Source organism: Bufo gargarizans, chromosome 1 (assembly GCF_014858855.1).
Source record: "Bufo gargarizans isolate SCDJY-AF-19 chromosome 1, ASM1485885v1, whole genome shotgun sequence".
Lineage (NCBI taxonomy): Eukaryota > Metazoa > Chordata > Amphibia > Anura > Bufonidae > Bufo > Bufo gargarizans.
In genome coordinates, this window is record NC_058080.1 from 226,464,203 (window position 1) to 226,536,291 (window position 72,089).

Below are 72,089 nucleotides of genomic sequence, written 5' to 3' on the forward strand. Positions count from 1 at the left end.
GCATCATATACAAGCCTGGGGAAACGGTATATGCTAACTGTAAAGATTCCTCTTTATGTGTATAGTGCTTGTGTGAACCATCTATTGAACTGCTGCAGTAAAGTACAGTGAATTTGTTGCACTAAAACCTGCTTCATCTTTGTACCACACCGTTGTCTGCATCACCATAACTCTGCATTCCACAGCCCTTCCGCAGGACCTTTGCCTTGCACTCCTAAAACCAAGGTTACCTCTACTACCACCACGCAGAGGGCTCCAGAACAAGAGTGTGCCCTGTGGGAGGAAGAATGGGTGCTCCTCTCCCATCACTGCATGGCCAAGGGTGTGCTACTGTGAGTAATTACTGCCAACATCTGTGCCACCATCATTACTCTTATCCTCTCCACTCTCCCGGGCATGCTGCACGAGATCTTAGGCTTCCTACCTGCCTAGCATCAACGGTTGCTGCTTGTTATATAGAGAATATGAAGATATTGGAGATATTTGTGCACCTCTCAGCTGGAGATTGAATGCAAGAGGAATTGCTATTTTAGGACTTGCATCTAGAAAGAATATTGAGAGATTGGGAACCTTGCTCCAACCTTGCCAGAACATTGTTAGAACCTTCTTTTGCGAGGATTGTGTACCTCCATTGGGTGTTTCTACTCAGTAAAGACTGTACGTTATTTTTTTTACCTTTACGCAGTCTCCTGTAATTCCCACATTAACAACAGGGACACCCACCCTTTAACCAGCCAGGAGACTCTGCACAGGTTGTGCCCCGGGAGAACTACTACTCCCATCATTCAAGTGTGATTCCCCTCTTCACTGCACCAGCTCTAGGAGTAAGGGAGAATTGGTGGAGAAGAACATGGCCACCATCTGCATCCTGACCACAACTACTACTTCCATCCTCTCCACTCTCCCCACCTTCCCTTTAGGTTACTGTAATTGCATTTTTTATGCAGCACATAAAATCTATGATCATGAACAGAACATCGCCCTGTGTATATAGAGATGTGCTGCCGACATACAAGGAAACTGTATGGGGATGGGGAGGAATGAGCATACTAACAATCATTCAACCCCATATAGATATGATGATTGCTGCCTGTACGGTAAATGTAGCTAACGAGCGGGGCAAGGATTAGTACTTATATTATTACTTTCAACTCTAGATAATATAATATAATCTAATTATTAAAATAAGAAAGTTTACTAGAGGTTACAATAAGTGAGCAAATTTATGTCAATGGTCATCTTCATTAAGAACTCTGGACAGCCTTCTAGAGGAGATCTTCCTTGTGGAGCTCTACAGTTTGGATGGCAGCCCAGAATTCTGCTGGAATTAGTTTAATTAAATATACTTTCCGATGTCTGCAACTGGGGATTAAATACACAAGAGCTGGTAATTGTATGTACTATGTACATGCTTATGTTTAAACAGGTGTGAACAGACTCATATATATTTTTAAGGTGTCTGGCCCCAGACGTTCTGGTTCAGACTGAAATGCCACAGTTGAGAGTTTCCTTGCCATTTGTTAGTTCATCTTTTATGGCGCTCTCTGTGGTTTGCTGCTTGGCGCCCATCCAGTATGAGAGAAAATGTCAAATTCACTACCTGAAGTTTGCAGACAGAATGGTAAGACTCCACACTTTGATGCTATTCTGGTCTGTGGCTTGAGAATCTGATCACACATATAGTGGCGTATATCTTTGTAAACTGTCTCACATCTCAGTTCATTATCCCAACAGCACCTGCCTGCAGTCCATTACTCATTTTTTTGTACAAAGATTTTATAGAACAGGTGCAAATTAAACACATTCATATAACCCTAACAGTTTAATCATGCGACTGCTTTATTTAGAATGGTATTATATCAGCTATTATCATCATTTGTGGCAATTCATATTTAAGCGTTGCTTTGCCTGCTATTGTCAGATCTAATTTTAAAGCTGTTATTTAACTACATTTAATCTTACAATTAAAGATTCTCTTTTATTCAGGTATAATGAATATAATGTTCTATATGAATTACTTTTGTTGGATGTCGGAGACATCTGAATATACAGCAGGACAACTATGGAAATTTCAAAAGCCCCCTACAATACTAGCAGATTTTAGATAGTCTGCATCCAGTATTCTAGTGGCTGCAAGATACATTATTTCCAAAGTAATGTGCAGGTTACAAGAAGGAATATATACATTAGGGCGCATTAAGACGTCTGTAGTGTTTTGCAGTCTGCCAATTGCGAATCCGCAAAACACGGACACCGGCCCGTGTGCATTCCGCATTTTGCGGACCACACATGGCCAGCACTATGATAGAAAATGCCTATTCTTGTCCACAATTGCGGACAAGAATAGGACGTGCTCTATCTTATTTGCGGGGCTGCGCAACGGAGCAACGGATGCGGACAGCACACGGTGTGCTGACAGCATCTTTTTCGGCCCCATTGAAATTAAAGGGTTTGCACACGTTCTGCAAAATTGAGGAACGGATGCGGATTCATTCATATGGTTGTCTGAATGAGCCCTTAGGCTGAGTAGGAAATTGATCAGGGCCAGGTGAAAGATGGAATACTAGAGTTCAGGAGATAGACCCTAGCCAAAACTATATGTACTGGCAGAATAAAAAGACACAAAACTTAAAGGGGTTGTCCGATTTATGTAAAACATAAAAATTAAACATAAGCTAAACAAGTTCTAGGCAAAAAAAATTATATTTACTCATTTCTTCAGTTCTCTTCTGGCCCTTTGTTGACATGCAGTTGCAGAGCTATCGGTGGGGGGGAGGTTAACAACAATCTCTGAATATTTGTGGGTATCAACAAAGACTGCCTTTCCCCACCCCCTGCTTTGCAAAGGGAGTGAGTAAAATTGCTGCCCTGTCTGTAGGCTGACTGCTGGGATACTCATGTTGTATGTGTCCCAGCTGTACAGTACAATGACATTGTTGATATACATATGATCTTCCCCCTGCCTGTTTTTGTGCAATGCTCTGCAGACACTTCATTTACAGCCAGCAGAAGAGTACAGAGGAGAGAACTTCTCCAGTCTATGTAGGGGTGAGGAGGACGGGAGGATCCTGTACACAGCATTTATTTCCTCAGTGCCTGGGGAATAAGAAATCCTGCAGCTGCTCAGTACCTGACACAGAGCCTCCGACCCTGAGTTTGTGCTGCTGATTATAGAAGGGGTTAAACTTTCCTGAAGAATACAGTGGTAGCGGAGACACAGGGTAGACAGCTCAGCCAGGAGATAGGGCTATGCTGTGGACATGGCTTGTTGCTCCAACCAGCACAGCATTAACATTGACGTTCCGTGCACGGGGCCGACCTGCTCCTATTGCTCCCTTAGGCTTGTGCATGGAATGTCATCAGAGCAGAGAAAGAAGCTGACATCACAGGTCATGTGACGCTCAGCTAACTAGGAGAACAGGACCACTGCAGTTGATGTAAGTGAAATGAAAACCCCTTACAATTGCTTAGTTAGAAACATACAAGGAACAAAAAAATCACTTGGACAACCCCTTTAAAATGACTTACGTCCCCCAAACTCAAGAGGATTTCTGACCCCCACCTGAGTTACACAATCAGCTATAATGACAAGACATAACACACCAGACAAGAACACATGACAACAGGTGATGCTCTCGGAACGACAGAAATCTTGCTGCATTCTCCTTAAACCATCTTACCCTCAATTTTTGGGTGGTTGTGCCCCATTGTACACTATAGTGTATAACAAATGTAAGTTCAGATATTGGCCTGGCAGCACATCACATAAATTTAGGCATTTGGAATCTCAACATCTGAGCCACGCACAGGGCCGTTTGAAGGAATTTGGGGGCCCCAAGCAAAATAGACATGGAGGCCCCCCCCCCTCCACACCTTACGCACGCAAAGCCTACAGGAATCACAGTATAGCCATACAGTTTAAGTTCACCCACACTTTATATAAATAAAAAAGGAGGTTTACAGTGCAAATACTGCTGTTGCATTTAATGTGCATGAAATTTGAACAGTGCCATCCACAGATCCCCCCCTAAAAAGTGCCATCCACAGATCTCCCCTCCTCTAAACAGTGCCATCCACAGATCCCCCCTCCCCTAAACAGTGCCATCCAAAGATCTCCCCCTAAACAGTGCCATCCACAGATCCCCCCTAAACAGTGCCTTCCACAGATTCCCCCCTCCCCTAAACAGTGCCATCCACAGATCCCTCCTCCCATAAACAGTGCCATCCACAGATCCCTCCTCCCCTAAACAGTGCCATCCACAGATCCCCCCTCCCCTAAACAGTGCCATCCACAGATCCCCCCTCCCCTAAACAGTGCCATCCACAGATCTCCCCCCTAAACAGTGCCATCCACAGATCCCCCCTAAACAATGCCACCCACAGATTCCCCCCCAAACAGTGCCTTCCACAGTTCCCCCCTCCCCTAAACAGTGCCAGCCACAGATCTCCCCCCTAAACAGTGCCATCCACAGATCCCTCCCCCCCTAAACAGTGCCTTCCACAGATCCCCCCCTCCCCTAAACAGTGCCATGATGGGGGGGATCTGTGGATGGCACTGTTTAGGGGAGGGGGGATCGGTGGATGGCACTGTTTAGGGGGGATCTGTGGGTGGCACTGTTTAGGGGGGATCTGTGGATGGCACTGTTTAGGGGGGATCTGTGGATGGCACTGTTTAGGGGAGGGGGGATCTGTGGATGGCACTGTTTAGGGGGGATCTGTGGATGGCACTGTTTAGGGGGGATCTGTGGATGGCACTGTTTAGGGGGGATCTGTGGATGGCACTGTTTAGGGGGGATCTGTGGATGGCACTGTTTAGGGGAGGGGGATCTGTGGATGGCACTGTAGGGGGATCTGTGGATGGCACTGTAGGGGGATCTGTGGATGGCACTGTAGGGGGATCTGTGGATGGCACTGTAGGGGGATCTGTGAATGGCACTGTAGGGGGATCTGTGGATGGCACTGTAGGGGGATTTGTGGATGGCACTGTAGGGGGATCTGTGGATGGCACTGTAGGGGGATCTGTGGATGGCACTGTAGGGGGATCTGTGGATGGCACTGTTTAGGGGAGGGGGGATCTGTGGATGGCACTGTAGGGGGACAGTGCCATCCACAGATCCCCCTCCCCGATGCTCACAGCAGTATATTTATAAACTAATCATTAACTACTTTAACTTTAATCATTGCTCATTGCTGAGCTCTTTACTTGGATTATTTGGATATCTTACTTTGTCTTAGCTCCGGTAACACAGCAGGCAGTGCAGGCGGCGCTCACTCACTGACGTCACGCGCCTGCGCCGCCTAGTGGGAGGAGCAGGCGCGTGACGTCGGTCAGTGAGTGAGCGTCGCCCCCTGCACTGCCTGCTATTACCAGAGCTAAGACAAAGTAAGATATCCAAATAATCCAAGTAAAGAGCTCAGCAATGAGCAATGATTAAAGTTAAAGTAGTTACTGATTAGTTTATAAATATACTGCTGTGAGCGGCGTGGCCCTGTATATTCTAACCCCCAGGCAAGCGTCCACGTCACCATGGGAACGCCCGTGGGTTAGAATATACCATCGGATTTGAGCTTTTACGATCTCACTGAGCTTGTAAAACTCAGATCCGATGGTATATTCTAACCCGCAGGCAAGCGTCCCCGTCACCATGGGAGCGCCTGGGGGTTAGAATATACCATTCGATCTTCTGAGTTACTCAGCTCTGCTTGGCCCCGGGCCAGCTCGGGGCCCCAACCAGCTCGGGGCCCCAAGCAATTGCTTGTTTTGCCTGTTGGGTAGCGACGGGCCTGGCCACGCATGATAACTTGTCGACAATGGATGATTGACTACATTTCGGTGGGTTATTTGAGGATGCTTAGTGGTTCCTGACATGGGATCGCCCTTATTGTGTCGGCCATTACATTTTTAGGGCTTTATAGAATAAGGAAAGGACAAGGACAGTATATTTTCCTTCAGCAAATAGACTTATTCCTGCAAGCCTGTTGAGCAACCACAATTTCTGTATGTGTGATCTCCACTATTTCATTGTGAGCTGAGCTTAGGGAAAGACGTTACAAGCGCTTATGTGCCAGAGAGCTCGTAATAGAAGAATATTGGATATGGAGAGTGTAGGGACAGTGTAGGGAGATAGTAGGGAGTGTTTTTAGACCCTGTAGGGAGAGCATATATAGACTGCAGGGACAGTTCAGTTTAAGTGCAATTGCCATGTTCATCCTGTTGAACTGCTGCCACCAGGGCCGTCTTTAACGCAGGGAAAAATGGGCAGCTTTCCTAGGTCCAGTTGCTCTTGGGGGGCCCTAGATAGCTACCTCTTGAACCCCGCTGGAGAGTGGCGTAGCGTGGGGGGGGCGTTGCCCCAGGCACAAAATTCCAGGGGGCGCTAGCAGGGCCACACCGCTAATAAGGCAAAGTGAGGCAATGGCCCCAGGCTGCACGGCCCTGGTGACAAGTGGGGGGGAGCAGCAGGGCACAGGGAGATGAGCGCTCATCTCCATAGTCATTTGTATCGCTGTCCTCAGGACAGCGATACAGATAGATGTGCTGCGGCGGGGCAGGGGAGGGAGAGGCGTCTCCCTTTCCCGTACCTCTGATAGGCTGAAGGCACTAGGCACATCGCGCCACCTGAGCCGTAGAGCATGAGACACAGGCAAGAAGAGGCCTGCATCGCATCACTGCCAGCCTGATGGAGGTAACTATAAGTGTTTATTTTTTATATGGTACTACTTACTGGCACATGATTGAGGGAATCTTAGGGGGCATTTGTTACTGGCACATGATTGGGGGGCATCTATGGGGGCACTTGTTACTGGCACATGATTGGGAGCATCTATAGGGGGAACTTGTTACTGACACATGATTGGGGGGCATCTATGGGGGCCCTTGTTACTGGTACATGATTGGCGGGAATCTATGGGGTACTTGTTACTAGCATATGATTGGGGGGCATCTATGGGGGTACTTGTTACTGGCACATGATTGGGGGGCATCTATGGGGGTACTTGTTACTGGCACCTGATTGGGGGCATCTATGGGGGCACTTGTTACTGGAACATGGTTGGAGGAATCTATGGGGTACTTGTTACTGACACATTATTGGGGAGCATCTATGGGGTACTTATTACTGGCACATGATTGGGAGCATCTATGGGAGCACTTGTTACTGGCACATTATTGGGGAGCATCTATGGGGGCACATCTTACTGGCACATTATTGGGGGCACTGTGGGGGCATTTAGGGGGCACTTCTTACTGGCACATTATTGGTGGCACTTTTTACTGGCACATTATTGGGTGGCACTATGGGGTCATCTGAGGCCACAAAGAAGGGGTATTTTATATGGGGGAAGGGGGGAAAGGAACACTATGGGGGCTTCTACTGAGGACACAAAGAAGGGGTATTTTATATTGGTGGCTCTGTATAGGGGCATTTTATACAGGGGCACATTATGGTGGGTACTATGGAGAAGGGGAGAGAGGAATACTAGGGCTCATCTATAGGGGGCACTAAGAAGGGGTATTTTACACTTGCAAATTATGGGGGACACTGGGGGCATCTACTGGGGCACTATATACTCCTATTGGTGGGACTTTTGGGAGCACTATTACTGCGGGGCACCTTGGCACAGTATCAAATTACCACAATTATTTTTGGGGGATGTTATGTTTACACTATTAGTGTCAGGGGCACTATTTTCTGGGCGCAGTTATTTTAGGGCACTGTGTGCCAATAATTATTGAAAGGCACTATCTGCATGGTACTACTATTATCAGGGTTTTTTTTCTGTTTCTGCAGTATAGTACTGGGGACCACAGCGGCACAGTATTGGGGGTGGTAGGATGATTTGTCCAGAAGATGAGAGGATGATGGAAAAGTAGTAAACTAAGATTTTGTTTGTCAAACTGCAGAGACGAGAAATGGCAGGAAAATGGTGGTCTGGTCTGAAGGTCTGAAGGGAGAAGATGAGGAAAGAGAACATCTACATCAAAGAGACATCACTGGATGTAATAGGTATGTGGCGCTGTATTACCCTGTATGTAGGGGTGGAAGAAGGGGTTAGTAGTACAGTACTATCTGCACATTGTAAAAAAAAAAAGTAATCTGCAAAATACTATATATTTGTGTCAGAAGTTGTGCTTTTTTAATTTTTAGAATAATGATGCAGTCAATTTATTTGATACTTTTGTGCTGATTCTTTTTTCCCCTCTATATTAAGGGACACTATAGTCACCAGAACCACAACAGCTAAACGTAGTAGTTCTGGTGTCTATAACATATCTCTGCAAGCTTTTTAATGTAAACACTGCCTTTTCAGAAAAAAAGGCAGTATTTACATTACTGCCAAGGAACACCTCTAGTGGCCACTCATCATTATTAAAGTTTACTACTCTACGAGGTGTGTGGATTTTTTGTGTATGTGTTGTGGTGGAGGGCGTGATTGCATGGTAGGGTGTGGGAAGGCGGGATCCAGGGGGCCCAAGTAAATTCTGTCGGGTAGATTCACTGAGGAAGAAATTGCATGCATACATTTTTTATCCAACACTGTATCTGACGAACCAGTGGCTGCAGGGGGCCATTTGAATAAGTACACAGGGGGCGTCGGGTCCACCTTCCTTCCTCCCATGCCGGCCGGCTCTCCTATAGATCTCTTCCACAAACGAGTATTAAGAGAAATTCGTGCGCTGGTGTATCCGGCAGCACCCTCTAATCTTTCGATAGAGGAGTCTCGAGCTCTTTTGAGTAAACAGACCAGTATGGTCATTAAGCCGGCCGACAAGGGAGGGAATGTGGTCCTGATGCCCAGGGAGTACTATCAGGAGGAGGCGTATAGGCAATTGAGTGATTGCTTGGTTTATTCCAAACTCAAGGGAAACCCCATACCCGATATATCATCAAAACTATACGCTCTCATCAACCGTTATATTTTTAATGGATTTCTTCCCAAAAATATGATAGACCGTTTGATACCAGCCTTCCCTAAAACTCCCACGTGGTATTTTTTACCAAAAGTTCATAAATCACTGACCCGACCCCCTGGCCGCCCCATCATTGCGGGGAACGGTTCAGTGATGGAACCCCTTTCCAGTTACGTTGACTGGCTCTTAAGGCCCCTGTTAAGTAGCACTCCTACTTACTTGAAAGACACAGGTGACTTTCTCCGTGCGCTCAGTCACCTTGAGTGGCAGGAAGATTTTCACCTTGTCTCTCTCGATGTCGAGAGTTTATATACTCGTATTCTACATGATCTGGGCCTTCAAGCGATCAATACGGTCCTGCACAAAACCGATAAGAGTGTTATGTTCATAGATTTCGTTGATGAGGCTTTGGACTTAGTCCTTAGCAACAACGTTTTCCAATTCGATGGTCTCTGGTACCGCCAGGTACTAGGTACTGCAATGGGCACTCCTGTTTCGTGCACATTTGCAAACCTGTACCTGGCGGTATTTGAGGAGACATACATCTTTTCGACGGACAACCCCTATTTACGCCATATCTACCTTTTCCTAAGGTATGTGGATGATATTTTTCTGGTCTGGCGGGGGAGTGAGGGGTTGTGCTGGGCTTTTGTAGAGTATTTAAATACACATAACCAGATGAACATGAGGTTCACCGTCAAATTTGGCGGTGAATCCTTGGACTTTCTGGATGTACAGGTTACAGTCAGGGATGGCACTATACACACTAGTGGCCATCGTAAACCCACTGCTACCAACTCCCTCCTCCACCAGACCAGTTTTCATCCACCCTCGGTCAAGCGTGCTGTTCCCTACGGACAATTTATCCGGCTACGTAGGATCAATGATACAGATGAAGGTTTTTTCAGGCAGGCAAGGGAGCTCCGTAAAAGACTCCTGGATAGGGGTTACCCGTCGAATGGTGTCTCAGCGGCCATGCGTAAGGCGGCTAAGTTGGACCGTGTCTCCCTACTTAGGGAGAGAACAACTAGCTCCGCACCATCACGTTTTGCATTTTCCTTCCAATACAGTGCTGCGGCGGACATGGTCAAGCAAGTGATCAACCAGAATTGGGACCTATTAAAAGGGGATTCTTCCCTTAGTAGTGTGACAGACGAGAAACCTCTGATTGCATTTAAGAGATGCCCTACACTCAAGGATAAACTCGTCAGTAGTGTGTTTTCCACACCTAAGGACGAGACTTGGCTAGGTAAGCCCAAGGGCAACTTTAAATGCGGTCACTGCTCGTTCTGCGCACTCAATACATGTAGCAAGCATTTATTTTTTGGAGGTATTACACATACAGTGCGAGAGTTCATTATTTGCCGTACGCCCTACGTTGTCTACGTGGTTTTTTGCCCGTGTGGACGTTTCTACGTAGGCAAGACCATACGTCCCCTTTTTGAACGTATACGCGAGCATGTTGGCTCCATCAGATCAGGGAGAGGCAGTCCTCGCCTCATTGATCACATTCGTGTCGCCCATGATGCTCATCCGCGTTGCCTCTCCTTTGCGGGGGTGGAACATGTCCGTCCTATCCCCCGGGGAGGGGACCGACATCGCCTACTCCTGCAGAGGGAGGCGAGGTGGATAATCCAGACAGGTGCAATGGGTGCAGCAGGCATGAATGACAGAAATGACATGTCTGTCTTTCTGTAAGCAACAACTTGCTCCATGAATTGACATCTGTATTTATAGATCTTTGTCCCTCCATGCTCGGCTATGTGTCATATTCTTTATATTTATATTTATTTTTTATTAACTCCCTTTATGCACCCTTTTGCTGTAGCCCTTTTTCTTTGTGCTTTTTACGTAATATTCGATCCCTCTGTCCACATAATGTATGGATATATATGTGTCCTTGATTACATCATTGTTGTGCGCTCTGACCCCTTAAGTATGGGGATCTAACATACATTGTCTTAGTATGTGTCTCCTTGACTCATCCGGGTCTCTGCACACATCTCCCACGGTGTGGGGGCATAAGCAGGTGAATGTATCCAATTCTATATTTGCGTTGCTAGTTTGATTGTACTTACAATGTCACTGCTGTACGCTTGTTTTTATATGTCATTTTTCTCAGGGGCGAACAGCTGTGGATGACGGCGTCGGCCGTGCCCTGTCCGTCTCTATATAAAACGCACTTGCGTCATGACGTATTGAGCGGCCTGAGGAAGCACGATCCCACGCGCGAAACGGCCGTCGCCGCCTGCAACAGTGTATCCGCCCCTGGACCCACATGTATCTTCTTCCAAGGAAGCCACAATAAAAGCTACTGATTTTTATCCTGGTGAGTGCCGCAACGCTACTATTTTCTTCTCTCTCAAAGACCAAGTAAATTCTTGCCTAGGGTTTAATCAATATTAAAGAAGGCCCTGGCTGCCACAATCCCAGTTATTCTGTTAGTTTATAAACAGAAGTACTGTGCCTCAGTATTAAAGGGTGGTCAAATATATTGCTGCGTTTATCTTGTTGAACTGCTGCCAAAATCCCTGTTAATCTGTTAGTTTCTACATAGAATTACTGTGCCTCAGTATTAAAAGGCGATCTAATATATATTAAAAAGAGACTGGGCACACCTCCAGATATTGGGCCACTGTTTTTAATGGTTAAAATTAGTTACAAGTAATTAGACAGACAGTAGTATAAAAGTAGCAATATTCAGACTGACACTGGTATATTCGGACAAATAGTAATAAAAATGTTTCACTTTAAATATCCAATAGATAGTGAGCACTGTTAAATAAAATCCTATATAATTGGATATTGCTAAAATGCTTGACTAATAAAATACTTAAATCACATAAAAAACTTAAATCACATAAAAAACCAAATCGTTAGTAGTGGTTTAGAGATGGAGCTCGACAGCAGTCATATGAGTAGCGCAAATAGTCATATGAATAGCATAATTGTGGAGAATAGCTAGCAATGGTAATGGGAAAGTTCCTTAGGGGTTGCCGTAAGAGGTAGTTAACTCCGTGTCTCACAGGCAGCTTTGTACTGCCTGTATAGCGCATGCAGTGATTTGAGTCAATGCAAGGAGAAGTTGAACGAACAGCGGCGTCCCGCTGTATGTGTGCTTCAACAGTATTATCTTGTTATATTGTGGGTATAACGACCTCTAGGTCGGAATAGTCTTACCCTCTTGGTGCGGCTCCAGCCGTCCTACGAAGATCGAGTATGCTTGCGTTAGCTTTCCTCCAGAATTTCTTACCCTAGCGTAGACTTGTACACGTGGGTCCGCCGGTTTGGCTTCGGATCCAATTAGGTGTGATTTTCTATGTGGGTTTTCAATGGACACTGAATAGCAGTCTTTGTCCTTGTGGGTAGTGCACTACTCCTTTGGTTGATGGGGGGTCCGACCAGACGCGTTTCGGGGCTGAGATATCCCCTTCTTCAGTGGTAATCAGACCTCCCCCCGAAGTGTCTCTTTTATATGGTGAAAAAGGCTTGAAATCTAGGACCGGCTCAGGTCATCACCCGGAACTACTCCCAGTTTTTTATTTAACCCTTGCGTATGTTTTTATAGCTTGAGCGCAATGATTCCATTCTTTAATACATCCTCCAATTTTTCCTCTCTGTTCATACGTATAGCACACTTATCTATAGTTTCATATATATTATAGATGACTGCAATGTATATATACACATATCTATGTATTTTGCCCTCCTAATTATCCATTCTATTTTAAAACAAAGTTCGTATAGTGGCACTCTATAACAATGGTATGATTACATCTGAATAAACAGTGATAATAATAATAAAATATGTAAAATATATCATAAAATATATCATAAAATATAATATGCAATACACGGAGAAAAAGGCACATGATATACCCGAAGTTACAGTTAATATTGTGGACACGTCCATTTATAATTATATAATAAGTGCATGAAGGATGGAACACGGATATTTCCAATTGGTTATATATGGTAGGATATATAGTTTTTTATAATTTTTTATAGTTTTTTATAGAAACTATCCTCCAAAAACGTAGTTATTTGTTAATAAATCGTTTATAATGGTTTATAATAATTTGTAATAATTTAGTTTTATAATGAGGGGTCCTCCATCCGGAACACGTTAGTGCCTTGAGGGCTCACTGCCGAGGGGGAAATCCGCCCAACTACTCAAAACGTTAAGCGGAGATCACCCCCGGCAGGAAGCCCCCACTGAGTTCACAAGAAGCCAAACAACTCGTATTCCGCATTGAGGCCTCCCGGAATCATAGTTTCCATTTCGAAAATTCTCTGTGTTTCCATCCTAGACATCCTACTGATGTGATTCCCTCCTCTCCAACTTCTAGGAACTTTGTCTATAGCCGCAAACTTTAGGCCAGTTGGATCACTGTTGTGGGCAATCTTAAAGTGTTTGGATTGCCCCCCGGTCAAATCCCTCTGGATGAGATCATTCAGTATCTTTACAAGAATCTGTCATCTCCCAATTGTACCCTCACCACAATTGGCACTTCTCTTTATTGGCATTGAGACAATTCCTTTTGACTCCAGAACCATTTTTGGCCATATATGTATTGCAACACGGTACCTTATTGCCACCCACTGGAAATCTAACCAGATTCCCAATAACCCTGACGTTGTTAAACTGGTCGAAGACAATTGCTGGTATGAAGGTGTAGCTGCTTCTGCTTTCTTTAAAAAAGGAAAATTTTACAGTCAATGGGGTGTATGGTTGAAAAGTAGTCTCCACACTAATTCCTCCACAGCAGATTCACTAGCTATTTAATTAGACGGTAGCTGGTTCAAATACTGTAACACTATCCATTTATTTTCTGTTCTTTATGTCCATAATGAGATATATTGTATACCTATGAACATCCTTATTAATGTACCACTTTATGTTACTTTACGTTATCTTTCGTTATTTTACGTTAATGTACCTTACCTAAGCTTGTCCTTATGTTACCACAAATTACTGATTGTCTATGAGAAAACGTACCTTTTACAATAGGCATCTTCAGTAAATCTGGTTAGTTTATTATGTATCATTTTATTATCCTATGCCCCTCCCTCTCCCACCCCCTCTCTTTCCAACCAGTATTCTTACCTCATTCATTCTTCCCTACCCGTCCCTTTCCCTTCCTCTTCATCCCACCCCTCCTCCACCCCTCTCCCCCATACTCCCACATGACTCCAATTGTAATCATCGCTTGATTTGTACCAATGTCATTATTACTTAATTACTTGATAAAATTCAATAAAAACTTCATGTTTCAAAAAAAAGTGTTTGGATAACGAGTGAGTTTCCACACCTTTTTTGATGTTTCCTACATGTTCCGCGATTCGTTTTTTCAGGGTTCTTTTGGTCCGACCTATATATTGTAGTTTACACGGACACTCAATGATGTAAATCACATTCTCTGAGTGACAGGTCAGAAACTCCTTTATATTGTGTTTGTACCCATTAGTTGTTGAAATCACCTCCTTAGTATATTTACCAAAGGAGGTGATTTTGCAGTTGCAGCATTGTCCACATCTGGTAAAACCAATCAGATTTATCCATTTCTGTAAAGTTGGTTTTTCTAGTCTGTCTTCCCTAACTGTTGGTGCTATTTTATTGCCCAAGTTTGGTGCCTTTGTAAAAATTATTATAGGTTTGGGAGGGATGATTGTCCCCACCACCTTATCCTTTTTAATTGTGTCCCAATGTTTATATATAATATTTTTAACTTTTTTATGTTCGCTACTATACGGTAAAATTATTTTTAACTGATTTTCCTTTTTAGTTTGGTCTTTAGTCACTTTTTTTTTCTCTCTAAAAAATTCTCCCCTTTCCATGTTTCTCACCTTAGTCAATGCTGATTCTAAAATTTCTTCTGGATACTCCTTGTTTAAAAATTGTTGTTTCATTTTAACTGCTTCAAGTTCAAACTGCTCCACTGTTGTGCAGTTACGTTTTAGTCTGCGGAATTGACCCTGGGGAATGTTTAAAAGCCAACTTGGTAGATGACAGCTATTAAATAAAATGTAGCTATTACGTGATGTTGGCTTTGTATATGTGCAGGTCCTTATTATCCCGTTTTCAACGTAAATTTTCAAATCTAAAAATTCTAGGCTTTCTCTACTATTTATGCCCGAGAATTTAAGGTTAAAAATATTGTCATTGATGGAATTTAAAAATGTCTCAAGTTTTTCGGGTCCTGATCGCCAAATAAAAACCACATCATCAATGTATCTCTGCCAGAGCACCAGGTCCGTCCCCAGTTTGGGGGCCACTATTTGGTCCTCCCACTCGGCCATAAACAGATTGGCATAACTGGGGGCGAACCTGGTGCCCATGGCAGTACCTCGGGTCTGTAGGTAAAAAGAGCCGTTAAAATAAAAATAATTATGCATTAAAATGAATTCAATTCCTTCAGTTAAAAATTCTATTTGTTCCAATGTCAGTCTTTTTTCTTGTATCAGTTGTTTTTTAACGGCTTCCTTTCCCTGTCCATGATCTATAATTGTGTACAGGGATTGGACTAATGTGCCCATTATCCAATGGTCCTCAAATTGAATGTTTTCTATTTTTCTTATAATTTGTGTTGTGTCCTTTATATAAGAGGGTATTTTTTTAACTTTTACTTGGAGCAAGGAATCGATATATTGGGAAAGATTCGCAGTTAATGAGTCTATGCCAGAAACTATGGGACGACCTGGTGGATTATTTTTATCTTTGTGTATTTTGGGGATACAATAAAAAACTGGTATCCTTGGGTATTTATTCAGGATAAAATCATACTCTTCATTATTTAAAATCCCAATGTCTCTCCCCTTTATACAGAATTTTTCTAGGTCTCCATAAAATTGATCAGTTGGGTCTTTACTTAGTTTTTGGTATGTATTACTGTCTGATAGCTGGCGTAAACATTCTATATTATATTTTTCCACATCCTGAATCACAATAGACCCTCCTTTATCCGCCGGGCGGATAACAATATTCTTTTCTTTTTGTAATGTTTTAAGTGCCGTGATTTCTCTATTTGATAAATTATTACGTTTATATTTAGTATCTGTCTTAATTTTTCTAATGTCTTTCATCACATATTCCCTAAAGCTTGTCATTTCCTGACTTAACTCATTCCGTGGATACTTCTTGGACTTATTTTTAAGGGTCGTGTGTATAAAATCATCTTTATGATTAGTAAAATTGACAACTGGATTTAATGGATTTTTAAAAAAATATTTTTTCAGACATAATTTCCGTATGAATTTTTCAACTCCAATAAAAGCCTCGAATTTGTTCAGAGGTTTTGTAGGGGCAAACTTCAATCCTTTATTTAGTAATTGCTTTTGGGTGTCTAGTAGTATTACTGAAATCAAATTTATAATGGCGTCATTATCAACTGTGGGTGCTATTATCTGTGATAGTTGTGTCTTTTTTCTAAGACCTCTTCTTGTCTTCCTCTCTCTGACTCGTGGTGTCTTGTCCTGTGTTGATAATTGTGATTGTGATTGGGGTAATCGTTCTGAGGGTTGTGATTGTGTCTGTGATAGTCGTCTTGTTGATTGTGTGTTCTTTTTGTTACAGGTGTTCTGTACCCCTGTTGTGTATTTTGTATTTTGTTTCTCAAATTGTATTGGTGATCTATGTGAATACTTTTCTGTGCATTTTGAGTCCTCATTATTGGTGATTTTTGTCTTGTTCGTGTTCGGTGATGAGGTGGGGTCCCATCTAAAAAATGGTCCCTTTCTTCTAAGATTTCAAACCTATCTTGAGTAGGTATACTGAATGCGCCACTTTTCACTGGATCCCTAATATTGGATTGGCCTTCCTTTCCATTAGATGTGGATGTTTCCCCCCCTAATATATATTCTACTTCAACTTCCCTATTGACGACCGCTCTCTCGTGTAGGCTTCTTTTCCTATAATTTAGTTTTTTCACCTTTTTGGGATCACCACGTGCATCTTGTTGAACTGCTGTCAAATTATTAGTCAAACCATTATATAAAGTTACTGAACACTATTGCCTGGACCTGAAAAAGGAACGGACAGTGGCAAAAATGTTGCTGTAGCCGGCACAAGTAGCAGCAGAAGAAGGGGTGGTGTTAGCAGCAGCCGCAGCAACAGGCAAGAGCTGCCAATGTCATCCAGTGGTCGTGCTGACTCGCTCTTCAACGTAATCTCAAGTGACAACAGATACACATAGGCAGGAATCAGTGGGTTCCTGTGACACCACACTTAGTTGGCATGACCCAGGAACCGCCTCTGTGCCCTCACCTGTCCTGAAGCTGCCTCTTGCTTTTGCTTCTCCTTCTGCAAGCCAAGTAAAGAATGCATCTGGCTCTGCTCCACTTTTCAGCGAGAATGAGCTTATTGAGGACAATCAGAAGTTACAGGCCAGCACAGACTTGGAGGAGAGGTCCACTGCAGATTCCTCTAGGCGTGCAACTACCGATGATGACAGTTAGGTGGGAGCAAATGTTTAGAAGGGTCAGGGTTGTGTGCAAGAGACAGGCGAGGGAGACACAAGTGACCATGATGTAGCCAATAGCACGTTAAAGCCAGGTGACGAGGGGGCATTGTCATCATCAAGGGGTAAGGGTGGCAGCGTGCCCATGAGCCAGCAGGTTGGAAATGTGCCCGTGATACAGCAGGGTGGAAGCAGTGGGAGATCTGCAGCCAAACGCTGGAGGGGTACACTGTCTGCTACTTGAGAGACTACCTGTAACATAGTAACATAGTAAATAAGGCCGAAAAATACATTTGTCCATCCAGTTTGACCTGTCATCCTGCAAGTTGATCCAGAGAAAGGCAAAAAAACAAACAAAAAAAAAAACCTGTGAGGTAGAAGCCAATTTTCCTCACTTTAGGGGAATGAAAAATTCCTTCCCGACTCCAATCAGGTAATCAGAATAACTGCCTGGATCAACGAACCCTCTCTAGTATCTATAGCCTGTAATATTATTACGCTCCAGAAATACATCCAGGCCCCTCTTGAATTCCTTTATTGTACTCACCATCACCACTTCCTCAGGCAGAGAGTTCCATAGTCTCACTGCTCTCACCGTAAAGAATCCTCTTCTATGTTTGTGTATAAACTTTCTTTCCTCCAGACGCAGAGGATGTCCCCTCGTCACAGTTAGAGTCCTGGGGATAAATAGATGATGGGATAGATCTCTGTACTGACCCCTGATATATTTATACATATTAATTAGATCTCCCCTCAGTCGTCTTTTTTCTAAAGTGAATAACCCTAATTTTGATAATCTTTCAAGGTACTGTAGTTGCCCCATTCCAGTAATTACTTTAGTTGCCCTCCTCTGGACCCTCTCCAGCTCTGCTATGTCTGCCTTGTTCACAGGAGCCCAGAACTGTACACAGTACTCCATGTGTGGTCTGACTAATGATTTGTAAAGTGGTAGGACTATGTTCTCATCACGGGCATCTATGCCCCTTTTGATGCAACCCATTATCTTGTTGGCCTTGGCAGCAGCTGCCTAACACTGGTTTTTGCAGCTTAGTTTGCTGTTTATTAAAATTCCTAGATCCTTTTCCATGTCAGTGTTACCAAGTGTTTTACCATTTACCATGTATGGTTGACTTGCATTATTCCTTCCCATGTGCATAACTTTACATTTGTCAGTGTTAAACCTCATCTGCCATTTATCTGCCCAAGCCTTCAGTCTATCCAGATCCCTCTGTAGTAGTATATTGTCCTCTTCAGTGTTAATTACTTTACACAGTTTAGTGTCATCTGCGAAAATTGATACTTTACTATGCAAGCCTTCTACAAGATCATTAATAAATATATTGAAGAGAATAGGGCCCAATACTGACCCCTGAGGTACTCCACTAGTGACAGTGACCCAATCTGAGTGTGTACCGTTAATAACCACCCTCTGTTTTCTATCATTGAGACAGTTACTTACCCACATACAGATGTTTTCTCCCAGTCCGAGCATTCTTATTTTATATACTAACCTTTTATGTGGTACAGTGTCAAATGCTTTGGAGAAGTCCAGATATACGACATCCATTGATTTGCCGCTGTCAAGTCTAGAACTTACCTCCTCATAGAAACTGATTAAATTAGTTTGGCATGACCGATCCCTCATGAAGCCATGCTGATAGGGTGTTATTTGCTTATTTCCGTTGAGATGCTCTAACATAGCATCTCTCAGAAAACCTTCAAACAGTTTACCCACAACAGATGTTAAACTTACCGGCCTATAGTTTCCAGGCTCTGTTTTTGGACCCTTTTTTAATATTGGCACCACATTTGCTATGCGCCAATCCTGTGGGACATTCCCTGTCAGTATAGAGTCTGCAAATATTAGAAATAAGGGTCTGGCTATGACATTATTTAATTCCCTTAGGATACGGAGTTGTATGCCGTCCGGTCCTGGCGATTTGTCTATTTTAATCTTTTTAAGTCGCTGTTGTACTTCTTCCTGGGTCAGACAGGGCACTTTTAAAGGGGAATTTATGTTCATTGGGAGGGTTATGGTCCTGAGGAGAGGATGTGGGTCCCAGTGACGGACATTAAGGCCACTCGTCTCATCAGGGCTTTCCATAGGTCCCATCCTGAGAAGGTGGGCTCTGAGTGTCCGGAGTCCACTTGTAGAGGGAGGGGTACTGTCACCACCAGACATCTGAGAAGCTCTGACAGATGCCTTTCAGAACCTCCTCCTTGAGCTTCCTTTGTTTTGCTTTCAGTTCCTCATCTCGTTAGCCTCTCTCAGCTGTCATGTAGTTGGACTGATTGCATCCCTTTAAATTCCTCCCCATAGTGCATTGGTGTGTGGTTTATACAACTTCCTGGAGTGTGTGTGCATGCTGATCCTATTTCCCAGTCTTCTACAAGATAAGTGTTGTGCATTCTTTTGTGTTTTTCTGTTTTCTGGATCCCAAGTTACCCTGACTCCCTCCGTGTCTAGTGTAGGGAGCCGGTGGTCGTGTCCCCTCACTATTATAGGGTGTTCAGGTGTTATACAGTCGAGGTACGAGGATATGCAATCATCTACCATTGGGTTTTTCGCATAGGCTGAGCAGTCAGGGAGAGTGCCAGGTCTGATGCAGGGGTCTCCCTTTTTGTTCCTTAGTTTTGGATCCAGTGAGTCATATATTCATTTTGTGTTGTCTTGTTTCCTGTACACTTTCCGTGACATTATAAATCTCAAGCATGGATCCGGTTTCACTTTTGACTGAACGCTTGCAGGGTCTATCATTGGAGGTAGCAGATCTCCGTAAGACTCTTTCTCAGTTTCAAGTGACCGGTTCAGCTTGCGTTCATGGAGTTTGTTCTGAGCCTAAGATCTCGCTCCCGGATACGTTCTCCGGGGGTAGTGAGAATTTTGTGCGTTTTAGAGAGGCTTGCAAACTCCATTTTCGCCTTCTTCCCCATTCCTCTGGTGATGAGGAACGGAGGGTGGGGATCATTATATCGCTGCTCAGGGATAACGCTCAGTCCTGGGCCCTTTCGCTGCCCGTGGGGGCACGGCCCCTCCGTTCAGTGGATGAATTCTTTTTAGCCCTGGGACTGATATATGATGATCTAGACTACATCTGTTATGCCAGGGTAAACAATCCGCAGAGATATACTGAAGCTGATACTGGTTGGAATGATGCTGCACTCTGAAGTCAATTTTGCCATGGTCTTTCAGAGGGATTGAAAGATGCATTTGCCTTTCATGAGAGGCCTATCTCCTTGGACTCTGCTATGTTTCAGGCCGTTCGTATTGACAGGCGTCTTAGAGAGAGAGGAGAGATCACTCCTTCCTGTCATACTCAATCCCAGGACAGTGCAGAGGTCTCATTCTGTGCGCAGGGGTCTCAGTCGCTGTCAACCCCTTCTGAGCAGGAGCCCATGCAGCTGGGGTTGATTGCCTCTGACAATAGAAGATTCAGCCCGCATGGGAAGGTTTGTTGTGGAGGTATAAATCATTTGGCAAATGTTTGTCCCTCTAGGAGATTCAGGCAGTTTTTTGGGAGTAATAAAGAAACAAAAAGGAAAAAATCCTTTTAAAAATGTTCGATCTGTTACTATTGGCAGGGTTGAGGCGGAAATTGAAGGTTTTCCGTTTGCTTGCAGTTCCCGTTTTGTCCTGCCTGCCAGGGTGGCGCTAGAGAGCAAGAACATTTTTTGTGAGATTTTTGTAGATAGTGGAGCAGCTGTCATTCTCATTGATAATCAATTTGCGATAACTCATGGTTTCCAGGTATGCACTTTGGGAAAGGATATTCCTGTTTTTGCTATTGATTCCGCTCCACTTTCTCAGAAATCATTAAAGGGCATAGTTCACAATATCCGTTTAATTGTGAGTGATGCTCATGTTGAGGATGTGTCATGTTTCGTCCTTAGCGGATTGCCTACTCCTCTAGTGTTGGGGCTACCCTGGCTCACTAAACATAACCCCACCATTGATTGGCAAGCGAGGCAAATAAATGGTTGGAGTGACTTTTGCAGAGAGAATTGCCTCACGACATCTGTTTCTGAGGTTTCTACTAAGACTGTACCATCTTTTCTCTCTGAATTTTCGGATGTCTTCTCTGAGAGTGGAGTTCAGGATTTGCCCCCGCACAGGGAGTACGATTGCCCTATTAATCTCATCCCAGGCGCCAAGCTGCCTAAATCTCATTTATACAATCTCTCCCAACCTGAAAGGGTCGCTATGCGTGCTTATATCTCTGAGAGTCTGAGAAAAGGACACATACGACCCTCGAAGTCACCTGTTGCCGCTGGTTTTTTCTTTGTTAAGAAAAAAGATGGTTCTTTAAGACCTTGTCTGGATTTCAGAGAGCTGAACAGTATCACTATTCGTGACCCTTATCCGCTTCCTCTGATCCCGGACCTGTTTAACCAGATTGTTGGGGCTAAAGTTTTTTCCAAATTAGATCTAAGAGGGGCATACAACCTGGTCAGGGTCAGAGAAGGAGACAAATGGAAGACGGCCTTCAATACCCCTGAGGGCCATTTTGAGAATTTGGTTATGCCTTTTGGTTTGATGAATGCCCCAGCCGTTTTTCAGCATTTCGTGAACAGCATTCTTTATCATTTAATGGGAAAATTTGTATTAGTGTATTTGGATGACATTTAGATTTTTTCTCCTGATTTCAAAACTCATAAGGAACACTTACGTCAGGTCTTGCTCATCCTGCGGGAGAATAAATTATACGTGAAACTGGAAAAATGTGTGTTTGCGGTTCCAGAAATTCAATTTCTGGGGTTTCTTCTCTCCACTTCTGTTTTTTGCATGGACCCCGAGAAGGTCCACGCTGTGCTTGAGTGGGAGCTTCCTGAGAATTAGAAGCCGTTGATGCGTTTTTTGGTCTTTGCCAATTATTACAGGAAGTTTATTTTGAATTATTCCTCTGTTGTTAAACCACTCACTGATATGACCAGAAAGGGGGTAGATTTTTCTTCCTGGTCGGTAGAGGCGCGTAAGGCCTTTTCTAATATCAAGGAGAGTTTTGCTTCCGCTCCCATCTTGGTACAACCTGATATTTCTCTACCCTTCATAGTTGAGGTTGATGCTTCTGAGGTGGGTGTGGGTGCGGTCTTGTCTCAGGGTTCCTCTCCTGCCAAATGGCGACCGTGTGCCTTTTTCTCGAAGAAACTCTCCTGCGCAGAGAGAAATTACGATGTGGGAGATAGGGAGTTGTTGGCCATCAAGTTGGCATTTGAGGAATGGCGCCATTGGCTAGAGGGAGCCAGACACCCTCTTACCGTGTTTACTGACCATAAAAATCTGGCCTACTTGGAGTCAGCCAAGCGTCTGAACCCGAGACAGGCCAGATGGTCTTTGTTCTTTTCAAGGTTTAATTTTGTTGTCCCGTTCCGCCCTGGGGTTAAGAATGTGAAGGCAGATGCCCTGTCACGTTGTTTTCTGGGAGGTGGGAATTTTGAAGACCCGGGTCCGAAGGTGTGGTGGTCTCTGCTCTTTATCCTGAATTGGAGGCAGAGGGGCAGGTAGCCCAGTCAGAGGCTCCTGATCTTTGTCCTCCTGGGAGGTTGTTTGTGCCTCTCGATTTTTTGACACAAGATTTTTAAGGAACACTACGATATGGTCCTTGCTGGGCACCCGGGGGCAAGAGCCACAGTGGATCTCATCGCTCAGAGATTCTGGTGGCCTGTGCTTCGTAAGTCGGTTGAGGGTTTTGTGGCAGCCTGCGAGACTTGCGCTCGTGCCAAAGTCCCTCATTCACGGCCATCAGGTCCTCTCCTTCCCTTACCCATTCCTTCCCGTCCTTGGACACATCTGTCCATGGACTTCATAACGGACCTGCCTCGTTCCTCGGGGAAGACTGTGATTCTGGTGGTGGTGGACTGTTTTAGCAAAATGGTGCATTTCATCCCTTTTCCTGGCTTGCCCAATGCTAAGACGCTGTCGCAGGCATTTATTGATCACATTGTCAAATTGCATGGTATTCCTTCAGACATAGTCTCTGATAGGGGCACGCAGTTTGTTTCCAGATTCTGGAAGGCTTTCTGTTCTCGCTTGGGGATTCGGTTGTCATTCTCTTCGGCTTTCAACCCGCAGTCGAATGGCCAGACAGAGCGCGTCAATCAGAATCTGGAGACATATCTGGCGGAGAATCAGGAGGATTGGTGTTCTTTTTTGTCCCTTGCTGAGTTTGCTTTAAATAACCGTCGTCAGGAGTCCTCTGATAAGTCACCATTTTTTTGGTGCATATGGGTTTCATCCGCAGTTTGGGACATTCTCGGGAGAGGGGTCTTCTGGTTTACCTGATGAGGACAGATTCTCCTCGTCTTTGTCATCTTTTTGGCAAAAGATTCAGGATAATCTAAAGAGCATGAGTGAGAGATATAAGCGTGTGGCAGATAAGAGATGTGTGCCTGGTCCGGACCTGAATGTTGGTGATCTGGTGTGGTTGTCTACCAAGAATATCAAATTGAAGGTTCCCTCCTGGAAGTTGGGTCCTAAGTTTATTGGGCCTTACAAAATCTTGTCTGTCATCAATCCTGTTGCCTACCGTCTTGATCTTCCGCAGACTTGGAAGATCCATAATGTTTTTCATAAGTCCTTATTAAAACCTTATGTTCAACCCATTGTACCCTCGTCTTTGCCTCCTCCTCCGATTATGGTTGATGGTAATCTTGAATTTCAGGTCTTTAGGATTGTGGATTCACGTGTTGTCCGCGGTTCTCTCCAGTACCTTGTTCATTGGGAGGGTTATGGTCCTGAGGAGAGGATGTGGGTCCCAGTGACGGACATTAAGGCCACTCGTCTCATCAGGGCTTTCCATAGGTCCCATCCTGAGAAGGTGGGCTCTGAGTGTCCGGAGTCCACTTGTAGAGGGAGGGGTACTGTCACCACCAGACATCTGAGAAGCTCTGACAGATGCCTTTCAAAACCTCCTCCTTGAGCTTCCTTTGTTTTGCTTTCAGTTCCTCATCTAGTTAGCCTCTCTCAGCTGTCATGTAGTTGGACTGATTGCATCCCTTTAAATTCCTCCCCATAGTGCATTAGTGTGCGGTTTATACAACTTCCTGGAGTCTGTGTGCATGCTGATCCTATTTCCCAGTCTTCTACAAGATAAGTGTATTCTTTTGTGTTTTTCTGTTTGCTGGATCCCAGGTGACCCTGACTCCCTCCGTGTCTAGTGTAGGGAGCCGGTGGTCATGTCCCCTCACTATAATAGGGTGTTAAGGTGTTATACAGTCGAGGTACGAGGATATGCGATCATCTACCATTGGGATTTTCGCATAGGCTGAGCAGTCAGGGAGAGTGCCAGGTCTGATGCAGGGGTCTCCCTTTTTGTTCCTTAGTTTTGGATCCAGTGAGTCATATATTCATTTTGTGTTGTCTTGTTTCCTGTACACCTTCTGTGACATTTTCTCAGTGAATACATTGGAGAAAAAAATATTTAACAGCTTTGCTTTCTCCTCGTCGCTCTCTGCGACTCCCCCCTCATTACTCTTTAAAGGGCTGACACCTTCAAATTTTTACTTTTTAACATTTATATAATTGAAGAACATTTTAGGGTTAGTTTTACTCTCTTTGGTAATTAATCTCTCGGTCTCTAGTTTGGCCGCTTTTATTAGTTTTTTTTTACATGTTCTATTTTTTCCTTATAGTTTTTCAGTGCTTCTGTGCTAACCTCCTGTTTTAGTGTTTTATATGCTTTCTTTTTGTCGTTTATTGCTTTCTTTACAGTTCTGTTTATCTACATTGGTTTCTTTTTTTTCCTTAACCTTTTATTCCCATACGGTATGTACCTCTCACAATGAGAATTTAGGATGCTTTTAAAGATATCACATTTTGTGGCTGTATTTTTATTTTTGAGGACTTTGTCCCAGTTAGTTAGGCCTATGGCCTCTCTTAGTTGGCTAAATTTAGCTTTTTTGAAGTTTGGTATTTTTGTTCCTCCCTGTAGAAACACTCTTTTGAATGATAATTGGAGGAACACACTACAATCACGCAGTGTTGGAGGGAAAATGCCCATCAGTGTAAGAATTTTTCACCAAGTCGCTGGAGAATATTAGCGTGGCGATATGCAGCATATGTTGTCAGAAGATGAAGTGCGGCCAGGGTGCTAATGTTGCCACGACAGCCCTGCGTCAACACATGGATTGTCACAATAAATTGGCATGGGGAAAAAACATGCCACTAATTTAGTGTTACAGCCTGATGCAGCAACCGAACCCCCTCTCCAGCATTCAGGGCTTGACCTCATCAGCAAAAAGAAGCTGTTGTTCCTACCCATTGACTTCAATGTCGTCAATGTTCCTCCTCCACCTCATAACTTGTTTGGACAGCAATCGATCACTGAGGCGATTGCATAAAGATAACAGTATTTGTGCACTCATTTAATTGGCATAGAAACTGAACAAGCAACCTGGCCAAATTACTGGTGCTATAGTCCTTCCCTTTCCATGTAGTTGACTCTGCACATTTCAGAGAACTGATGGCTTGTGCCCACCCAAGGTTGACATTACTTTTCCAAAACATCTGTACCAGCCCTGCACACGTATGTTGAGCAGAAGGTGGGTCAGTCCTTGGGCCTCTCGATGTTTGGTAGAGTTCACGTCAGTGCTGATGTATGTAGTTGTAACTATGGTCAAGGACAATATATGTTGTTCAGAGCCTACTGGGTAAATTTGGGTCCAGACCAGGCACACCAGCAACTTGGCCACATGATGGCAATGTCCTCCTCTGCCTACTCATCCTCCACCTTGTCCTCACCCTCCCCTCTAGGCACAGTTCACAGTGATCCTCCAGCATATCACCTATACAAAGCTAGGTGTTCTGCACCTGGTCAATAAAGAAACAGAACACTCGCTGTCTCCTCTGCAACTGAAGATAGGAACCATGGTTACTGATAATGGGAAGAACATTTTGTCTGCGCTGCATCTGGGAGGGCTGACCCATGCACCGTGCATGGCGTACGTCTTCAATCTCATTGTCAACTGGTTTCATAATTCTTCCAGTGAACTGCAAGAGCTAAAAATAGAGTTAAAAATGTGCTAAAAATGAGCTAAAAATAGAGTTAAAAGAGTTAAAAATGTCACGCAAACTGTGCACTCCTTGAGCTGCAATGGCAAAATGCTCTTCCCCATCATTGCATGATATGCAACATTTCCACCTGTTGGAATGCCATCCTCCATATTTTAGACTGCCTGTACGAGCAGAGAAAGGTGGTCAATGTTTTCTTAATGCTGCAGATGGACAGGTCAACTCCCCTGTGTAACTTCCATGTTAACCATCGGCAGTTCATGCATGACACATGCTATTTGCTCAGGCCCTTTGAGGAGGCCACTTTATTTGTCAGTCGGCAGAACTACAGGATGATGTCATTCCTTGACATCCTGAAGGGGATCCTACAAATCTGATTGACGAGGAGACAGAAGACATGGCACCTTCATTTCATGTTCACCTGAACCCCAAAGAGGATGAACTGGCAGTGGAGAAGGAGAAGAACATAAATGCCCAGGAATTTTATACACAACCAGGTGGTTCATCTGCGGAAGTGACAGGGGAGGAACAGGAGGTGCTAGAGGGCGATGATGAAGATGCCACAGATGACCCTGACAGACTGTAGCAGTATGCAGTGGAGATGGAGGCAGAGAGGCCCACTGAGTTCTTTGCGCAAATGTCCAGATGCATGCTGTCATGTTTGTGTAGTGACAGCCACATTTTTAGGATTCAATAGAGGGATGACTACTGGCTATTCACATTGTTAGACCCTGGCTACCGCTCAAAAATTGGGGCCTTTTTTTATACTGAGAGGGATGAAAAACTGAACTACTATCTAAACATCCTTTGTAGTCTATGAGCGCCATCGCCCGTCCTCAGGAAGGTCTGACTTTGAGGACCCTCTGTGCTCATGCTCTATTGCTATGACTGGTGGAGGGGGAGCGGCAGGAGCAGCATCAGCTCCATATGCAGCAACTTCAGTCTGGAGTCTATGATGAACAGTTTTCTTCAGCTGCCTACTGAAGAAACCCCCCAGCAGCAGCAGGACATGCAGCAGAACCTCAACCAGCAGGTAGTGGCATATTTAGACTGCACCCTGTCACCAATGATCCCAGATCCCCTGGACTACTGGGCATGCAAACTTGAAGTGTTGCTGCCACTGGCTGTTTGCCATCAGCATGCTTTCCTGCCCAGCTGGTAGTGTGGCATTGGATGTTCAGTGCAGCGGGGGTCATAGTTACCCCTAAGAGAACTCGCCTTTCCTCCCAAAATGTTGAGAGACTAACCTTCATATAACCTTCATAAAGATGAATCAGGCGTGGATCAACACGGATTTCCAGATGCCGGTGCCTGATGCAACAGAATAAATCATTCTGCCACTAATGATCATACTGTAGTGGGCTGCCACACTGGAATGTTCTGCAAAATGGGCCACGTGCTCCTGCCATTCTGATGCTGCCACCCACCTTCTGCCTCTACTGCCATTCCTACAGTGGGGCTTATTGGCCTATGTACATGTACATTTTTAAAAGGATATGCATGCCACTGGGACTCTCTATCACACTGCTGTTTTTGGGTTCTGCTAGTACAGTCATCTGCCACCTTCTTGTGCTGTAAGACACTACCCCCCCTCCGTCATGGGGCCACCATTGTCCCTGTTACTGCCACTACTGTTGGACCCCACCCCCACTCTCTTATGGGTTCACTATAGTCCATGTTACAGCCACCGCTGTTTGCTGTTGGACCCCATCCCCACTCTGTTATTGGGCCACTATTGTCCCTGTTGGTCCGTGTTGACATCACTGTTTATTTTTCAATTCTTCTTATCCATCACAAGAACAGAAAAATGGGGGAAAAAAGATCCTGTATTTTGAGCATCCGTAAGGCCTCATTCACACGGTCAGTATTTGTAAGCCAAAGGCAGGAGTGGGTTCAAGATGAGATGCAAATATTTCCATAACATGTTATCTATTTTTTGGATCCACTCCTGTTTTTGGCTTACAAATGTAGTGCCCTATATCAGGGAGTACCTTTACATTTGTGGACATTTGCCTATACGTCACTTGCCTGCCCGGCCTACTTTATGAATGAAGCAGGCGGTGCATGCACGTGACGTCAGTCAGTGACGCTGCCGCTTGTCTGCCCGGCCGGCCTGCATTACGATAATAGTAGCCCTGTGAGTAGGATGGATATATTGAATGTTATACTACAGAGGGGGCAGCATGAATAGAATCATTATTAATTTTACACATTTTATAACTGTACTGGAACGGCAATGGGGGGTCTGTGGATGGCACTGTTAAGGGGGGGTCTGTGGATGGCACTGTTATGGGGTGGGGGGTCTGTGGATGGCACTGTTATGGGGTGGGGGGTCTGTGGATGGCACTGTTATGGGGTGGTGGGGGGGTCTGTGGATGGCACTGTTAAGGGGGGTCTGTGGATGGCACTGTTATGGGGTGGGGGGGTCTGTGGATGGCACTGTTAAGGGGTGGGGGGGTCTGTGGATGGCACTGTTATGGGGTGGGGGGTCTGTGGATGGCACTGTTAAGGGGGGGTCTGTGGATGGAACTGTTATGGGGTGGAGGGTCTGTGGATGGCACTGTTATGGGGTGGGGGGGTCTGTGGATGGCACTGTTATAGGATGGGGGGGTCTGTGGATGGCACTGTTATAGGATGGAGGATCTGTGGATGCCATCCACAGATCCCCCATAACAGTGCCATCCACAGATCCTCCATAACAGTGCCATCCACAGATCCTCCACCCCATTAACAGTGCCACCCCCAGATCCCCCATTAACAGTGCCATCCCCATCTGTTTTTTTTTTTTGCTGGGCTGGACTTTTATAGCCCCCCCAAATTTTACTTGCATCCCTGTTCTCTAAAGGGGCATTTTAGGGGGTGGTCCTAGGGGTGGGTAGGGGCGTGGCCAGGGGAGGAGGGGGGGGGGTGAATTCCACCACCTTTTCTCTGAGAAAAAAGCCCTGCTTAAAAGGGTTAACTTGTACTGTTTAATACTGTGTTACTGCATTTTATATGATGTGATATATATCATGTTTATTATTACTGTATTTACATGGCTCTGTGGAAAGGGTTAGTGAATACTGAGAGACTGTTAGGGCTTTGATTGAGAAGCTGGTAATTTTCCACAGCTGCCATAGGGTTTAAAGAAGACCGTGTTTTGGAGGGGAAAACCCAGACTTGTTTACCACCATGTTTTGGAGGGGAAAAGCCAGGCTTGTTTGCCACCAAAAAGCCGACAGCCTGACCTTTTAAATGTCTAGCTGTGTTGTTATGTCTAGAAACTTGTTTTTGTACAAAAAAAAGAGCAAGGATTTAACAAGGTAAAAAATCTCATTGCATTCAATATAAATCACATGATCATTACAGGTGAGACTCAAAAGGGACAGAACATGGAGACGGGGCCACAAAAGGGCTCTACAATGTGGAGAATCACAATGGGGGATAATGTGACCATATACAGCAGGTAACAGACAATTGACAGAAGCTGTGAATATTGGAGTAGTTGCGGGTGCAATTGCTGTTCCCTAGTGTTAAACAACTACCTAACTCTTATTCACAGTGTCCAAACAATGGATGCTGTAGGGTATACTAGGACGGTGCAATACTACTCATAAAGATGGCATATAACAATAACTGCAAACCACTAGTCCCACCCTAATCCAGATACCATGTTACCTACCCATGTTGCTGCTGAAAAGTGGTGACACGGTTCCCCCACTGCTTCAACCTCGACACGTGTTTCGCCACGTAGGCTTCGTCAGGAGGTAATAGAAACTTGTTTTTGTCTGGAAAACCTGCTGTGTCATTGCCATTGAGTTTCATTGAAGCTCTAATGTAAGTCTATATCAGACAGGAGCTGAAACAATGTACCTGTTTGTGCTGAGTTTCTCCACTCCACCCCTCCCACTAGAAGGTTCTAGTCTAGCAAAAACTGTATGTAAGGAGATCAGTCAGAGCTCCTAGTGTGCTGCAGTTAGGGACCAGTGCTTGGAAGTGAGACTCATGCCAGCCTGCATGAGTGGCCAGAAGAAGACGCTGAGATGGGGATGCTGAGCCACAGTCCATGGGTCACTAACCCTGTGACCGAGGAGCCACACGGACTACTGAGCTACAGACCGTGGGCCCTTGACCAGGATGCCAGCCTTCTGAGAGAGAAAGGGACAGCTAGCTTAGGCCTTTCCTCAGCATCAAACCCTTATTCTGTCAGGGATGAGACTCTGCCAGACTACTGAGGGACTAGAAGAAGACACTGAGACTGGGATAAGCCGCCACAGACCCTGGATCAGCAGTCTTGGACCAGGGTAACAAACTTCTGAAGAGAAAGAGGGACAGCTAGCTTGGGCCTTTCCTCATCATTAAACCCTTTTTCTGCCGGGGAGGTCACTGGAGAAGCCAGCCCAATCCCTCGCCTTTATTGTTTTGTACCTGAATTCCTCCAATAAAGAAGCATCCTGGTTTACTGCAGACCCTGGCTCTCTGGACTTATTTCCCATTGGGGTGCACCACGCCTTACCATCCCTTCCGGAGAGCAGCAACACATGATGACACCCCGACAGTGTCCGGGAGACCCAGCGTAGCGTTGGGGCCACCCCAAACCCGGCCACTGCACAAATACTAATCAAATACTGATGCAAAATACTGTCCAAATATTGACTGTGTGAAAGAGGCCATTAAAGCCCTGCATGCAGGACTTTTTTTCCTTGTTAAAAAAAACGATTTCAGACGTAAATGGCCAAAACTGATGCATATTGAGTCTTGAGATGGGTGTATCTTTTCAGTGTTGATGGCATTAAGATATCCAGAGATCCTTCTTTGGAAATTCCTGTATTGTCTTGCCTACATACAACTTAGGGAAGGGCCTTGATCCTGTGTAGACTATTCCTTTATTTTTACAGTTAAAGAAGTCCCTAATCTCATAGACACATCCATCTACTGGATTTGTAAATTCTCCTTTTTTCGGTATTTGCAAAATGAATAGCTCCCACAAGTTAAACAGAGAGCCCTTTACATTTCATCTCAACCATATTGTATTTCCTTGTTTTACAAATAGCTGTGCACCAGATAGTCTTTTAGATTCCACCCTCTCTGATATGTCAAGTTTGGATATGGTGTCAGTACCTTCCTTAGTTCTGGATCAGAGGTAAGTACAGTATGTGCCATTGTTTCCTCAGAATTTTTTTTGATCACTCGAAAATGGTTATCATAGGTCCCTATAGATCTAATAATTTTCCACCACCCACTTAGTCCCCTCGGTTACCTTAGCTCTATTATTAGCTGTCTTAAGTGGTTTCTTCGAGTATCCTCTTGATCTAAACCTATAGTATAGTTCTTATCGAAGGTTTCATTTGTAGCACAGCTTTGCACGCTGAGTTACTGCCCAATCGGAATTTCACTTTTCAGGGAAACAGGGTGCCAACTTGTCCAATGAAGAAAGTTATTGATAAAGGTAGATTTACTGTAGATATCAGTAAGGATGTACTATCAGATCCTTCTTTATTCTCAAGTCAAGAATGCAAATTTCATTGTGATGTATCTTATGAGGGAAATGCATCCCAATACTTTTCCAGTTAAGCATTACTACGAAATCAAGAAAAATCTGTTCATTTTGCAAATACTTATAAAACCCACTGTCCCCTGACGAAGCTGTAAGAGGAAGGGGGAGGGGATTGTGTAAATGGTGAAGCTCTACAGATGGTCAGTTTCCATGATAATCATAGAGATAGTGAGTGAATGCCTTTGCCTTTGCAAGGGGGGAGGATCCCCCAACTAGGGATGAATGGAAAAAGTTGATAATACGGTGTTAGATCAACTTAGCACTCGGTACTTGTAAAACTCTTGGTGAGGTTAACCCTGAGAGTTAAATTGGTTATCTAAGGCTATAAACTGACCCTCCATACGCCAGGCCCCTCAAATTGAATATACTTACCTGGCTCCCCACTCCCTGCACCGCTCCTGGTCCCCGCACCACCGCTGTTCTCCTGCGCGGATGAAAACATATGGTGTTGGGGGGGGCAGCAAATGGCAGGCGGGGACGAGCCTCTCTAGCATCGCGGGTGGGAGGCAGTTTATAGCCTTGGATAAACCATTTAAATGGCAATTTTCCCACAATACAATATAATAGGAGCGCATGTCTGTATGCAGTGCTGTTAATAATTGTGGAACATCTTGATACACAGGTGTGTCTCCAATAGCCTAAGCTCAAACTGTCTGTTGCAACAGTGTATCGTCTCACTATTTAACTGCTACAGTACAGTGAGACTTTGTTACTAGATGTGTAGAGTGAACCACTGCTGTAACAGCGTATAGTCTCACTTCTCAACAAGTGAGTCAATCTGACATTCTGAATCCCTATACAACATTCAATACCCCCTGAGTTAATCATATCAATATATTATCTGGTGGTGTGGTTGATAATTTTAACCTATATACAGTATGTGGTGATATTCCTTCTACTATGTTTTAATTAATATTGAATAAAGGCTATATTTTATATATATTTTTGGGGGGTCTAAAGTGGGAATATAAATACACAGGCCTCTGTGTATTTATATAAATTTCCCTACAAGCAGGGGCGTAACTATCATAGCGGCAGATCATGCGACTGCTATGGGGCCCAGTCTTAGTTGGGATTATCTCCTCTTCTACTGGGGGTGAAAAGTTGGTCAGAACTCTACCCTCTAAATGAACAACTTTTAGCAAAAAGAACTAATCTTATAAATTAACAGTAGAAAAATGGCCCAAGGGTCACTGAAAAGGGTTTAGGCAGAAACCCTTCTGTCCAGTGTGGGGGGCCTGGTTTGATCCTTGCTATGTGGCCCTAACTTCTCTATGTACACCACTGCCTACAAGACTTTGTAGAGTAAAACATTATTTGGTCTGATTCAATAGCTTTTATTACCATAACTGCATAACATAACTTCTAGTGCTCTGGCCTCAGCTATGTCTGCACATGTGCCAGATGCTGTCACACTTTTCTAACAACTCTGCTTCAGTAATTTACATATGGTGTGTGTTTTATTCTAACTTCTTTTTAGATAAATTATTAATCTGGAACGTTTTGAGATTGGCATGTTTAGAGCACTAGATCCTACAACAATATGAAGGTGGTTTACTGCCTTAAAAATCTATATACATAACCTACAAATCTTAGTGTTAAAGCCTAAGAATAAAGAATCAAAGAATAAAGATAAAAATATATACTTCATGGAACACAATTAAGATGGACAAATTAAAATGGAGGAATCCACATCAGACAAGTGAGCAAAAAATGTATGTGAGGGACATACTCATAACAGACCTATCAGAAAAAGTGATAGCACTGCTATGCGGGGCACCAATGTATCCAATTGAAAGTGATCAGGCAAATAAAAGGCTTAAAGGGGACATTTCCCCAATTTCTGAACTCGGACATATCCCCATTTTCACCCAGGCAGACCCTCTGACATGAGCATCAGAGCATGTCATGCTCTGATGCTCTCCTTTGCCCTGCGATGTATCGCGCAGGGCAAAGGCTTTTTCTGGAAAGCCGCTGACATACCGGGCTTCCGCCTAGTAGTGAACCCGGTGATGTCACCGGTACTAATGGGTGGGCTTTAGTGCTGCTCTAGCCTGTAAAACTGCTAGGGCAGCTCAAAAGCCCGCCCATCAGTGCCGGTGACGTCACTGGGAACACTACTAGGCAGAAGCCTCTGCCTAGCAGTGTAAAAAAATATAAACAAACAGCCCTTCAGCGCTGAACCCCTTTAAACAATAGTATATGGATACCAAGGCAAGTACACTGAAAGACCAACAGTTGCTGGACAAAATAATGTCTATCATGAACAAAAAGTGTACCAGCTAAGTTGCCATTAAAAAGGGAAATTGCTGTCAACATGAGATGCCCTCACCCACCCAACGTGTTTCGCTGAAAAGCTTTGTGGGGGAAATGTGTTCAATAAAGGATATATTTTTTAGCTTTATTCTTTGATTCTTTATTCTTGGGCTTTAACACTACATTTTGTAGGTTATTTATATAGATATTGCTGTGTTCCCCATTATCAGGTCTAAAAATCTAGTGACAGATTTTTAATTCTGACATGAACCATGTTATCTGAACCTCCTGCATATAGTCTTTGGATAACTTGCTTTTTTGGAATTTTATATGGCCAGAGCTGTAAAGTATTACTATGTTTATTGTCAATATTATTATTTTATTTTCATTCCATGATTTGGTATGTGACCTTTAGGGATTGCTGTAAGTTTGAATTATTTATAGTCATCCTGTTGTTACTATACTTGAAAGCAGTTCTGGATTTGGTTTATTTTATTTTTTTAAAAGATACTTTATTGGATTTTTAAACATTTTTACAAATAGTTTGAGTATTTTTTATTTTAAGTTCTTATATAAAAAAAAATAAAGAATACAAAAGAAAGAAAGAAAATATAAGCGCCAATAATGGAGCATACAATCGATCCACACAGTCTCTGAGACCAAAGAAAGATCAATAACACATTAATTAGGGAGCACAAGTGTAAGCATTGTATACCTTCAGGAAACTTTAAGGCAACCAAGGGTACCACTCAACCTCTACTTATAATACCATTGCGTGCAAAGTGCTCCTCAGTAGCAAGGAAATGGGCCAAGAAAAATTTCCACTTCCCAAAAAAGCGACTAGTTAGTCATTCCTTCTGTCTCAATAACTCCAATCTCTCCAAACAGAAAAGAGTGCTCAAGCTAGACAATAATTGCTGCATAGTGGATATACCTGGCTTCAACCACTCCACTAATAAGCACTTCTTAGCCAGAAAGATAGCCGAATGGGCAACAGGAAGCCTATGTATAGGCTTCATGGGTGATGAATGTTCTTTCTGCTTAGCATGGAATAATACCTCAAAACCTATGTCCAATAAGATGCTAACTTGCAACAGGACTCTGCAACTCTAACTTAGGGCAGTTCCATAGACCATGGTAAAGATCAAACTGTGGTTCCCCACATTGTGGACAGGAACTTTTCCTGTTTTCATTTCTTCGACTCCAAGTTCCAATAGCCATAACTTTTTACATTTGCAGGACAAACTGTCGTTTTTACCAGTACCATTTTTTAGGGTGCATAGAAACATAGAAACATAGAATGTGTCGGCAGATAAGAACCATTTGGCCCATCTAGTCTGCCCAATATACTGAATACTATGAATAGCCCCTGGCCCTATCGTATATGAAGGATGGCCTTATGCCTATCCCATGCATGCTTAAACTTCTTTACTGTATTTGCAGCTACCACTTTACCACTACTCTCTCAGTAAAGTAATACTTCCTGATATTACTTTTAAATCTTTGCCCCTCTAATTTAAAACTATGTCCTCTTGTAGCAGTTTTTCTTCTTTTAAATATTCTCTCCTCTTTTACCTTGTTGATTCCCTTTATATATTTAAAAGTTTCTATCATATCCCTTCTGTCTCGTCTTTCTTCCAAGCTATACATGTTAAGGTCCTTTCTTCCTGGTAAGTTTTATCCTGCAATCCATGTACTAGTTTAGTAGCTCTTCTCTGAACTCTCTTCCAAAGTATCAATATCCTTCTGGAGATATGGTCTCCAGTACTGCGCACAATACTCCAAATGAAGTCTCACTAGTGCTCTGTAGAGCGGCATGAGCACCTGCCTCTTTCTATGGTAATGCCTCTCCCTATACACCCAAGCATTCTGCTAGTATTTCCTGCTGCTCTATGACATTGTTTGCCTACCTTTAAGTCTTCTGAAATAATGACCCCTAAATCCCTTTCTTCAGATACTGAGGTTAGGACTGTATCACTGATTTTATATTCTGCTCTTGGGTTTTTACATTAACTTGCATTTATCAACATTAAATTTTAGTTGCCAGATTTTTGATCATTCCTCTAGTTTTCCTAAGTCCTTTTCCATTTGGTGTATCCCTCCAGGAACATCAACCCTGTTACAAATCTTTGTGTCATCAGCAAAAAGACACACCTTACCATCAAGGCCTTCTGCAATTTCGCTGATAAAGATATTAAACAATAAGGGGTCCCAGAACAGATCCCTGAGGTACCCCACTGGTAACAAGACCACGGTCTGAATATACTCCATTGACTACAACCCTCTGTTGCCTGTCCCTCAGTCACTGCCTAATCCATTCAACAATATGGGAGTCCAAGAACAAAGACTGTAATTCATTGATAAGCCTTCTATGTGGGACAGTATCAAAAGCCTTACTAAAGTCTAGATAAGCGATGTCTACTGCACCTCCACCATCTATTATTTTAGTCACCCAATCAAAAAAATCTATAATATTAGTTTGACATGATCTCCCTGAAGTAAACCATGCTGTTTTTCATCTTTCAATCCATGGGATTTTAGATGTTCCACAATCCTCTCTTTAAGTATGGTTTCCATTAATTTCCCCACTATTGATGTCAGGCTTACTGGCCTATAATTGTCCGACTCCTCCCTACTACCTTTCTTGTGAATGGGCACAACATTTGCTAATTTCCAATCTTTTGGGATGACTCCTGTTACCAGTGATTGGTTAAATAAATCTGTTAATGGTTTTGCTAGTTCACCGCTAAGCTTGTTTAATAACTTTGGGTTTATCCCATCAGGCCCCTGTGACTTATTTGTATTAATTTTAGACAGCTGACCTAGAACCTCTTCCTCTGTAAAGACACATGCATCAAAAGATTCATTAGTCTTCTTTCCTAACTGAGGTCCTTTTCCTTCATTTTCCTTTGTAAAAACTGAACAGAAGTATTCATTGAGGCAGTCAGCTAGTTCTTTATCTTCTTCCATATACCTTCCTTCTTTTGTTTTTAATTTGGTAATTCCTTGTTTTAGTTTCCTTTTTTCATTTATGTATCTGAAGAATGTCTTATCGCCTTTTTTCACTGACTGAGCTAATTTCTCTTCTGCCTGTGCTTTAGAAGCTCTTATAACTTGCTTGGCCTCTCTCTGCCTAATCTTATAAATTTGCTTGTCGTTTTTTTATAATTACTAAATTCTATCTTTTTGTTTTTAATGATTTTGGCCACTTCTGCTGAGTACCACAGTGGTCTCTTCCTTTTTATTTTGGTTTTACTGACAAGCCTAATGCAATTATCTGTTGCCTTCAATAGTGCCAATTTTAAGTAGTCTCATTTCTCCTGGACTCTATTGAAACTGTTCTAATCTGATAGGGATTCGTATACCTCTAATCTAATTTTAGAAAAGTCAGTTTTTCTAAAATCTAAAACTTTTGTTTTTTGAGTGGTGTGACTCTGAGTCACTGTACTAGTAAACCAACCTGACTGGTGATCACTAGATCCCGAGCTTTCCCCTACAATAGAATCAGATACAAAATTCCCATTTGTGAATACTAAATCTAAAATGGCCTCCTTCCGGGTTGGCTCCTCCACTACTTGCTGTAGAGATAATCCCAGTAGGGAATTTAGAATATCTGTACTCCTGGCAGAACTAGCTATTTTGGTTTTCCAGTTTACATCAGGAAGATTAAAGCTTCCCATAATGATAACTTCCCCTTTCAATGTCATTTTAGCTATTTCCTCAACTAGTAGATCATCTAATTCTTTGACTTGGCTAGGTGGTCTATATATCACACCTACACGAGTTACCTTATGATTATCAAGCTGCAACGTAACCCAAACTGACTCTAAATTGGTCTCGCTAACTTGTATTAAATTAGATTTTATGCTATCTTTCACATACAGGGCCACCCCTGCCCCTTTCTTGCCTTCTCTGTCTTTCCTATATAGAGAGAACCCTGGTATTGTTATATCCCAGTCATTACTCCCATTGAACCATGTCTCAGTAACAGCCACTAAATCTATATTCTCAGATGCCATTATAGACTCAAGTTCATTGATCTTTTTCCCTAAACTGCGAGCATTTGTAGACAATACTCTGAGCTTGTCATTTCTTAACCTATGTGCTACTGGCATCTTCTGGCATTGTTCCAGGGGGCAGTCGGACTGCTAGGATTATCACTCTTTTGCCCCCCTTTCCTAGTTTAAATGCTCCTTAGCAAATACTTTGAACTGTTCACTGAGGACATTCGTTCCCTTGAGAGAAAGATGCAAACCATCTTTCTTGTACAGTTCTTTTCCATTCCAACGAGAGCTAACATGAGACACAAAGCCAAACTCTTGGTTCAGACACCATTCACCAAGCCATACATTGAATTCCTTAATGCGCATCTTCCTGTCATGCTGAAGGTTATGCACAGGCAAAACTGCAGAGAATGAAACAGTCGATGCAACCTCCCGTATAACATTACCAAGTGTGTGAAAAGCTTCCTTCACCTTTGAAACCTCATTGCAAGCCAGATCATTTGTCCCAAGATGGACAATGACATCAACCTTCCTTTCCTGCTTTGCTTGCCTAACAATATTAAGGATGCGCCGTCTGTCCCTGCTAGCGGTAGCAACAGGGAGACATCTCACAAAACCATTTTCCTCAAACTTCACACCTCTTATGATAGAATCGCCCACCAACAGCTGCTTATTATCAGTCCTCACCTTATCCTTTTTGTCTTTGGCTACAGTCTTGCATACTTTAGGCATAGGAGATTATTGTTCCTCACCCACTGTGCCTGAGCCATCCTCCATGTTGCTCTTGCACTGAAAGTGCTGCAAATGAATTATGTAGAGCCACAGACTGTGGGACATGTCTTCTATTAACAACTTTAAGTCTACTAGAACCTGCAGTAACCCATCTTCCATTTCTAGGGGGTGCATGCAGCGTTTTGATCACTGTTATTTCAAGGTGACCAAAAATCAAATGTTTTTCCATTACGATTTACACTGCGCAGGAAAAATATTTTTATATATTAAAAGTTGAGACATTTTCACATGCGGCAATACCTGTTGACTATGTTGTCTATTTTTTATTGCTTATATATTTTTATATGTCAAATTGGGAATGATTTAATCTTAATATTTTGTATGTTTTTTAAACTTTTTTAACAATAACTTTTACCCTCCTTTGTGGGCTAGAACCTGGGAACTATTGATCTCTTGTCTGATTGACCCTAGTAGAGATCTATAAGGGTGAATGGGATTTTGACACGAACTCTGCTGAGCTGTGCCTCGTGCACAGCACAGCATGGAGCTTACCATAGCAGGCCTGGGAAGCTTCAGCAGCTCCCAGGCTGTTATGGTAACCAATTGGAGCTCCTTAATTTCACTGTGAGGGCTCTAATCAGAGCCGCATCCTTCTGCCTAACCTCACAGATGCCACAATTTCTGTTGAACACAGCATCTGAGGGGTTAGATGATGTTGTTGGGCATGATTGCTGTTGCAAGTCATTGCAGCTGGATGCCTACTGTATTATGCAGCCAGCACCCACCGTGTATGGAGCCGGCTTACCTCAGCAGTTCATTCCATACAAACCCTCAGCCCCTGTGACATACTGGAATGTCACGGTGGCTGAAGGGGTTAAGCTGTGTCTCTCTCCAGCCTTCATTAGTTACTGTAAGTGTTTATGGAAATCAACCAGCCCGCTGGTAATATATGAGAGAACCTCAGGGATCTGCAATTGCTTTACCGACCCCTTGAATGCCAGTTCCGGATGCATGGGAGAGTTTTCTGCAGCGTTCCATTTAACTGAGAAATAGAACTTCTAGAAACAACACCTAACAGACTATCAAAATGATTAGCCTGAGCTTACCTTGAAATGTCTCTAATTTGCAAGGAAAAAAATGTTTGATCTGTTGGAATGGGTATAATTGATTTTCCTGCAGATTAAAAAGACTGAAAAACCCCTGTAAAGTGAGGCATCTGGCTAATGCCTTATTACAGAAGCCTCTGAGGTGTCGAACCTCCTTTGTCCTCCATTCCCTGAACAATGGTCTCATCATTACTACCTGGAATAGTAGGAGTGCCTATAATGTTGACGCAAGATTTTCCACGTAACTAGGGTATCCCTAAGAAGGACAGACACTTTTGTGGAGGGTGGGAGCATAGCTAACTCTGGTCTCATCATTACTACCTGGAATGGTAGGAGTGCCTATAATGTTGACGCAAGATTTTCCACGTAACTAGGGTATCCCTAAGGACAGACCCTTTTGTGGAGGGTGGGAGCATAGCTAACTCTGAGTGAGCTAAAGCCAAGAGATTCCAGGGGGATGCTAGTTGCTGTTCCAGCAGAGTATTAAAGTAAAAGGAGGTGCCATGCGTCCAGTCAAGAGGATGCTGAAATGCTGGTGGCTACAGTTGTTACAAAGTGAAAGTAAGAAGCCCGGGAACAAGATCTGACCCATAATGCCATGCAGCCAGGCAATCAGCAGATAGCCATCCCCTGTGTCACAGCTCTATCAATGCCTCATCCCCAGTGGGCATTGCCATTTTACTATGAACTGAGCATAGGGAGAGACATGGCAAGTGCTAGGGACAGTTGTTTAGCAATGCTTTGTTTGTAGAATATTGGATAGTGCAGGGACAGTGTAAGGAAATCATAGGGAGATTTTTGAGACACTGCAGGGCGAAGATAGGGAGAGCATAGGGAGACTGCAGGGACAGCGCTCACATGCTGACCAAATACTGATATTTTGAAGGCGGATGCTCAAACTACAGGATCCGCTTTTTTTAAGCTGTTCTTCTGACGGATCAAAAGAAAAATTAAACAGTTATGTGAACACAGCTTTACTGCTGAAACCCTCCCACTGTCATGGGGCCTTTACTTAAATCTTGGGCCACTGCATAGTTAAGTTCACAGCGATAAGGCTGAGTTCACACTTCTGTTATTTAGTCAGTTGCTTACATCACTTATTGTGTGGCAAATTCAGGAGCCAAACCTACTATTGGATTAGGTATCATGAATAGATCTGCCCCTGTTCTGTGGTTTTGATCCGCACCTGCTTTGGGCTGACAATAGTGGATGAGAATAACTGACCAATTACGTGAAGTGTGAACTAAGCCTAATAGTGAAGAACAGTCATTCTACATCTAACAGAAGAGATTCAAATGCATGTGTTTGCACTGCCACAACTACGCCTAATAGTGAAGAACATTAATTCTACATCTAACAGAAGGGATTCAAATTAGTGCCTCCATGTCCTTAGTTTGTTCCACTGAAGAGTTGATGGGACACCTGCAGGGGTGCAGCGTTTTGTTTTTGTTTTGCTTCACTGAAGGATGATGTATGTTTTTTTTGTTTTTTTTATGCAAGGGTTAGCTAGGAATTTTGGTGGCCTGTATGATGATGTGCACGTCCATATATGTGAACTGCCCGTCATTCTGACACACAGTAATTTCTTAGCTACCAGAAAGGACTAGCATGTTGCTGCACTGCACATTGATGTACATCAGGACACATTCTCCCTAAAATTTAACTGCAGGCCAAAATATACCTTATTTAAAGAGTTTCATAAATTCATTCGTAACAAAGATTTTTTTTGGGAAAAAGAGACCAAATCTAATTTTTGAAAACTTCGCTCATCTCTTGTACGTATGCGTGTTTCAATAAGGGATGGGATGTATGGGGTACAGAAGTCTTGCGAAGCATGACATTTTGATTAGATGCCCAGATGATACAAGGAGGACGGCGTAGGCCCTATCTTCACTCCCAAGTACTCCCAAGCACTTTCCTTGGCTATGGAGACCCCCAATTTTTGAAGGGACATAAAGGTCAATTTTGGATTCCCCCCTATCCCTAACAGTTTGCATTTAGAGATATTAATTCGATACCCAGAGTATGCCCCAAAATCTCTGAGCATCTCCAATATCGCTGAAACTCCCTGGTGTCAATTTGAAAGGAATAAAATAATATGATCGGCCAGCAGGGCTATTTTAACCACCTGCCTACCAAGTTCTGGATTTGTTGAGCGTGTCACTATTATTAAAGTGGTCATCCAAGTGTAAAAAAGATCTCCCAGAGTAGCCAACCAGCTGTGGAGATCATACATATCTGGTCCCCGCAGCTGGATTCAGTGTCAGACACTTCTGGTCCAGCTCTTCCTCTTCCTACCATGCTGAGATCAGCATCCGTCGACGGGAGAACATTTGACCACTGCAGCCAATCACAGGCAGCAGAGGTGACCTGCGTCATGTGATGCAAGGGAAGAAGGACACCGCTGTGGCCTGTTATTGGCTGCAGCAGACATGTGTCCCCCATCGATAAATGTTGATCTAAGTGCGCCAGTGAGAGGAAGAGCCAGCCTGGAAGCATCCAACGCCAAAGCCAGCAGCAGAGACCAGGTAAGTATGATCTCCATTGTGGGTTGGCCACTCTGGGAGGTCTGTCTTACTCTTGCATAACGCATTTAAAGGCAATCCCAGTAAATATTTGTCACATGAACTGTCCTGCAAATCATGGTGGAGGCTATTGTCTGTTGAATTAATCCAATATGTCAGGGTGCTGCTACGAGTTCAGGTTTTTAATGGAGTTTTTGAAGTCAAAGTCAGGTGTAGATAATAAAAGGAGCGTATTAAGGACTTCTACGCTTTTTGAATTTAGTGGATTATTTTGGCTTCAAAAATGACATCAAAATACCTGAACACGTGGCAATACACTAACAGCCCAGATTAATTAAATACTTCTCCACTGGATTCTCCTCTGTAGGCCTGACTCTCTTTAGCTGTGGGCACCAGCGCATATAACATCCTGATGCTGGCTAGCTATCTGGCAAGTGTACAGGCAACTATTTGCATGCCTATGGTTGCTTCAAATGACTGTGATCTAAAGAATATGGAGAAAGAGACAGGAAGTATTACTGCCTCTATCATTGTGTAACTGGTATGCTGCCATTGTGGAAATTTTTGCCTTGTAAGATACTTCTGAGTTATGATTTTGCTGCTACCTGTTCCACAACACTAATCATTTACTCAGTCAAGAGACTATTTATTGGAACCACATTTTGCTGTCTCTGCATCTGCACTCTTGCCTTGCATCCTGCCAAACATGTACCTTCCTGCCACTAGGCAGGAGACCCATTAGCAGGAAAGAAAGGGTGCACCCTCCATTCACTGCACAGCCCCAGGGAGCACCAAAAGGAGAACAGCTATCGACCATGAGTACTACTACCCCTCTCAGGGCACAACATCCATTCCCATCCTCTGCTCCCCTTCCTGTGCTTGCCGCCTATGCTATATCCAACAGTCTTTCCATCAGCAGTGAGGGGAGAGAAGATATAACTTTATTAGTCCCTAAAACAGAGAACTTGAAACAGCAGCAATACATATACATTAATAACTACACATACAATAACTACAAGAAAGTAATAAAAAGGAGTTAACAAAATTAAACAAAAATAAATCCCGTATTTTTCGCCCCATAAGACGCACTTTCCCCCCCCAAAAGTGCATCGCCGTCTTGGGAATAAAGATGGCAGATCGCATGTGTTCGTCGGCGAACACTGCGAACTTGCCATCACTGATGATAAACAAAAGAGGCCGTGCCCTGTGCGATTTAGCGCAGGGCAAGGGAGTGCATCGGAGCATGAGATGCTCCGATGCTAGCCTCAGGGGGGCTGCCTGGGTGAAAATAAGGGTATGTCAGGGTTCAGCTCTGAACCCGGACAACCACTTTAACTGCTCATTTACATACAGATTAAAAGCACTTTTTCTGTAGAATGAAGCAACATATTGCTAAGTGAAAGGTATCATCACATTCAGATGTGGTAGGTACAAAGCAGTGTACCTGGTGACAGATTCCATTTAATGGTGTTGCACATGTATACAGTGGCAGACTGGGAACTAAAAGTGGCCTTGGAAAAAAAAAATTGAAAAGTGGCCCCATACTGCAGGTGGGTCTAAATTGGCAGACAGCAACATATGAAGGCAAGGACAACAGAAGTAGGCTGGGCCAGCAATACCATAGTTCATAACAATATACCTCCCCAGCTGAACTAAATGCCACAGTGCAGCACAAAATACTGCTGCACCACAATATTCAACTGTATCGCTGTCCTGAGGATGTCAATACGGTTGAATTCAGGAGGGCAACTGCAGCTGTTGGCCAGGTGCATATGAGAGAATCAGACCATTACAAACCAGGCTGGCAGCCTTAGGTGGCCCTCCTAGGCATCTGCCCACCGGGAAATTTCCCTGTAGAGCCAATCCATGACATTGTGGAAGGACTGTTTGTGTGTGATTGAATCCGGTTCCATCCTGGTGTCCGAGTGTCCTGGAGTGATCGGGGACGCAGTGGAGGGGGACTAGTCATTGTTCCTCACTTAGAGGGATTGTTCCAGGAGGACAGGGATTGTTCCAGAAGGACTGTTTACAACGTTCGAGCAGAAGTTTAACTATCAAGCAAGGCCACATGAGTACTAAGGGGCCTGGTGATCATCTCATTTAAAAGACATCTTCTGACACAGAACGGACACAGGTAAGTAAATCCGTTTACTCATCGCATTATATTAGTGGCGCCTGAAGCATCAGAGAATAAGTCTAGACCTGCAATTAGTTATTTAATTAGATAGGAGTTGCATGTTGGCAGGCTTTACAGAGTTGTATTGCGGCACAGTATTGACTTGCAGGCTCTGCTGTGTGCGCCATCGGCTAGGTTTTTCCTCTCTATTGCAGCACAGTATTGACCTGCAGGCTCTGCTGTGCGCGCCACCACGATAGATCTGTCCAACCGGACAGGGACAGTGACTGTGGGCCCGGGGTTTAAGATATTCAGTGCACCTTCATATTGTTGTGTTTATATTACTGTTTTAGTAAAGTTTCTGTTTTTGCACAAAGATGTGTGTTGTCGCTTTCCTCGTCTGTGACTTCGCTATATCCTGGGGGTCCCTCCCTGGTTCACGGTCTTACATATATGTCTTGTACTGGCCATACATATAAGATATCTCCCTTATCCTAAGTCCTAGATTTGGCCTAGTGACCATAATCTTCTAGTCACACCACAATAAATGATGCAAGAACCAAAAAAATTCTTAAAACACTCACATAAAGTTATATTATACAGAATTCATGTAACTTCCAATTTACTTTCAGACAAGCTTCTCGTGTTATGAAACAAGCAGGAATATGAGATTGCATTCCTTGGGAATCAGACAAACCAAGACCTTGGCTGCCAGTTGTTTAATATGTTGCCTCTGTCAAAGTCCAGCTAAGCCGTAAAGCTTGTCAATGCAGATACACCTGTCTCTCTTGTCAGTTTCCCGCTGCAAAATCCTGCCTGCCCTGAAACTGGAGATGTAAAAATGGATTTAACTAGCCTTATTGTAGAAAGAAACATCTAATGGACTTGATGCAAATGTTTTGTGGTTAGCATTCAAACCACAACACAGCGACAACAGCTGTGAAATTGTATTGTTAATTGACAACACAAATGGCTCATATTACCCCTAGAATGCTATGCCTTATACTGTCTCTATATTGTGTGTGTAATATTTAGGGATTATATCTAATTATACATATGATATAAAGTGTATTAGAGTAGAACACTGGTTCTTTTAGTCTTGTTATATCTGACGTACAAACTGAAACCAAAAAACATAGTTTTTTTAATTATGGTGTTATGCCAATGTTCTGCCATTGAAAAGCTTTGCGATAATCTTTCTTTTAGGTTTTTCAGACACCCTCACTGCTTTTACATAAAGTGAGCAGTGCATGGGTACAGCAACTGGAGTGTTGGGAGGAGGAACAGAAGAACAGTGTTTATAGCACTCATAGGTGTTGTAGTGGTTCACAGTGGCTGTTCTCACTTCAATGTTCCCTAGGGCTGTGCAGTTAATGGAGGTCATGCCCTTTCTTCCCTTGGGGTGTTAGCAGTGTACCGGGGTGTGCTCCCCAGAATACAGTGAAGTCACGAACAAGGAAAGCAACTCCAACTCCAGCTTTTGCCAAAACAGTATTTTACTTAAACGTGGTAATGAGCACGACCACAAATGGTGGTAACACACAATAAATTTACATACAGCCAGCCAGATGGCTGAGACCCCTGTGCTGCACAGAGCGGAGTCCTCCTGTGGATGATGAAGGTAAATGAGCGGTAATTTACCTGCTGGCAGGCTCAACTAAAACAGCAACGCTTCAGGAACAACCATTTGGGTGCGTAGTGCGTGCTAGCACATCCTAAAATCTTATCATGCTCTACGGTATTCCCCCTCTAATAACTCTTTATGGGTCACATACCTTAGTTGTTCTTTTGAGTAAACACCAGCCTGGCTTGAGTTTGTGGTGAAGCTTATCAGCTCTCCGGTGTGAACTGTAACTTTAACTGAGAAGTCCTTGTAACAGACAGTCAACAATCCTTGTGGCCTGACACAAACATAAACCCTAACTAACTAACTGACTACAGGCTTGGTCTCAGTCTCTAGGATTCTAGGCACCAACACTGTAATGAGGTGCGTGCCCGATCAGTCTTACCAACCCAGGTCTGCTCTGCATCAGCTGGTGACTGTGAACTGAAAAAGGCTTCTCCAACAAGCGTGCGGTACCGCAGTGTATGCTGCTTTGCTCAGCTCTCATCAGTGTTCCTAGCAGCAATCTTCCTTCCTGGAAAGGATCAGGGTCTTGGACACGATCAGCTTCACTTGATTGCAGTTCTGGTCATAGAAGGGTGCCCCACACCTGGATGTCGATGGATTCTCTCCTCAGTGTCTCTCTCAACTTCCCTCTAAGATGGAGGATCCTTCACTTCCTTTCCAGGCTCTGTAATTCTACCTCTCATGAATATGGAAATATGCAGTCTGTTAGCTGTGTTTAGGAAACAGCGTCATCTTGTGGCCAAACAGCTGAATGTCAGTCTTGATCATTTAACTTAAAGGGGTTATCCAATATCAATAACTGCCCCCCCATATGCCGGACCCCCCCACGTTGAATATACTTACCTGGATCCCTGCGCCACTCATGGTCCCCGCACCTCCGCTGCTGCTTCTCCCCATTGAATGGATAAAAACATACGGTGTTGGGAGGAGCAGCCAATGGCAGGCGGGGACGAGTCTCCCCAGCGTTACCCGTGATGCTAAGGAGGCTCGTCCACGTCACCAGGGGGCAGTTATTGATATTGTATAACCCCTTTAATTTACAGCAACAGTGTTCAATAAGAGCTGTTTCCCAATCTCACAGGGGCACACCACAGTATTAGGAAGATGGCTAGAAGGTAGGACTCCCTCGGAGTGCAGGCATTGCTATGTTGGCAGCAGTGCAGGTGTTGGGTGCAAGGCAATAAGAAGCCCAGTGTAAGGTAAGAAGGTCAGCAAGCTTTCCAGAGGTATTTTTGGCAAATAACACTTGTGAGGATAAGTTCAGTCTCTCTAAAATACACACAATCTTTCCAAGGCTGTATAGGAAAGCAGGCCATATAGTCTCTCTATATTAAATCTAGACTTCTCAAGTCGACCAAAGAGGTGCTCATTCACAATATGTACTACAGTTCCCATGGCAGGGTGCAGATCCTCCAACAGGTAGCTAATCTGTTGTGAAAGCATAGTCCTTAACTGTAGATGGGTTATCACGCAGTGTCCCTTATGGTCCTAAACAGTCTGTGAATATCTGTTCTCCTTCTCCCAGGAGTTTGGCACTTGTCCTCAGCATGTAGGGATGGAGAGCCACTTGTAGTAGGCCTCACACTGCACAGGCACATGCTAATCTTCACATTAACGCTTTTGGCAGTAAATTAACTCGTTGCAGTGGTCCTCGTGCGAGATGGCAGGCCATGGGTGGAATCTCCCCAGCCCGAGTCATTTACCAACATGTACACCAGAACACTGGTGCACATTATACTACAGATCTAATCCAGCTCTTGGTTGGAGTAGATTTCAGTGCTGGTCCACAGGTGCATCGCATGTTAGCACAGGACAATTTAGGACCTTTGCACACAACTCCAGTTTTAATAAATCTCCCTCTAAGTAGTTAAAAATGAAAAAAATATAAAACTTTAAATATTGTGTTCTAAAAAATTACAGAAATCCGAACTATTTTAAATTCAGTATACACTAAAAGGTGCGAATTTCATACTTACCTGATCCCCTGTGCTGGGTCCGAGCTTGTTCACTCTCAGGCCTACACTGCTTGTCTCGGTTGCCTCCATGTAAACTTCCGGTTTGACACCGCTGCAGCCAGTCACTGGCTTGGGGCCAAACCCAGAGGGCAGAGACTAAGTGAGCCCCATTCTTCACAGAGCCCCTGGTGGTGGGGATTAACGTAGCCGAGGGCTCACTAGCTCGCACTTCCAGGATGGTCCCGGTGGACTTGGCCACTTACCTGCAGAGACTAACGCTGGTGCAAGCACCAGTGGTCCAGAAACACAAGGCTAGATTGGAACCTAGGCACACACACTGGAACCCAAACATAACTGAACACAGGACACTGTTCAGACAAGGCATATTGAGAACCCGAAAACAAGACACAGAACTGGACAAGCAGATGCCTGTTCTCCATGCTGAGTTAGTCCATGGGCGAACAAAGAGCTGCACAACAGAACACAGAACTGGACTAGTAGAGGCCTGTTCCCCATGTTCAGTTAGTCCATGGGCCAACAGACAGAACTGCAAAACAAGACACAGAACCGGACTAGCAGCTGCCTCTCCCCCTGCAGAGTTTGTCCATAGGCGAACATCAAGCAGGGACCAACACCAGGTGACCTTGATATTTCACTAGGTGACCACACAGTAGATGCAATAACCCCAGGTCAGTTGCATAGATCCTGCACCCATCAAATCTGGAGACAGACTGACTCCAAACAGCTCACAAGACAATACAGAGCAGGATATGAAGGTAATCTGACACCTAGCAGACACACCCAGACCAAAACATAAACCCCACATGAACCAGACAAACACGGAGGGGATCATAATTATACAAGGAGCAGTTCACACACTAGCCGCAACTACACATCGCCCAAGGTAGCCAGCCTACACAGGAAGCCTGCAGCCAGTACGCCAGAGCAACAAACATGAGCAACACGGCAACTTGTGTCACAGTGAACCACACTATGACAATAGGTCATCATTATCACTTTGGTGGAAGTCTATCACCTTAATGATTAGCTGTATGAAGGGGCCATGTGTTGACATACGATCATGTGTTGCGACATATTTCTTGAGTAAAGGACCATGGAATCAAAAGCTGCAAATGTTACCAATAAGGTAGATATGACCCCTTCCTAGTCATGTCTGTGAGAAGCTTTGCTATTACAGAGGAATTTTTTTATGAACTTGCAGTAAGAGTTAGCAAAGCCAAGAAACCGTTGCAAAAAGAAGAAGGGCGGAAACAATCCACAACAGCTTGGACCTTGGCAGGATCCATACGAATTGTCTTTGGGGTAAAAATATACCTGAGAGAGGGTACTTCCTGAACCTTAAAAGTATAACATACAATTGGTTGTCATGAAATCTCTGCTGTTCTAACATGTTTTATGTGAGATGCCCAATTCTGTGAATAAATTAATATATCATCAATATATACCACAACTAACCTCCCTATACACTTTATGAAAATATAATTTACCATATTCTGCATTACTCAGACCAAAGGGCACGAACAGGTATTCATAATCACTGTTTTCCACTCATCCCCTTCTTTAATTCGAATGAGATTATAAGCACCTCTGAGGTCAAGCTTGGTAAACCAATAAATTTGGAATCAGTGGCAATGGATACCGATTCTTAACTGTAATTTTGTTCAACTCCCTAAACAAGGTCTGAGTCCACCATCTTTTTTACTACAACTCCCTAAACAAGGTCTGAGTCTACCATCTATTTTACTAACAAAAAAGAAACTGGCTCCCATAGGTGACACATAAGGCCGAATATGACCCTTCAGTAGACTTTCCTGAATATAATCCCACATGGCCTAGCATTGAAGACCAGAGAGATTATAGATAGTCCCTTTGAGACTATCAGGTAGCAGATCAATGGCACAATCATATGACCTAAGTGGGAGTTAGAGCTGGATTTAGCAAAAATGTTACTAATATATCCCTAATATATTCAGGGATGTGTTCCATTTTTGCATCAAGACAACCAAGAGACATAGACATGTTCTGAAATACTCTGCAATACTCAATAAAACCCACAGTCAAAGGTGTGGTGTCAGTGGTGAATCGTACCACTTCAGGAAGAGTAAATGAGGCTACTTTCAATTCCGCTATTGAGATCCATCATAGGATCTCAATAGCAGAAGAAAACGCTTCAGTTTTGGCCCCATTCATTGTCAATGGGGACAAAACTGAACTGAACGAAATAGAATGCACCAAAATGCATTCCAATCCGTTTGGTTCCGCTCCTATTGCAGACAGAATAACGCTGCAAGCAGCGTTTTTCTGTCCGCGGTGTGGTGCAGATCAAAATGGATCCGTCCTGACACACAATGTAATGTTTTCTCTGACACAATAGCTATACAAGACATAATACAACTGTATCCATTCATGACGGATGCATGCGGTTGTATTATGGTAACGGAAGCGTTTTTGCAGATCCATGACGGAAGCACAAAAAAAGCTAATGTGAAAATAGCCTAAAGGAAGACCCATAGAAACAGCAAAATCCAAATCAATAAAATTAGCAGCAGATCCAGAATCTACAAAAGCAACTCCAGATTGTCTACAGGAATTATTGGAAATACATACTGGTAATAGGACCTTTTTGGAGACTTTGGGAAATACCTTCTTGTCTAAGTGTTTTTCCAAAGAACCACCCAGGCACTGAAGTCTTTTTGGTGGCAGCCATTTCGGATAGATCTTGAGTAGATGGTCGGTGGCGCCACAATAGAAACATGATGCCTATTTCCTCCTAAAGCTCCCTCTGTATTGAGGAGACATAGTAATGCCCAGTTACATAGGTTTATCAGTGAAAGCAGATGCCTTGGAAAGTTGGATGGCAAATCTGGACTGGATTTAGGAACAGGTGTGGATGAATGTTCTCTTCTGTGTTCCCTACGTTTTCTGTCCAACCGCACAGCTAATAGGTCCTTGAGAGTATCAGAAAGATATTGAAATCTTCCAAGAAAATAATGAAGGATGGTGTGCACCTCAAAGGGATTGCCTCTTCCAACTTGCCCCTTCAAAGTAAAGTCCAACAAACAAAGGTAGCACTCCAAATAGATGCAGCCTTTTTTAAGCTGTGTGAAGGCTTTTTTTTTTTTTACTTTATTGTTTTTTGGGGAGAAGAGATGAACAAAAAATAGTAATTCTGTAGCTCATTTTTATATTTTTTAGCACTCACCATGCGGTATAATTGACATTACATTTATTCTGCGGGTCAATATGAAAATATGAAAAAAATAATTCATTGTGTCACCTTAAGAACCATTACTTTTTTATTTTTTAATTGACAGAGTTGTGTGCAGGTTTATTTTTTAGGATTGGCACCATTTTAGGGTATATATGACTGCTATTTATTACATTTTTGGATGGGGATGAAAACAAAACAGCAATTTGTTTTTTATTTTTGCATTTTTACAGTGTTCACCATGTGGGTTAAATGACATGATTTTTTATTTTTTTTACAAAGACTATATAATAGGCCTATTACAGGAGAAACTGTGACATAGCTCTTTCCTAGCACTTACACCATTTGTTTTAGTGATCGTGGTGGGTAACGGTAGAGCCCTCACCAATCAAACATTGTCAGCATATCTTAGTAATATGCTATAGCTGAAAATAAGTGCACCTCACTAAATTTTACACAAGGTACCATTTTATATATATTGAGTTTTTCATGGCAGATAATTTTTTGTACTTTCATTGGTTTTTAAGCCCATTAACAAATTGCCAGTGTGATGCTAGATCAACATACTGTAAGCAGAAAGTATGCTCAGACTATATATTACCACTAAGCATCTGGTGCACACCCTATCACATGATCTGATCTGAGAAGCTGGAATGCCCCTGACAGGTGCTACAACAAATCTTTCTGCAATCAAAGGATCAAAATAAGTGTCTAGATCTTTTCAGAAAGTTATGATCCAGGTTTTATGGAGAGATAAAGGGGTTATGTAGACATTAAGTCAGATACCATAATGGTAAGCTGTATTTTTCTGTCCTGCAGAGATCTCAAGTGAAATGAAAAGTCTGAAGTTCATCTTCGACACAATTCTCGTATTTGGCATTTTTGTAACAATTCTTACAGTTATAAATACCACAGTATCCGTATAATCCCATTTCATTGGTCAGCCATGTGGGACATTTGGGCTCATTAGCAACCTTCTTCAAGTTTATTATACTCATAGGGCAGAGGCTTTTCTAGGCCACATAAATATCTATTGTTTTCACGAAGATATTTTACTATTTTGTTTTGCATCTAACAGTCTTATAAAAGGAATCCTTTTCAAATCAATATAAGTAACAGAGAGTTTATGAATATTAAACATGTGGTTAAACGCTGAAAATTAATTTCCCTTTTACCTGGAACAACTCCTGTTAAAGGGTCTCTAGAGGCACAGTTCACATGGCCCACGCTTCAAAATGAATTTCCTTTAGCTAAGTACAGAACTGCAAATAGTTTTGGGACTACAAATATTCCTCCCAACAGTACTTCCTAACTTTAGTGCTTTCACAGGGACTGTTGTGAGAAGGAAAAAAGTCATTGTATCAACATAAACTTGATGGTTCACTTGAAATGCTTGAAATTACTGCTTCCTCCTTAGGAATTACCGTACTTAACAACATGTCTAAATTCTACAAAACACACTTTTTCCTTATTTTATTTTTTTGGGTTAATTTAAGAACATTTTCACGTTGAGGAATGTTGTTCAAAGTGCTAATGGCTTCATCAATTTTTCTCTTTTTCCCTATTTTGTGAATATACAGTATGCTATGGGATGATTAAATGGCATCCTAAAAAGTACCCTAATATTGCTATGCCATATTGTTAACTGCCAGTATTGTTAGGAATGGAGCAGAGATAAACTGTAAATGGAAAAACAGGGTCCTAGCTAATAATGTGGTAAGGTCTTGATTTCCTTATATTCAATTATATAATATGGTATGGAGTATGGAATATTGGAGTGGTTAGAAATATAATGGGGGATTTATTAAGCCATATACACCAGTCTTAAAAAAAAAAGTTTGTAGCAGTAAATTGAGCCACACTTTTTTGAAAGTTAGAAAATAAAATCCACACCTGTTATGAGCAGACATAAGTAAAAGGGGTTGTCCCACAAAAAATATTGTACTGCTTTCAAACCAGCACCTGGATCCGAATACTTTTGTAATTGCATGTAATTAAAAATTATCTATAGCCACTGAGTTGTTCAATAAAATGTATCTGTATAGTGCCACTTCATTTCTTATTTCTGTGAACTGCTCATTAAGAAGTCCGCACATGCTCAGTTTCATCTTTCAACTGCCTCCTAAGCTGGGATAGGGAGAGAGCTGCAGTGGAATGGACACGCCCCCTGAGCTGCAGCAGAACAGACACTCCCCTTTAGGTTTCAGCTTGATATAAATCTAGCAGAGCAATGAATGGGGAGAACTCTGGATCCATGTAAGGTACAGGGCTGGTTCTAGCTGTGTTAGAAAGAGATTGTCATGGACTATGTGTCATTTTTTATATTAGTTATGGGATAACTGTCGCGGAAGGTGTTACAGAAAACTAGAAGACACAAATGAAGATCCGACTGACTTGATCCAAAACTAAGGAACATAAGGGTAAGCCCTGTAACAGCCCTAGCTCTCTCCCTTACTGCTCAGCCTATGCAAAAATCTCTATGGTAGAAAATTGCATACCCTCGTTCCTCGACTGTATGACACCTGAACACCCTATAATAGTGAGGGGACACGACCACCGGCTCCCTACACTTAATACGGAGGGAGTCAGGGTCACCTAGGATTAAGCAAACAGGAAAACACAAATAAATGAACAGACTTATCTGTAGAAGCATCAGTTGTAGCATCCAGCAAGCACACACTCCAGGAAGTTGTATAAACCGCAAAGTGATACAGTATGGGAAGGGATTTAAAGGGATGCAATCAGTGCAACTAGATGACAGCTGAGAGAGGGAAACGAGATGACAAAACGAAAGCAAAACAAAAGAACCTCAAGCAGGAGGTTCTGAAGAACATCTGTCAGAGCTTCTCAGATGTCTGGCGGTGACAGTACCCCTCCTTCTATGAGTGGACTCCGGACACCTGAAATTCAAGATTACCATCAACCACAATCGGAGGAGGAGGCAAAGACGAGGGTACAATGGGTTGGACATAAGGTTTTAATAGGGACTTATGAAAAACATTATGGATCTTCCAAGTCTGAGGAAGATCAAGACGGTAGGCAACAGGATTGATGACGGACAAGATTTTGTAAGGCCCAATAAACTTAGGACCCAACTTCCAGGAGGGAACCTTCAATTTGATATTCTTAGTAGACAACCACACCAGATCACCAACAATTAGGTCCGGACCAGGCACACGTCTCTTATCCGCCACACGCTTATATCTCTCACTCATGCTCTTTAGATTATCCTGAATCTTTTGCCAAATAGATGACAAAGACGAGGAGAATCTCTCCTCATCGGGTAAACCAGAAGACCCCTCTCCAGAGAATGTCCCAAACTGCGGATGAAACCCATATGCACCAAAAAATGGTGACTTATCAGAGGACTCCTGACGACGGTTATTTAAAGCAAACTCAGCAAGGGACAAAAAAAAACACCAATCCTCCTGATTCTCCGCCACAAAACAGCGCAGATATGTCTCCAGATTCTGATTGACGCGCTCTGTCAGGCCATTTGACTGCGGGTGGAAAGCAGAAGAGAATGACAACCGAACCCTCAAGCGAGAACAGAAAGCCTTCCAGAATCTGGAAACAAACTGCGTGCCCCTATCAGAGACTATGTCTGAAGGAATACCATGCAATTTGACAATGTGATCAATAAATGCCTGTGCCAACGTCTTAGCATTGGGCAACCCAGGAAAAGGAATAAAATGAACCATTTTGCTAAAACGGTCCACCACCACCAGAATCACAGTCTTCCCTGAGGAACGAGGCAGGTCCGTTATGAAGTTCATGGACAGATGTGTCCAAGGACGGGAAGGAATGGGTAACGGAAGGAGAGGACCTGATGGCCGTGAATGAGGGACTTTGGCACGAGCGCAGGTCTTGCAGGCTGCCACAAAACCCTCAACCAACTTACGAAGCGCCTGCCACCAGAATCTCCGAGCGATGAGATCCACTGTGGCTCTACCCCCCGGGTGCCCAGCAAGGACAGTATCGTGGTGCTCCTTAAAAACCTTGTGTCTTAAAGCGAGAGGCACAAACAACCTCCCAGGAGGACAAAGATCAGGAGCCTCTGCCTGGGCTGCCTGAACCTCTGCCTCTAATTCAGAATAAAGAGCAGAGACCACCACACCTTCAGCCAAAATGGGACCCGGGTCTTCAAAATTCCCACCTCCCGGAAAACAACGTGGCAGGGCATCCGCCTTCACATTCTTAACCCCAGGGCGGAACGTGACAACAAAATTAAACCTTGAAAAGAACAAAGACTATCTGGCCTGTCTCGGGTTCAGACGCTTGGCTGACTCCAAGTAGGCCAGATTCTTATGGTCGGTAAACATGGTAATAGGGTGTCTGGCTCCCTCTAGCCAATGGCGCAATTCCTCAAAAGCTAACTTGATGGCCAACAACTCCCTATCTCCCACATCGTAATTTCTCTCTGCGGAGGAGAGTTTCTTCGAAAAAAAGGCACACGGTCGCCATTTGGCAGGAGAGGGACCCTGAGACAAGACTGCACCCACACCGACCTCACAAGCGTCAACCTCAACTATGAAGGGCAGAGAGATATCAGGTTGTACCAAGATGGGAGCGGAAGCAAAACTCTCCTTGATACTAGAAATGGTCTTACGCGCCTCTACCGACCAGGAGGAAAAATCTACCCCCTTTCTAGTCATATCAGTGAGTGGTTTAACAACAGAGAAATAATTCAAAATAAACTTCCTGTAATAATTGGCAAAACCCAAAAAACGCATTAGCGCCTTCTGATTCTCAGGAAGCTCCCACTCAAGCACAGCGTGGACCTTCTCGGGGTCCATGCGAAAACCAGAAGCGGAGAGAAGAAACCCCAGAAATTGAATTTCTGGAACCGCAAACACACATTTTTCCAGTTTAGCGTACAATTTATTCTCCCGCAGGATGAGCAAGACCTGACGTAGGTGGTCCTTATGAGTTTTGAAATCAGGAGAAAAAATCCAAATGTCATCTAGATACACTAGTACAAATTTCCCCATTAAATGATAAAAAATGCTGTTCACAAAATGCTGAAAGACGGCTGGAGCATTCATCAAACCAAAAGGCATAACCAAATTCTGAAAATGGCCCTCAGCGGTATTGAAGGCCGTCTTCCATTCGTCTCCTTCTCTGACCCTGACCAGGTTGTATGCCCCTCTTAGATCCAACTTGGAAAAGACTTTAGCCCCAACAATCTGGTTAAACATGTCCGGGATCAGAGGAAGCGGATAAGGGTCACGAATTGTGATACTGTTCAGCTCCCTGAAATATAGACATGGTCTTAAAGAACCATCTTTTTTCTTAACAAAGAAAAAAACAGCAGCAACAGGTGACTTCGAGGGTCGTATGTGTCCCTTTCTCAGGCTCTCAGAGATATAAGCACGCATAGCGACCCTTTCAGGTTGGGAGAGATTGTTTAAACGAGATTTAGGCAGCTTGGCACCTGGGATGAGATTAATAGGGCAATCGTACTCCCTGTGAGGAGGCAACTCCTGAACACCACTCTCAGAAAACACATCCGAAAATTCAGAGAGAAAAGATGGTACAGTCTTAGTAGAAACCTCTGAAACAGATGACGTGAGGCAATTCTCTCTGAAAAAGTCACTCCAACCATTTATTTGCCTCGCTTGCCAATCAATGGTGGGGTTATGTTTAGTGAGCCAGGGTAGCTCCAACACAAGAGGAGTAGGCACCCCGCTTAGGATGAAACATGACACATCCTCAACATGAGTATCACTCACAATCAAACGAATATTGTGAACTATGCCCTTTAACGATTTCTGAGAAAGTGGAATGGAATCAATAGCAAAAACAGGTATATCCTTTTTCAAAGTGCATACCTGGAAACCATGTGTTATAGAAAATTGATTATAAATGAGATTGACAGCTGCTCCACTATCTACAAAAATCTCACAAAAAATGTTCTTGCTCTATAGCGCCACCCTGGCAGGTAGGACAAAACGGGAACTACAAGCAAACGGAAAACCTTCAATTTCCGCATCAACCTTGCCAATAGTAACAGATGGAACGTTTTTAGAGGATTTTTTTCTTTTTGTTTCTTTATTACTCTAAAAAAAACTGCCTGAATCTCCTAGAGGGAGACAAACATTTGCCAAATGATTTATACCTCCACAACAGAAACAAACCCTCCTCTGAGCGCTGAATCTTCTATTGTCAGAGGCAAGCAAACCCAGCTGCATGGGCTCCTGCTCAGAGGGGATTGAGAGAGACTGAGACCCCTGCGCACTGAATGAGACCGCCACACTGTCCTTGGACTGAGTATGACAGGAAGGAGTGTCAATACGAACGGCCCGAGACATGGCAGTGTCCAAGGAGGTAGGTCTCTCATGAAAGGCAAATGCATCTTTCAATCCCTCTGAAAGACCATGGCAAAATTGACTTCGGAGTGCAGCATCATTCCAACCAGTATCAGCTGCCCATCTCCGAAATTCTGAACAGTATATCCCTGCGGAGTGCTTACCCTGGCACAAAAGACGTAGTCTAGACTCAGCCAGAGCAATACAATCCGGATCATAATATATCTGACCCAGGGCTAAAAAAAAATCATCCACTGAACGGAGGGGCTGTATCCCCACCGGCAGCGAAAAGGCCCAAGACTGAGCGTTATCCCTGAGCAGCGAGATGATGATCCCCACCCTCTGCTCCTCACCACCAGAGGAATGGGGAAGTAGGCGAAAATGGAGTTTGCAAGCCTCTCTAAAACAAACAAAATTCTCACTACCCCCGGAGAACGTATCCGGGAGCGAGATCTTAGGCTCAGAACAAACTCCATGAACGCAAGCTGAACCGGTCACCTGAAACTGAGATACAGTTTTACGGAGTTCTGCTACCTCCAATGAAAGACCCTGCATGTGTTCAGTCAAAAGTGAAACCGGATCCATGCTTGAGACGGTTTTGGCGGTTTATAATGTCGCGGAAGGTGTTACAGAAAATTAGAAGACACAAATGAAGATCCGACTGACTTGATCCAAAACTAAGGAACATAAGGGTAAGCCCTGTAACAGCCCTAGCTCTCTCCCTTACTGCTCAGCCTATGCAAAAATCTCTATGGTAGAAAATTGCATACCCTCGTTCTTTGACCATATGACACCTGAACATCCTATAATAGTGAGGGGACACGACCACCGGCTCCCTACATTTAATACGGAGGGAGTCAGGGTCACCTAGGATTAAGCAAACAGGAAAACACAAATAAATGAACAGACTTATCTGTAGAAGCATCAGTTGTAGCATCCAGCAAGCACACACTCCAGGAAGTTGTATAAACCGCAAAGTGATGCAGTATGGGAAGGGATTTAAAGGGATGCAATCAGTGCAACTAGATGACAGCTGAGAGAGGGAAACGAGATGACAAAACGAAAGCAAAACAAAAGGACCTCAAGCAGGAGGTTCTGAAGAACGTCTGTCAGAGCTTCTCAGATGTCTGGCGGTAACAATAACCCCTTTAATACATTTTTGTCAAACACAAGAGTAAGGCTAGGGCTAAATAGGGAAACTGGTTGTTGCCTGGATTTAGAGTAGTGGGGGGTCTGTTCGACTCTGTTTGCTTCAGTTCTGCACAGCACCTCTGTTATTTTCGTAGTTCTGCTCCTATAATGCAGCATAAGAACAAACATAACTATCATTGATGTGAAAGAGGCCTTATAATTCATAGGTTAGACACACAGGAGGGATTTAAGAAGCTGAGTTTTCCAAGCAGATGCACCTACATGCTGTAAGATGAAGCTAAGCACTGTGCCTAGCTTTCTTGCAGAAAGATGTACCAATAGGAGGGCATAATAGTGAGATAGGGAGATCTTGAAAGGAGTTGTCTCACTTCAGCACATAACATTTATCAAGTAGACAACGTTAATACAAGGCACTTACTAATGTATTGTTATTATCCATATTGCTTCCTTTGCTGGCTTGATTAATTTTTCCATCAAATTATACACTGCTCATTTCCATGGTTATGACCACCCTGTGGTCCAGCAGTGGTAGCCATGATTGCACACTATAGGTAAAAACTCCAGTCTATGCACACTCCCACAGTCCCGGCCACCAGATTGCAGGGTGGTCATAACCATGGAAATCAACAGTGTATAATGTGATGGAAAAATTAATCCAGACAGCAAAGGAAGCAATATGGACAATCACAATACATTAGTAAGTGCATTGTATTAACTTTATTTACATGATAATTTGTTTGCTGAAGTGAGACAACCCCTTTAAGTTGACCGAGAAGAAAGCACCATACTGTGTTCAGTTTTTGAACTGGAAAGAGTAGGTTTGACAGTGTCTGCCAAAACGATTATGAAAGACAGTATAGAGAAAGTATAGGGAAAGAACAGATAGATATAATTGTATAGATATAATTTGATTAGGGAAAGCTCTGGGAAAACTTTGAGAAAGTTTCACAGGAAGCTGGTCACACTGAAGTTGCTTGCTGCTGCAGCAATTCCTCCTACTAATTTTATATTACAAATCCAGCCTCTTGTAAGAAAAAAATATATTTTTCATATAAAAAGAGACAACTTTTTCCCCCCAAAAAACTTTAAGTTTCTAGAGTTTATTATTGCCAACACAGCATCCCAATAACATTTTGATTCAAATGCTGAGCAAGTGCACATTTTTTCCAGTGCATTATATCCAGCCGAGCTGCATTATAGCATTTTACTGCAATAATGCAATTTTATACCAAAAAATGTCACCGCTAACACTGCATCATTATATTGGTGTTAGCTAGCACATTATTGCATTGAACCATATTTTTTATAGTATAAAAAATGTAATTGTTGAACCAGTCCAGTGACATTAAATGCATACATAGTTCAAAGGAATTTCCACACCAACACTGCATCGTTATATTGGTCGTAGCAGGTGCATTATTGCATCGCACCATTTGTTTTATAGTACAAAAATGTCATTGTTGAATCAGTGATATCAAATTCATATTACAAAGAAATTTAACCACCGACACAGCATTATATTGGTGGTAGGTGGACACATTACCGAATCACACCATGTGTTTTATAATACAAAAAATAAATTGTTGAACCAGTGATATTAAAAGGTTGTGCAGCCAGTAATATTGATGACCTATCCTCAGAATAGATCATCAATATCTGATCAGTGGATGTCTGACTCCTGGCACCCCCACTGATCAGCTGTTTGAAGAGGAGGTGGTGCTCGTACGAGCGTTGCTTCCTCTTCAAGATTACATTGCGTGCTGTCACGCTTGCAGTGGCGGCGCAGTGTAATTAAAAGTGCGACACGCAGTATAATCTTAAAGCGGAAGTAGTGCCAGGAGTCATACACCCACCAATCAGATATTGAAGACCTATTCTGAAGATCATCAATATGTACTAGCTGCCTACCCATTTAAACACAAATTATGTAGTTCAAAGAAATTTTACCAACACTGCATTGTTATATTGTTGGTAGGCGGACACATTATTGCATCGATCATGTGCTTTATAGTACAAAAATGTCATTTGATCCATATTCAATGCAAATTAAATAGCTCAAAGTAATTTAACCACAAACACTACATTGATATATTGGTGGTAGGCAGACGCATTATTGCATTGCACAATGTGTTCTCTAGTACAAAAATGTGCTTGTTGAACCAGTGATATTAAATGCAAATAACATATTTCAAAGAAATTTCACTACCAACCCTCCATCGTTATATTAGTGATAGGAGGACACATTATTGCATTGCACCGTATATTTTATACAACAAAAATGACATTGTTTGTTGAACCAGTCATATTAAACATATATAGTTCAATTAAATTTCACAGCATTATTACCAAAGTAAATTGTCAATGGTAGTGTGCTTGTAGAAGGGGAAGGACATTTAATTGCACCTCTGTATTTAAAATACCAAAAACACACTTGCGATTTTGCTAGTACCATTCAATAATCTGTGTGTGTGTACCAAACCCATGAAATTTCATATAGTAAACCCATGACTTTTCATTTGTTGGATACTCATAAGTTTTCATTTACAGGCCTCATTATAAAATGTCTGGAAAATGGAAGAATCAAAACCAAAAGAACCATGCTTCTTCCTGCCAGAAGAAGAGTCAGAATATGGGTAGCAGCAGTTGCAGCTAGGCTACAGTTCTCCCTGGCTTACAAAAGGTGCAACATTGTTATTAAAGGGAACCTGTCACCAGGATTTTGTGCATAGAGCTGAGGACATGGGTTGCTAGATGGCAGCTAGCACATCCGCAATACCCAGTCCCTATAGCTTTGTGTGCTTTTACTGTGTAAAAAAGGATTTGATACATATGCAAATGACCCTGAGATGAGTACTGTACATGAGAAGAGTCAGGGTCAGGACTCATCTCAGAAACAAGAATTGGCCGGCGGTGCAGAAGCACTTATGACGTTGTGATGTCACAGCGCGCTTACTTTGCAGCACTTTTTCATTAGAGGGTGTCTTGTGACATCTGCGCTGCAATGCCTTTTGTGTGTTAGGGCCAGATATTGGGAAAAATTTTACTCATAATAAATATATTTTTTTTCCATAATTTATCCACACTTTGCCTATAAACGGTGTCTGCAGTGAATTGTCACATCCGCGCTGCAATAGTGTGTGTGTGTGTATCAGTGCCAGATATTGCGAAAAATATTAATGACAACAAATGTATTTTTTCCATAATTTATCCACACTTTGCCTATAAACGGTGTCTGCAGTGAATTGTCACATCCGCGCTGCAATAGTGTGTGTCAGGGACACATATTAGGAAAAATATTACTGAAAACAAATATATTTTTTCCATAATTTATCCACACTTTGCCTATAAACAGTGTCTGCAGTAAATTGTCACATCTGCGCTGCAAAAGCGGGTGCGTGTGTCAGTGCCAGATATTGGGAAAGATATTAGTGACAACAAATGTATTTTTTCCATAATTTATCCACACTTTGCCTATAAACGGTGTCTGCAGTGAATTGTCACATCTGCGCTGCAATAGCGTGTGTGTGTCAGGGCCAGATATTGAGAAAGATATTACTGACACAAATATATTTTATCGATAATTTATCCATACTTTGCCTATGAATGTTGTCTGCAGTGATTCCTCCGAGATCCATGCCTCATTTGTTTTTAGACATGTGAGGTAGTCCACACTATCGTGAGCTAGGCGTGTGCGCTTATCGGGCACAATGCCCCCTGCTGCGCTAAACATCCTTTCGGACAGGACACTGGACAAGGGGCAAGTTCCATGGGAAATTGTGCCAGCTCTGGCCACAGGTCAAGCCTGCACACCCAGTAGTCCAGGGGTTCCTCGCTTCTCAGAGCGTCCACATCGGCCATTAACCCGATGTAGTCGGACACCTGTCGGTCTAGGCGTTACTTGAGGCTGGATCCGGAGGGCGGCTGTTGATGGGTTGGCTGCAAGAATGATCTCATATCCAAAGTGACCAACACATCTTCAAACCGCCCTCTTGCATTCGCTGTTGGATTTGTACCCGCAACTGTTTCGTTGTGAGTGGAAATTCCTCTGCCAGTGCCCGCAAAAGTAGAATGCAGCATTTCTCGAAGGAAGGTCTGGAAGTGCTGCATTCAGCCCTCTGTGATGCTGGTAACATGTTTGTTTTTGTACCAAGGGTCTAAGTAGGTTGCCACCCAGTACTGGTCCTTGCCCTTTATGCTTTTTATACGGGGGTCCCACTTCAAACACTGGAGCATTAAGGATCCCATTTGCACTAAACTGGAAGCGGTGGAGTGGCTTGGCTCCTGCTCATCGTCCAGGATAATGTCATCCTCGGTCTCCTCACCCCAGCCACGGACAACACCAGGGATCCCAGAAAAGTTTAGCTCTTCTTGCTCCTCTTCCTCCCCCCGGCACCATCCTCCACCGACTCCTCTTCAGACTCCTGTTGACTTGTCTCAGATGGAGTAGCCCCCCTGGGAATTTATCCAGCATTGCGACTTCCTCATCTTCCTGCTCCTGCTCCTCGACGGCTTGATCAATGACACGATGCAATGCACGCTCCAGAAAGAAGGCGTAAGGTACGATGTCACTGATGGCGCCCTGACTGCGACTGACCAGTTTGGTGATCTCATCAAATGGCTGCAGAAGTCTGCATGTGTCGCGCATGAACAGCCACTGGCGCGGTGAAAAAAAAACAAGCTCCCCAGAACCTGTCCTGCTGCAAAGTTTGTACAGGTAGTCGTTAACTGCATGTTTCTGCTGGAGCAGCCTATCAAGCATATACAAGGTGGAGTTCCAACGCAGATGTCTGACGGGCAGGTGGTGTCGCCATGGCCGTGTAAGATCTAAATTGGCCAGAGATTTTCCTGGCCTGCCGCAAGACGTCCTGGACCCCGGGGTATTTGGCAACGAATCGCTGCACGACTAAGTTCAGGACGTCTGCCATGCACGGCACGTACAGTATGTCATTTTGCCCTGTTTCAGCATGCTCAGCAGATTGGCACCATTGTCGCACACCACTTTACCAACTGTCAAATTGAGCAGGAATAGTCACTGGCCTGTGACCCTAAAGCTGAAAGGAGTGCAGGACTGGTGTGGCTCTTGGCTTCCAGGCACAACAGAATGGAGTAGGAGGAGGAGAAGAAGAGGCAGGCCTGCATGCAATCGGTGGCGGTAACACCAAATCCACACGGGTGCCACAGGTTGCATGCTTGATGGCCGTCAGAAAGTTCACCCAGTGGGCAGTAAAAGTTATGTACCTTCCCTGCCACGGAAGCCTGCCTTTTGCCAGATGAATGCAACGACGGCACGGTGGAAAGAAAGACAATGCAGCAGCACCCTGCAAATCAGATAAAGTACAAGAATGCCAAAAATTATAGTGCTAATGCTACGCTTATTTATAAAGTGAGATGCTTGGCCAATGCATTTTGTACAAAACCATCTGAGCCCGTCTGCCGAACGTCAAGGCGATCTCTGTTAGACGGGTCCTAACACTAAATACTACCTGTTATGCGCCATAATGGCCGCCATAAAGTTCAGGGAGTGTTGGATCTTCATGCATGCTGGCCTCCATTACAAGGGATGTGATCAGATGTATCTTGGCACCGACACTGTGTGCCAGAGATACATTCACTTGCCGCTGAACGTGGCCATATAGCTCCGGGATGCCCTTCTGGGAGAAATATTTCCTTCCGGGGACCTTCCATTGCGGTGTGCCAATGGCCACAAATTTTCTAAAGGCCTCTGAGTCCACCAGTTTATATGGCAGTAGTTGGCGGGCTAGCAGTTCCGACAAGCCAGTGGTCAGCCATTGGGCAAGAGGGTTATCCGGCGCCATCATCTTTTTTTCACTCGAACATTTGGGCCACAGAAGCCTGCCTTTTGCCCGATGAATGCAACGACGGCACGGTGGAAAGTGGAGAGGAGGACAAATGGGATGAGAGAGGAGAAGGAGAAGACGCAGGACGTGAAGTGCCGGGAGTGTGGCTTTGTGGGTTCTGACGGTGTTGCTCCCACTGGGCTCGGTGATAGGAGGCCAGGTGCCTTCTTAAGACGGTCGTCCCTAGGTGAGTGTTGGGCTTACCATGACTTATGTGTTGACAGGCTGCAGATAGCAACACTATTGTCAGCAGCGGACACGTTAAAAAAAAAGCCCACACTGCGGAGCCATGTGCCAGTGTCCTGGTAAATGGCTCGTTCCAGATACATTAGCAGTCTGCTTTTTGCCTCCTGTGCACTGTAAGTTCTGCCTGCTTATCCTCCTTCTCCTCCCTATTTGCTGCTCCGTCTCCCTCTGAACTCCCCTCCTCTTCCTCTCTTGTGGGCACCCACGTGACGTCCATTGACACGTCATCATCGTCACCTTTACTAGTGATGAGCGGCAGGGGCAATATTCGAATTTGCAATATTTAGCGAATATATGGTAGAATATTCGTCATATATTCGCAAATATTTGTATTCGAGATATTAGTTTTATTGCGAAAAATCTGTAATAAAAAAAAATCGCATAATGCTAATTTTTATGCGAAAAAGGGTGTTGGTCAAAAACGAGTATATAGCACTACAGAATATACTGCTATATATTAGTTTTTTGAATATTCGTAATTTTTTCCATCTGAACAAATGATTCCTCCCTGCTTAAAATGCTTGTGGGTCAATGAGTCATCGGCCCACAAGCAAGAAGCAGGGCGGAATCATGACTTTAGATGTTGAAAAAAGACGAATATTCTAAAAAACTAATATATAGCACTGTAGCGAATATATTCGTTTTGACATTTTTTAGAATATTCGTCTTTTTTTTTTTTTCCAAACAGTACAGTTAAACCCCTTTTATAATGAATATATAGCAGTATATTTGTAATATTTGCGAATTATCGAAGTTGCTATATTCGCAATTAATATTCACTATTCGAATATTCACGCTCAACACTAACCTTCACCACCCTCCGTGGGCTGATCTGGGTTCTGTCGTCAGATGGATTTTTACTTTGGATACGGTGGCTCCCCATGGACTAAATGAAGAACTTACATTTACTGGTTTTTAAAGTTCATGTACTTAGTACATAGTCCTTTTGTCTTACCAGTGCCAATACCCATGTAATTTTGCAATCTTATATTGGTAATTATATAAAGTGTCATGTATACATCACATATATTTATTAATTGATTAGGGGTTTATTATCAGGGTTCTTTTTCATTTGTTTATTTTTTTATTAGTTTATTGGTAATATAATCATGTTGGTTTTAAAAATTTTATTTCATATATTTTTTTTCATATATTCTTTTATATATTGTATAATGATAGTAATAATAACAATAATTACACCTTTATTCCATTTTGCATTTATTGGCGTTCCAGCTTATCAGTGCTTTAATTACACAGGGTGATTGCACATATGTGCAGTTGTTCACATTTCCTGCAATATGGCAGAATATGAGGCTAGGGTTGTGTACACATGGCAATTATGTGCCTATCGGTGTGAACAATCCATTATTAGTTGGTCATGATATATTGCTTATTAATAATACTTTTTATAATCATGTATTTAATCTCCCAAAAAGTTTTTTGTTCCTAATTTTATTCACTGGATGCACTTTTGATTCAGTCATCGTTTTTGTTTTTGTTTTTGCATGTGGCTTTTCACATTTTCTTATTCACTACAGGTTTCACCTATTTATTATTAATTTTTTATTATTTATTATTATTATTATTATTTTTTATCATTTATTTGTCTATGTAAACTGCTTTTACCAACTCCGATTAAGCCCTGTTTCTGATGTGTATATTTACACATATATATCCTTGATGTTCATTGGCAACACAAAAGGGGGGTCAGCACATCCCAATGCGCAGGTGTACGTCGCAGTGTGGCTGCAAATATACATCTAACAAACACATAGTGCAACAGCACTCTACAAACCAAAGGTAGAGTACAAAAGTATATTACATTGTAAATGCTATGCTAATAACTTAGAGATGCTTAGCAAATAGATTTTGTACAAAATCATTTGAGCCCGTATGCCGCACGCCAAGGCGATCTCTATAAGACGGCTCCTAACACTAAAGCTCACCTGTTGGGTGCCATAACAGCAACCATGAAATCCAGGAAGTGCAGGTCCCACTTGCATGCTGGGCCCCTGTTGAGCTTTATTGTTAGGACCCGTCTTATAGAGATTGCCTTGGCGTGCGGCAGACGGGCTCAAATTATTTAGTACAACATTTATTTGCTAAGCATCTCTAAGTTATTAGCATAGCATTTACAATGTAATATACTTTTGTACTCTACCTTTGGTTTGTAGAGTGCTGTTGCACTATGTGTTTGTTAGATGTATATTTGCTGGCACACTGCGACGTGCACCTGCGCATTGGGATGTTCTGACCCCCCTTTTGTGTTTCTAGTATTATATATATATATATATATAGGAGTAGTGGCTGACTCCTATATGCTGGGTCGTGCACTCCCTTAGCCTCTTCTGCCTCACAGGCTGATTTTAATTAGCATGAGTATGTAGTCAGCTCAACATGCATGCTAGTATTTATAGTCCCTAGATTCCATGAAGGCCATTTTGGCTCCACACAGATATGGATCAACAGGGGCCCAGTATGCATGTGGTACCTGCACTTCCTGGATTTCATGGTCGCTGTTATGGCACCCAACAGGTGAGCTTTAGTGTTAGGAGCCGTCTTATAGAGATCGCCTTGGCGTGCGGCAGACGGGCTCAAATGATTTTGTACAAAATATATTTGCTAACCATCTCTAAGTTATTAGCATAGCATTTACAATGTAATATACTTTTGTACTCTACCTTTGGTTTGTAGAGTGCTGTTGCACTATGTACTTGTTAGACCTCTGTTCATTGGCAGCGCAGTTTGCGTCCCACGGCGATTCACTTCGCTTGTGGAACGCATCTTGCGTTCCAGTGTGGTCCCCCACTTCCGGTCACATGTTTCCCTGTACTTCCTGTCCGTGATTCTCACACAGTTGTATACATCTGTACTTTGGGGTATTGCCTGCGCAGTCAGCGCATGCGATTCGCACCCCACACTGGCCCTCTAGATGCCTCCACTATTTATATTCAGGTTTATATTCAGGTCACATTCCATGGTGGCTGTTGGTGCTGGTGGAACACATTTTGCGTTCCACCATTACTTCCTACTTTCGGTCATGTAACCCCCCATGTCCGGTTTGTGTTACATCTGCCTGCATGTTCAGCTGCTCGTCCCTTGATATGCTGCTGCGCTTCCACACCTCCATCTCACATTAAATTATGTTTTATTGATTGATCTCATTTCCTGTATATATGTGACACACTGACATTGGGCTCATTACCCTTGAGGAAGCCAGACTGCGCCGGCGATACGCGTTGGGCGTCTCTCATTTACTCAGATCCACTGCACCAGCTGCTCATACAGGTTTTGGCTCTATTTGACCTTATTGTGGTCTGCCTTCATTTATTTAGTGGCCTTTCCTCATCTTACATTATTCTTATGTTATTTATAGGTGTATATCTTGTTTAGCTGGATTATATTGCATGTCCTCATCTAGCGGATGTTCAGTGGATTCTGTATGTGTCGGTGATATTACATTTTTACACCGACATGCTATTTATATTGTATACAATTTTTAATGTGTTTGTTTGTTGGTGTGTCTAATAAACGTTATATATATTTTTATCCATGGCGATTGTTGGATGTGCATTTATATAGCGTGGTTCTTGTGACACTTTCTTGGGTCAGGCATGTTTTGTACTATTTTTTAACCACCCTTTTGTACTCTTCTGATTTATCTGTATTTATTGGTGTGCCCCCTCCTTCCACATTCATTAATGTAAAAAAATATGACGGCGGCAGACATCGCTATATGTTTGCCTGTTCGATGAACCGCGAACGAGCAAAGTTCGCTGCTAAACGACCGCCGTGCGAACCGCAAGGCCATCTCTACTCTAGTGATAATCCCTATTGCTATAACTGCAGATTACTATAACAGGTATCGCTACATAAGAACTCCAAAGGTTTTATGCTAAAGATCAGGTATGGACAGTGTAAAATATATACTTTACTGGTATTTGTGTGGCTGGTGCAACTAATTTTGCACTGTGATCTAGGTGCTGGTAAATGTCTGGGTTGTGGCGTCAATAAAATGGCCTATTTTGGTGCAGAGGGGGTATATATGGGTGAGTGTTCGTCTGCTCATTGCTTATTGGGAAAAGAAAAAAGACACCTATATGTTGGATTGATTACTTGCAGAGACGTTTATGTTAGGTTTAGCACACATCTATATTGGAAGATCTGTCAAAAATTCAGGACAGATCCATGCTGCATCTTCTTGTGCAGTAAAAAGCCAGGTTTTCTAATGGAAACCACATCCAATTATAGTTAGTAAAATATGTATAGAAAGACTGAGCACTCACCAGCTAGACCAATTGGAGACTAAGAATAAATAATGGCAATAAGGTTTATTAGCCCTATGTAAAATCTACATCAATAAAATACAATATAAATAAACCACCTAAATGGAAATAAAAACAAAAATATGTGATGATAAAACAGAGCTATATATAAGCCTAATATGAATAAAATCGTACCCAATATATAAGAAAGATTACAGTGTGGATAATATATATGGCAGGTGTTGACAATAAAAAATCTAATTAATAGATTCAATAGATGCTCAGTGAGATAGTCATATGTCCAATGGGAGATATGCCAGATAAAGTGTTCGATTATCAGTTCACTTATTCAGATGCAATTCAGTCCACAGAGCCAAGCGAACATACGGTCAATACATGTAGTTCCCTTATTGAAGTTTATTCCAATCAAAAGACCAGATGCGCATACGGTCAATTAATGCATTGTGACTGTTGGTTTTGCCGTCTGATGTGAATATGACCGTGATCAGAGTTTGCCGTCTGATGTGAGTGTGACCGTGGCGTCCCACGTGGCGTGAGTGCTCAGTCTTTCTATACATATTTTACATTATTCCTGTTTGTGACTGGGTGAGTCATCTCAGACTTAGTAGCACCCATTACACAACCATTTACAGAGTGAGCCACCATATTCGCATTTTATCTCATTTTTGATCTTATCACCCATTTGGTGAGCTCCTCTGCATCTAGTTATGGACATCTGGAACCACATGGAGACCAAACGTCAAAAAGTTGAAAGATTTAACTTTGATTCTAGAGAAGAAAAAATAAATATTGATCAAACCACAACGGAGGTATTCAGAGAACTTGAGACTCTCCTCCATAAACAACTTAGACAAAGATGGGAAATTAGATCCCTCACACAATTTATAGAGAAGGGATATATCCCTAACGGTCTTACCTTATTAAAAACTCCAGCACAAGACCTTGTCAGTACTGATTTTTCTAAAGAATGGGATAAATTCTTTTTTGACCAATCAGTAGCTTTAATTCAGCTTATTATTAAAAGAAGAACCCAGATATTGGAGGAAACTACGATTAATATCTCTAAAATAAAGGACACTATAGATAAATTCCCAAGAAATGAAGAATTCAACATCTGGCAAGAAAGACTTTGCAAAAGTGTTGATAAACTAGAACATGATATCATAGATAAGAAATTTAATACATTTATCAATTATGACAGAAAAAAATCCAATTTCTCACAGACTCAGTTTGAGGGTAGTGTGTCATCCCCAGACACACTCATCAACACAAAAGAGTTAAAATCCACTAATACTAATTCCAATCACCATACACAGGATATCACAAGAATGAAGCCTAATATCCCCACTTCCAATAGATATGAGTCCTTAATGAGCGATCATTTTTTAGACCGAACACCACCACACCACAGAGCACGGACGAAACACCACCACAACGACACCAGGCACTCACCAAACAGGTCACACTATTCTCCACCACCCAGCTTGCATCCATACAATCTGAGGAATCGACAGGAGAACGCACCTTGGGATCACAAAACCCGTCGAGAAACATCACCACAAAGACACAACCAATATCAAGAACACGATTGGCCACTAGAGACACAACAACACAAAACTCACAAAAAATATACACATCAAACAGGAAGAGGAAAACACGGAGAAGTCAACGAAAGGGAGCACAATCACAACAGGAAACAAAATTAGAGCAAGATGCCATAATCAATCTAAGTGATGTCACTTTAACTGAATCTCAGACTAAACTTTTGAACAAAGGCCTCAAATTTGCCCCTACTCCAAAAACAAACAAATTTTATATATATATATAGGCATCGAAAAATATATACGCAAATTATGTCTTAAAAAATACTTTCTCAAAAATCCGATTGCCCCAAACTTGGAGGACAATTCGATATATAGACATACAATCTGAGACCAAAATCTCTAAAATATCCCAGACAAGAAATCAGTGTTGAAATGAACACATTCCGAAAAAACGTGGAACAAGAGTTAAGATCATTGAATGCTAGAAATATGAAGTCCAACCTTTCCAATTTGGAAGTTCAAGCAATAAAAAATCTGCAATCTATGGAGAATATCACAATACGCCCTGCCGATAAAGGCGGGGCAATTGTGATTATGAATACCCAAACATATACTAACGAATGTAAAAGACAACTATCGGATACAAACACCTATATTAAATTATATGCAGACCCTATAGAAGATTTTAAAATTATTTTAAAAAATTATTGCATTAAAGGTACAAACAATTTTTTTTTATCAGACCGCGAAGCTAAATTTATTTTAGATACACAATGCAATATCCCAGTTTTTTATTGCTTACCTAAAGTTCACAAAGACCCAATTAACCCACCCGGCTGCCCTTATATTTCGGGAATCGGCTCCCTAATGGCAAATCTTTCCCAGTACATAGATAATCTACTCCAACCTGTTGTGAAAAAAATGAGATCTTACATCAAAGACACAACACAAATTGTAGAAATTATTGAAAAATTAAAATTTGACCCTCAATGGATCCTGGGTACTCTAGATGTACAGACACTATACACATCGATTGACCATGTACAGGGAGTAATGGCGATGAAAAACCAACTTAAAAATAGCAAATTGTTCCATGATGAACATATTGATTTTATAGCGGAGGTAGTAGAATTGATTTTAAAACACAATTATTTTTATTTTGACACAGACTATTACCTACAAATTACCGGAACAGCAATGGGCACCAAGTTCACCCCCAGCTATGCCAATTT